A 70,638-nucleotide genomic window follows, 5' to 3' on the forward strand; every position below is an offset into this window, starting at 1 on the left:
CACTACTGAACTACACTACACTACCGTACTAAACTATACTGTACTGAACTGTACTACACAACTGTACTGAACTACACTACTGCACTGAACTATATTACACTACTGTACTGAACTATACTGTACAGCACTATACTACACTACCATACTGAACTATACTGTACTGAACTATACTACTGTACTGAACTGTACTACACTACTGTACTGAACTATACTACACTACTCTACTGAACTATACTACTCTACTGAACTATACTACTGTGCTGAACTGTATTGTACTGAACTATACTACACTACTCTACTGAACTATACTACTGTACCGTACCGAACTATACTGTACTGAACTATACTACTGTGCTGAACTATACTACACTACTGTACTGAACTGTATCGTACTGAACTATACTACTGTACCGTACTGAACTATACTACTGTACCGTACTGCACTATACTACTCTACTGAACTATACTACTGTGCTGAACTATACTACACTACTGTACTGAACTGTATCGAACTGAACTATACTACACTACTCTACTGAACTATACTACTGTACCGTACTGAACTATACTACTCTACTGAACTATACTACTGTGCTGAACTATACTACACTATTGTACTGCGCTATACCGTACTGAACTATACTACACTACTCTACTGAAATATACTACTGTACCGTACTGAACTATACTGTACTGAACCATACTACACTACTGTACTGAACTACACTACTGTACTGAACTATACTACACTACCGTACTGAACTATACTGTACTGAACCATACTACACTACTGTACTGAACTACACTACTGTACTGAACTACACTACTGTACTGAACTATATCGTACTGAACTATACTGTACTGAACCATACTACACATTCTTACAATACAAATTTTGGATTAATTACCAGCCTTGTTATTTTCAATGGTCCTGATAATAGTATGTTTTCATTAAATTGAAGTCCAATCAATTGACTGTACTGTACTCAACCATACGGCACTGAACTGTACTGAACTATGCTGTTCTGAACTTTACCACTGTATTGTACTGAACTATTCTTCTGTACTGAACTGTACTACTGTACTGTACTGTACTACTGTACTGTACTGAACTATTCTACTGTACTGAACTATTCTACTGTACTGAACTATTCTACTGTACTGAACTAAACTACACTACTGTACTGAACTAAACTACTGAACTGAACTATACTACACTACTGAACTGAACTATACTACACTACTGTACTGAACTACAGTACTGTACTGAACTATACTACACTACTGAACTACACTACACTACTGTACTGAACTATACTACTGTACTGTACTGAACTAAACTACTGAACTGAACTAAACTGCACTACTGTACTGAACTAAACTACTGAACTGAACTATACTACACTACTGTACTACACTACACTACTGTACTGAACTATACTACTCTACTGAACTATACTACTGTACTGTACTGAACTACACTGTACTGAACTATACTACTGTACTGTAATGAACTATACTGTACTCTACTGTACTGCACCACTCAAGTTTCTTACAATTCACTGGGTCTATATTCTTACAATAAGTATTTTTGGATTAATTACCAGCCTTGTTATTTTCAATGGTCCTGATAGGTCGATATTCATTGGTGCCTTGAGAAGAGAATCTAGACACAGCTGCCTGTTATCTAACTCGTTTGACCCGGTAACAGATCAACTGATCTGCTGGTCTTTTCCTTTTTGGTTGCTTGCAAGTTTGTTTTAACACACTGGTGCATGTAATGTCCAGTCAGTAGCACTTTAAGACATTCAGTACTGACCTACAGCTGACTTTAAGTCTGCCTGTTGGTTACAATTTAGGGTTTAAAGTTACACATGATCACTGCCTGCTTCCACCACCGTGGATTGTTTGTGGACTTACCAGAGGAGCACTATCAAGCAGGTGCCTGCCCAGTAATTGGAATGTTCTATTGGAAAAACGGGGGGTATTTTCTTAATGTCTTAAATCACTTAATGTTTCTGTGATGTTATGGCCTGACATGTTGAAGTATATTATGTATTAGCCAGTGGTATACTAACTATTTGTTCTGTATACATCTGGACCTTCTTTGGACACTCTTAACAAACCTCCAAACAAGCTTCAATGCCATACAACTCTCCTTCCGTGGCCTCCAACTGCTCTTAAATGCTAGTAAAACTAAATGCATGCTCTTCAATCGATTGCTACCCACATCTGCCCGCCCAACCAGCATCACTACTCTGGACAGTTCTGACTTAGAATATGTGGATATCTACAAATACCTAGGTGTCTGGTTAGACTGTAAACTCTCCTTCCAGACTCACTTTAAGCATCTCCAATCCAGAATTAAATCTAGAATTGGCTTCCTATTTCGCAATAAAGCCGCCTTCACTCATGCTTCCAAACATACCCTTGTAAAACTGACCATCTTACCGATTCTTGACTTCAGCGATGTCATTTACAAAGTAGCCTCCAACACTCTACTCAGCAAATTAGATGTAGTCTATAACAGTGCCATCCGTTTTGTCACCAAAGCCCCATATACTACCCACCACTGCGACCTGTATGCTCTCGTTGGCTGGCCCTCGCTTCATACTCGTCGCCAAACCCACTGGCTCCAGGTCATCTACAAGTCTTTGCTAGGTAAAGGCCCGCCTTATCTCAGCTCACTGGTCATCATAGCAACACCCACCCGTAGCACGCGCTCCAGCAGGTATATTTCACAGGTCATCCCCAAAGCCAACACCTCCTTTGGCCGCCATTCCTTCCAGTTCTCTGCTGCTAATGATTGGAATGAATTGCAAAAATCACTGAAGCTGGAGACTTATATCTCCCTCTCTAACTTTAAGCATCAGCTGTCAGAGCAGCTTACCAATCACTGAACCTGTACACAGCCAATCTGTAAATAGCACACCCAACCATATTGTTATTTAATTTTTTGCTCTTTTGCACCCCAGTATCTCTACTTGCACATTATCATCTGCAAATGTATCATCCAGTGTTAATGCTAAATTGTAATTATCTCGCCACTATGGCCTATTTATTGCCTTACCTCCCTAATCTTACTACATTTGCACACACTGTACATAGACTTTTCTATTGTGTTATTGACTGTATATTTATTTATCCCATGTGTAACTGTGTTTGTCACACTGCTTTGCTTAATATAGGCCAGATCGTGGTAGTAAATGAGAACTTTTTCTCACCTGGTCTACCTGGTTAAATAAAGGTGAAAGAAAAATAAATGATATTTAGAAATATTGACTAAAGGATCTGTTTGTTATTTAGAAACTCTGGCCTAAGTTTATACTGTATGTTAGGGTTGGTTAATGAATCCTTACAACTGAATAACACCAAAACAAACACAAAGATCTAGTCATACATAACTTTAATTCACTTTAATTCAATTCAAAAACTAAATATTTACAAAAGCTTTATAAACCTCTGTAATATACAGAGTATGTAAACTATAGAAAAATTGCTCTTCATAATTACATACAGACATAATATGAATGAGAAAAAACACTGTCATTGCTAGACATAGTAAAGATGGCTGACATCTTTGTCTGTCTAAATAGCTGTAGGAGTGATACTATCTTTATGGAGAGTATCTGTGAGGATGTGAACAGATCTATCATCATCCTGGTTAGTCTGTGGCTGAACGGTGTCTGTCTGTCTTTATAACGTTACTGTCTGAACAATCAACATCAGTGTCTATACCTGTGTCTGTAGGGCTGTCTCCATGGGTTACCTCTGTGTCTGCCTTGGAGAGGAGAGTCTATGTCTGTATCTGTGTCTGTGTGACTGCTGTCTGTAGGGCTGTCTCCATGGGTTACCTCTGTGTCTGCCTTGGAGAGGATCTGTGTCTGTGTGACTGCTGTCTGTAGGGCTGTCTTTGTAGGGTGTGTCTGTATTTGTGTCTGTTGAGTCGCTATGTTTGATGCATGTGTCTGTTGGCATAGTCTCTGTGGTGTTAGGGTCAGAAGGTATTCTGTCTGTACTGTCAGTTTCCTCTGTTATTGTAGTGTCTACAAATACACTGCTTGTTGTTGTATAGTCATTATGTGTGTGTTCAACATCTGCTTGACCAGGGCTTGTGTCTGTACTGTCAGTGTCTTGGTCTGTGTGAGTAGCCTCTGTGAGGTTCTTGTCTGGATTTGAGTGACTGGTGTCTCGGTCTCCTTTAAACACATCAGAATATGTTTCATGGCTATCTGCATTGATGTGTCTGCTATCCTTACAGTTAGCATTTTTGTAGTTAGCTTCTGCATTGATAGAGTCACCACATCCAGTCTCAGTCTCTGTTTCTCTCTTTTCTGTGACTCTATGCTGTCTCTCTGTGTTTCTACTCTCTATAGTGTTGGGGTGTCCTGTCTCTGTCTCTCCTCTCTCCATGTCTCCCAGTCCTGTGTGTTGTCCCTCTGTCTCTCCTCTCTCCATGTCTCCCAGTCCTGTGTGTTGTCCCTCTGTCTCTCCTCTCTCCTCTCTCCATGTATCCCAGTCCTGTGTGTTGTCCCTCTGTCTCTCCTCTCTCCTCTCTCCATGTCTCCCAGTCCTGTGTGTTGTCCCTCTGTCTCTCCTCTCTCCATGTCTCCCAGTCCTGTGTGTTGTCCCTCTGTCTCTCCTCTCTCCTCTCTCCATGTCTCCCAGTCCTGTGTGTTGTCCCTCTGTCTCTCCTCTCTCCATGTCTCCCAGTCCTGTGTGATGTCCCTCTGTCTCTCCTCTCTCCATGTCTCCCAGTCCTGTGTGTTGTCCCTCTGTCTCTCCTCTCTCCATGTCTCCCAGTCCTGTGTGTTGTCCCTCTGTCTCTCCTCTCTCCATGTCTCCCAGTCCTGTGTGTTGTCCCTCTGTCTCTCCTCTCTCCATGTCTCCCAGTCCTGTGTGTTGTCCCTCTGTCTCTCCTCTCTCCTCTCTCCATGTATCCCAGTCCTGTGTGTTGTCCCTCTGTCTCTCCTCTCTCCTCTCTCCATGTCTCCCAGTCCTGTGTGTTGTCCCTCTGTCTCTCCTCTCTCCATGTCTCCCAGTCCTGTGTGTTGTCCCTCTGTCTCTCCTCTCTCCATGTCTCCCAGTCCTGTGTGTTGTCCCTCTGTCTCTCCTCTCTCCATGTCTCCCAGTCCTGTGTGTTGTCCCTCTGTCTCTCCTCTCTCCATGTCTCCCAGTCCTGTGTGTTGTCCCTCTGTCTCTCCTCTCTCCTCTCTCCATGTCTCCCAGTCCTGTGTGTTGTCCCTCTGTCTCTCCTCTCTCCATGTCTCCCAGTCCTGTGTGTTGTCCCTCTGTCTCTCCTCTCTCCATGTCTCCCAGTCCTGTGTGTTGTCCCTCTGTCTCTCCTCTCTCCATGTCTCCCAGTCCTGTGTGTTGTCCCTCTGTCTCTCCTCTCTCCATGTCTCCCAGTCCTGTGTGTTGTCCCTCTGTCTCTCCTCTCTCCATGTCTCCCAGTCCTGTGTGTTGTCCCTCTGTCTCTCCTCTCTCCATGTCTCCCAGTCCTGTGTGTTGTCCCTCTGTCTCTCCTCTCTCCTCTCTCCATGTCTCCCAGTCCTGTGTGATGTCCCTCTGTCTCTCCTCTCTCCATGTCTCCCAGTCCTGTGTGTTGTCCCTCTGTCTCTCCTCTCTCCATGTCTCCCAGTCCTGTGTGTTGTCCCTCTGTCTCTCCTCTCTCCTCTCTCCATGTCTCCCAGTCCTGTGTGTTGTCCCTCTGTCTCTCCTCTCTCCTCTCTCCATGTCTCCCAGTCCTGTGTGTTGTCCCTCTGTCTCTCCTCTCTCCATGTCTCCCAGTCCTGTGTGATGTCCCTCTGTCTCTCCTCTCTCCATGTCTCCCAGTCCTGTGTGTTGTCCCTCTGTCTCTCCTCTCTCCTCTCTCCATGTCTCCCAGTCCTGTGTGTTGTCCCTCTGTCTCTCCTCTCTCCTCTCTCCATGTCTCCCAGTCCTGTGTGTTGTCCCTCTGTCTCTCCTCTCTCCTCTCTCCATGTCTCCCAGTCCTGTGTGTTGTCCCTCTGTCTCTCCTCTCTCCATGTCTCCCAGTCCTGTGTGTTGTCCCTCTGTCTCTCCTCTCTCCATGTCTCCCAGTCCTGTGTGTTGTCCCTCTGTCTCTCCTCTCTCCATGTCTCCCAGTCCTGTGTGTTGTCCCTCTGTCTCTCCTCTCTCCATGTCTCCCAGTCCTGTGTGTTGTCCCTCTGTCTCTCCTCTCTCCTCTCTCCTCTCTCCATGTCTCCCAGTCCTGTGTGTTGTCCCTCTGTCTCTCCTCTCTCCATGTCTCCCAGTCCTGTGTGTTGTCCCTCTGTCTCTCCTCTCTCCATGTCTCCCAGTCCTGTGTGTTGTCCCTCTGTCTCTCCTCTCTCCTCTCTCCATGTCTCCCAGTCCTGTGTGTTGTCCCTCTGTCTCTCCTCTCTCCATGTCTCCCAGTCCTGTGTGTTGTCCCTCTGTCTCTCCTCTCTCCTCTCTCCATGTCTCCCAGTCCTGTGTGTTGTCCCTCTGTCTCTCCTCTCTCCATGTCTCCCAGTCCTGTGTGATGTCCCTCTGTCTCTCCTCTCTCCATGTCTCCCAGTCCTGTGTGTTGTCCCTCTGTCTCTCCTCTCTCCATGTCTCCCAGTCCTGTGTGTTGTCCCTCTGTCTCTCCTCTCTCCATGTCTCCCAGTCCTGTGTGATGTCCCTCTGTCTCTCGTCTCTCCATGTCTCCCAGTCCTGTGTGTTGTCCCTCTGTCTCTCCTCTCTCCATGTCTCCCAGTCCTGTGTGATGTCCCTCTGTCTCTCCTCTCTCCATGTCTCCCAGTCCTGTGTGTTGTCCCTCTGTCTCTCCTCTCTCCATGTCTCCCAGTCCTGTGTGTTGTCCCTCTGTCTCTCCTCTCTCCATGTCTCCCAGTCCTGTGTGTTGTCCCTCTGTCTCTCCTCTCTCCTCTCTCCATGTCTCCCAGTCCTGTGTGTTGTCCCTCTGTCTCTCCTCTCTCCATGTCTCCCAGTCCTGTGTGATGTCCCTCTGTCTCTCCTCTCTCCATGTCTCCCAGTCCTGTGTGTTGTCCCTCTGTCTCTCCTCTCTCCATGTCTCCCAGTCCTGTGTGTTGTCCCTCTGTCTCTCCTCTCTCCATGTCTCCCAGTCCTGTGTGTTGTCCCTCTGTCTCTCCTCTCTCCATGTCTCCCAGTCCTGTGTGTTGTCCCTCTGTCTCTCCTCTCTCCTCTCTCCATGTATCCCAGTCCTGTGTGTTGTCCCTCTGTCTCTCCTCTCTCCTCTCTCCATGTCTCCCAGTCCTGTGTGTTGTCCCTCTGTCTCTCCTCTCTCCATGTCTCCCAGTCCTGTGTGTTGTCCCTCTGTCTCTCCTCTCTCCATGTCTCCCAGTCCTGTGTGTTGTCCCTCTGTCTCTCCTCTCTCCATGTCTCCCAGTCCTGTGTGTTGTCCCTCTGTCTCTCCTCTCTCCATGTCTCCCAGTCCTGTGTGTTGTCCCTCTGTCTCTCCTCTCTCCTCTCTCCATGTCTCCCAGTCCTGTGTGTTGTCCCTCTGTCTCTCCTCTCTCCATGTCTCCCAGTCCTGTGTGTTGTCCCTCTGTCTCTCCTCTCTCCATGTCTCCCAGTCCTGTGTGTTGTCCCTCTGTCTCTCCTCTCTCCATGTCTCCCAGTCCTGTGTGTTGTCCCTCTGTCTCTCCTCTCTCCATGTCTCCCAGTCCTGTGTGTTGTCCCTCTGTCTCTCCTCTCTCCATGTCTCCCAGTCCTGTGTGTTGTCCCTCTGTCTCTCCTCTCTCCATGTCTCCCAGTCCTGTGTGTTGTCCCTCTGTCTCTCCTCTCTCCTCTCTCCATGTCTCCCAGTCCTGTGTGATGTCCCTCTGTCTCTCCTCTCTCCATGTCTCCCAGTCCTGTGTGTTGTCCCTCTGTCTCTCCTCTCTCCATGTCTCCCAGTCCTGTGTGTTGTCCCTCTGTCTCTCCTCTCTCCTCTCTCCATGTCTCCCAGTCCTGTGTGTTGTCCCTCTGTCTCTCCTCTCTCCTCTCTCCATGTCTCCCAGTCCTGTGTGTTGTCCCTCTGTCTCTCCTCTCTCCATGTCTCCCAGTCCTGTGTGATGTCCCTCTGTCTCTCCTCTCTCCATGTCTCCCAGTCCTGTGTGTTGTCCCTCTGTCTCTCCTCTCTCCTCTCTCCATGTCTCCCAGTCCTGTGTGTTGTCCCTCTGTCTCTCCTCTCTCCTCTCTCCATGTCTCCCAGTCCTGTGTGTTGTCCCTCTGTCTCTCCTCTCTCCTCTCTCCATGTCTCCCAGTCCTGTGTGTTGTCCCTCTGTCTCTCCTCTCTCCATGTCTCCCAGTCCTGTGTGTTGTCCCTCTGTCTCTCCTCTCTCCATGTCTCCCAGTCCTGTGTGTTGTCCCTCTGTCTCTCCTCTCTCCTCTCTCCATGTCTCCCAGTCCTGTGTGTTGTCCCTCTGTCTCTCCTCTCTCCTCTCTCCATGTCTCCCAGTCCTGTGTGTTGTCCCTCTGTCTCTCCTCTCTCCATGTCTCCCAGTCCTGTGTGTTGTCCCTCTGTCTCTCCTCTCTCCATGTCTCCCAGTCCTGTGTGTTGTCCCTCTGTCTCTCCTCTCTCCATGTCTCCCAGTCCTGTGTGTTGTCCCTCTGTCTCTCCTCTCTCCATGTCTCCCAGTCCTGTGTGTTGTCCCTCTGTCTCTCCTCTCTCCTCTCTCCTCTCTCCATGTCTCCCAGTCCTGTGTGTTGTCCCTCTGTCTCTCCTCTCTCCATGTCTCCCAGTCCTGTGTGTTGTCCCTCTGTCTCTCCTCTCTCCATGTCTCCCAGTCCTGTGTGTTGTCCCTCTGTCTCTCCTCTCTCCTCTCTCCATGTCTCCCAGTCCTGTGTGTTGTCCCTCTGTCTCTCCTCTCTCCATGTCTCCCAGTCCTGTGTGTTGTCCCTCTGTCTCTCCTCTCTCCTCTCTCCATGTCTCCCAGTCCTGTGTGTTGTCCCTCTGTCTCTCCTCTCTCCATGTCTCCCAGTCCTGTGTGATGTCCCTCTGTCTCTCCTCTCTCCATGTCTCCCAGTCCTGTGTGTTGTCCCTCTGTCTCTCCTCTCTCCATGTCTCCCAGTCCTGTGTGTTGTCCCTCTGTCTCTCCTCTCTCCATGTCTCCCAGTCCTGTGTGATGTCCCTCTGTCTCTCCTCTCTCCATGTCTCCCAGTCCTGTGTGTTGTCCCTCTGTCTCTCCTCTCTCCATGTCTCCCAGTCCTGTGTGATGTCCCTCTGTCTCTCCTCTCTCCATGTCTCCCAGTCCTGTGTGTTGTCCCTCTGTCTCTCCTCTCTCCATGTCTCCCAGTCCTGTGTGTTGTCCCTCTGTCTCTCCTCTCTCCATGTCTCCCAGTCCTGTGTGTTGTCCCTCTGCTCTCCTCTCTCTCTCTCCATGTCTCCCAGTCCTGTGTGTTGTCCCTCTGTCTCTCCTCTCTCCATGTCTCCCAGTCCTGTGTGTTGTCCCTCTGTCTCTCCTCTCTCCATGTCTCCCAGTCCTGTGTGTTGTCCCTCTGTCTCTCCTCTCTCCATGTCTCCCAGTCCTGTGTGTTGTCCCTCTGTCTCTCCTCTCTCCATGTCTCCCAGTCCTGTGTGTTGTCCCTCTGTCTCTCCTCTCTCCATGTCTCCCAGTCCTGTGTGTTGTCCCTCTGTCTCTCCTCTCTCCATGTCTCCCAGTCCTGTGTGTTGTCCCTCTGTCTCTCCTCTCTCCTCTCTCCATGTCTCCCAGTCCTGTGTGTTGTCCCTCTGTCTCTCCTCTCTCCATGTCTCCCAGTCCTGTGTGTTGTCCCTCTGTCTCTCCTCTCTCCATGTCTCCCAGTCCTGTGTGTTGTCCCTCTGTCTCTCCTCTCTCCATGTCTCCCAGTCCTGTGTGTTGTCCCTCTGTCTCTCCTCTGTCCATGTCTCCCAGTCCTGTGTGATGTCCCTCTGTGTCTCTCCCCTCCATGTCCCATAGCCCAGCATGCTCCAACCTCAGGCTCTTTGCACTGTCCATGTCAATAGCCTATCTGTAGACTCACTACGTCTAGTCTCTGGCTAGATCTCCTTCATGTCGGTGTTTCTCGTCTCCAGGTCTGTATCACATGTCTCTCCTCCCCTCTCCTCCGTCTCTCCTCCCCTCCCCTCCCCTCCGTCTCCTCCCCTCCCCTCCGTCTCTCCTCCCCTCCCCTCCGTCTCTCCTCCCCTCCCCTCCGTCTCTCCTCCCCTCCCCTCCGTCTCTCCTCCCATCCCCTCCGTCTCCCCTCCCCTCCGTCTCTCCTCCCCTCCCTTCCGTCTCCTCCCCTCCCCTCCGTCTCTCCTCCCCTCCCCTCCCCTCCGTCTCTCCTCCCCTCCCCTCCCCTCCGTCTCCACCCCTCCCATCTGTCTCTCCTCCCCTCCCCTCCCCTCCGTCTCTCCTCCCCTCCCCTCCCCTCCGTCTCCTCCTCTCCACTCCGTCTCTCCCAGCCCAGAGAGTTCCCTCCTCAGGCTCTGTGCCCTGTCCCTGTAAGCCTGGCAGAGCAGTGGGTCTGGCATGTGGTTGGCATGGATCTCTGCCAGCTTCATGTAGACCACATACAGTGCCTGTGGGTTGGCACGGTCCTCCAGGGCAGCAGCCTGAGCCAGCTGAAAGTAGCCCACCGAGTCATAGGCATCCTGGGGAGAGGAAGGTAGGGGGAGTGGGGGGAGAGTTGGAGGAGAGGAGGGTGGGGGGGTGGATGAGAGGAGAGAAGGGAAGCAGGGGGGAGATAAAAAGGGTAGGGGGGATGGAGGAGAGGAGGGCAGGGGGAGATGGAGGAGAGAAGGGCAGGGGGGAGATGGAGGAGAGGAGAGCAGGGGGAGATGGAGTAGAAGAGGGCAGGGGGGAGAGATGGAGGAGAGGAGGGCGGGGGGAGATGGAGGAGAGGAGGGCAGGGGGAGATGGAGTAGAAGAGGGCAGGGGGGAGAGATGGAGGAGAGGAGGGCGGGGGGAGATGGAGGAGGGTGGTGGGAGATGGAGGAGAGGAGGGTGGTGGGAGATGGAGGAGAGGAGGGCAGCAGGGGGGAGAGATGGAGGAGAGGAGGGCAAGAGGGAGATAGAGGAGGGCAAGAGGGAGATGGAGGAGAGGAGGGGGAGCGAGATGGAGGAGAGGAGGGCAAGGGGGAGATGAACGAGAGGAAAGGAAGGTAGGGAGATGGAGAGATGGGGGAGAGGAGGAGGACAGAGGTGTTGGGATTAATTGGCCTTTTAGTTAATGTATTAATTAATAGTGTAAAAGGGTTTGTTACTATTTCTCTCTCCTTCTTTTATTTAACATGTATTTCATCAGGCAAGTCAGTAAGAACAAATTCTTATTTACATTGACGGCCTACCCCGGCCAAACCCTAACGACGCTGGGCCAATTGTGCGCCGCCCTATGGGGCTCCCGATCGGTTGTGATACGGCCTGGAATTGAACCTGGGTCTGTAGTGACACCTCTACCACTGAGATGCAATGCCTTAGACCGCTGCACCAGTCAGGAGCCCCTGTCTCTGTCTCTCTCACATACTGAAGTGCTATTAAACTGGAAAGCCTATACAGATGAATGAACTATCCGATATTAAAGAAAATCAGCAGTACTTCTGACCTCCAGAGCCGGAGCCTTTACCTTTAGTTTGTGCAGGGTCAGGTCCCCCAGCCTGCAGTAGACCTTGGTGTAGTATCTAGCCTCCAGGGGGTGCTGCAGAACAGCAGGGCTGAGAGACAGAGACTTGAGGTAGTAGTTCTCTGTCATCTCATACTGCTCCAGACTGTAGTACACCGTAGCCAGACGGTGGTACGCTGCGCGCTCGTTCACACACACACCTGGGGGACAAGAACATAGCAGGATGGTTATCTACACCAATGGAATGAATAGATTCAAACCAAGATAGGTAGTTCTGGTTAGAGGAAGCAGACCAGTAGCTGGAGCCAAAGGGTTTCTGCTTCAAATCCCGGTCCAGGTCATAAAAGTGGAAATTGAACTCTGTCCCTCCCTCCTCCAGTACCTGTTTTGGTGCTGATCTGTACAGCCAGAATGGCGTACTGTAGAGCCTCTTCATGTTCTTCCTGGGTCATCAGTAGTTCAGTCAGTTTACTCAGCAGTCTGAACTCTGAGTCGACGTCACGAATGCTCCGAGCAAACGGGAGACTGCCGTCCTAAAACAAGACCAGTGGTGTTATAATGTGTTGCTTTTAACAGGCTGAGGCCAGAGTTTAAAGACACCTGTTATAAATGTCTGTACATTTCCAATTGAACTGAAACTATTATACAGAAAGCTTTGAAATAAATGTTACCAAGAAGTCAGAACAATCTGCAATCTCATGGAGTAGACGGACACTCCAAAACCTAATTTCCTCCTCTGGTGACCAATAAAGTTTAATTCAATGATACCCTGTAGAAGGGCAGTGATGCCAGTCTCTTCCTGTTGCCTTTGAAGAAGACGTCTCCTGCCTCCTCGTAGATACTCATGGCGAAGCGTGGGTCGTTCATCCTCAGGGCTGTCTTCACTGCCGCCTGCCAATCAATCATAATCGATTCATAATCAATACATCACCTAATTGATCCAATGCTGTGAGCGAGCGTCTCGTATGGTCAAAGTAGCAGGACTAGAAGATGGGAACTATAATTCATTCAACACTTTGTTGTTTGGATTTGGGTCATGCATTGCAGGATGTTGTAAACAAGGTTTGTAGAGAGACAGATTGTGACATCATATGATAAAACATGCTATGATGATTTTATCCAGTGTGATTATAGGTCAGGTGTGGGGAGTAGATGGTTATCACTGTGGTTGTTGACTGATAAAAGTCCATAATGTTTATGCCTGCTCTTCTTGTCCTCCCTCCCTACCCTTCTCCCACGGTGAGGGGTCCTGTCAGCAAATTCGTCTTTGTGGATGAGGTAGTAGATGTGTTCTCTCTCTCTCTCTCCCCCCTCTCTCTCCTCTCATCCCCCCCTCTCTCTCTGAACTCACCTGTAGATACATGTCAGCCAGTTCGTCTTCATGGATGAGGTAGTAGATGTGTTCTCTCTCTCTCTCCCCCCTCTCTCTCCTCTCATCCCCCCCTCTCTCTCTGAACTCACCTGTAGATACATGTCAGCCAGTTCGTCTTCATGGATGAGGTAGTAGATGCGTCCCACCTGAAGCCAGGTCTCTGACTCTTCCTCTCTCTTCCCCAGGTCGATGGAGATACGCAGACTCTGCTTACTGTAGTCCAGAGACTTCCTTGATGATCTGTTTGAATTGAATAACTTTATCAATCCTCAGAAATTCAGAAATTCACAGAAATTCACTCAAAAGCAGTTACTTTGCAGTGTTGATAGGGAGAGAGAGAGGGAGATAGACACAGAGTGAAAGACAGAGAGAGAGAGATCGAAATTGAGACAGAGATGTAAACCTACTTCTCAGTATTGAGGGAGAGGTAGAGGCTGCTGAGGATCTCTAGATATTCTCCCTCTAGTCTCTTGTCCTTCAGGTCCCTGGACACAGACACACAGTGCTCATAGTAGAGGATACTCTGTCCATACAGCTGCACGTTAGCATAGTGACGACTCAGGACTTTAGCCACCACCATCTGACCTAGAGAGAGAGAGAGACACACACAAGAGGACAGAGACACAAGAGGACAGAAACACAAGAGGACACAGGACAGACACAAGAGGACAGAGGATAGAGACACAAGAGGACAGAAGACAGAGGACAGAGACACAAGAGGACAGAGGCCTGGAGGGTTAGTTTTGACAGTGATATTTACTGGGTAGGTTCCTGGTGTGGAGGGTTAGTTTTGACAGTGGTATTTACTGGGTAGGTTCCTGGTGTGGAGGGTTAGTTTTGACAGTGATATTTACTGGGTAGGTTCCTGGTATGGAGGGTTAGTTTTGACAGTGATATTTACTGGGTAGGTTCCTGGTGTGGAGGGTTAGGGTTAAGGTAACTCACTGGGTAGGTTCCTGGTGTGGAGGGTTAGGGTTAAGGTAACTCACTGGGTAGGTTCCTGGTGTGGAGGGTTAGTTTTGACAGTGGTATTTACTGGGTAGGTTCATGGCCTGGAGGGTTAGGGTTAAGGTAACTCACTGGGTAGGTTCCTGGTATGGAGGGTTAGTTTTGACAGTGATATTTACTGGGTAGGTTCCTGGTGTGGAGGGTTAGTTTTGACAGTGATATTTACTGGGTAGGTTCCTGGTATGGAGGGTTAGTTTTGACAGTGATATTTACTGGGTAGGTTCCTGGTGTGGAGGGTTAGTTTTGACAGTGATATTTACTGGGTAGGTTCCTGGTGTGGAGGGTTAGTTTTGACAGTGATATTTACTGGGTAGGTTCTTGGTGTGGAGGGTTAGTTTTGACAGTGATATTTACTGGGTAGGTTCCTCGTATGGAGGGTTAGTTTTGACAGTGATATTTACTGGGTAGGTTCATGGTGTGGAGGGTTAGTTTTGACAGTGATATTTACTGGGTAGGTTCCTGGTGTGGAGGGTTAGTTTTGACAGTGATATTTACTGGGTAGGTTCCTGGTGTGGAGGGTTAGTTTTGACAGTGATATTTACTGGGTAGGTTCCTGGTATGGAGGGTTAGTTTTGACAGTGATATTTACTGGGTAGGTTCCTGGTGTGGAGGGTTAGTTTTGACAGTGATATTTACTGGGTAGGTTCCTGGTGTGGAGGGTTAGTTTTGACAGTGATATTTAATGGGTAGGTTCCTGGTATGGAGGGCTAGTTTTGACAGTGATATTTACTGGGTAGGTTCCTGGTGTGGAGGGTTAGGGTTAAGGTAACTCACTGGGTAGGTTCCTGGTGTGGAGGGTTAGTTTTGACAGTGATATTTACTGGGTAGGTTCCTGGCCTGGAGGGTTAGGGTTAAGGTAACTCACTGGGTAGGTTCCTGGTGTGGAGGGTTAGGGTTAAGGTAACTCACTGGGTAGGTTCCTGGTGTGGAGGGTTAGGGTTAAGGTAACTCACTGGGTAGGTTCCTGGTGTGGAGGGTTAGGGTTAAGGTAACTCACTGGGTAGGTTCCTGGTGTGGAGGGTTAGTTTTGACAGTGGTATTTACTGGGTAGGTTCATGGCCTGGAGGGTTAGGGTTAAGGTAACTCACTGGGTAGGTTCCTGGTATGGAGGGTTAGTTTTGACAGTGATATTTACTGGGTAGGTTCCTGGTGTGGAGGGTTAGTTTTGACAGTGATATTTACTGGGTAGGTTCCTGGTGTGGAGGGTTAGTTTTGACAGTGATATTTACTGGGTAGGTTCCTGGTGTGGAGGGTTAGTTTTGACAGTGATATTTACTGGGTAGGTTCCTGGCCTGGAGGGTTAGGGTTAAGGTAACTCACTGGGTAGGTTCCTGGTGTGGAGGGTTAGGGTTAAGGTAACTCACTGGGTAGGTTCCTGGTGTGGAGGGTTAGGGTTAAGGTAACCCACTGGGTAGGTTCCTGGTGTGGAGGGTTAGGGTTAAGGTAAATCACTGGGTAGGTTCCTGGTGTGGAGGGTTAGGGTTAAGGTAACTCACTGGGTAGGTTCCTGGTGTGGAGGGTTAGGGTTAAGGTAACCCACTGGGTAGGTTCCTGGTGTGGAGGGTTAGGGTTAAGGTAAATCACTGGGTAGGTTCCTGGTGTGGAGGGTTAGGGTTAAGGTAACTCACTGGGTAGGTTCCTGGCCTGGAGGGAGATGAGGAGGCCCATCTCATAACACAGCCTGGCATCCTGGCTCCTCCCCCTGTCCTTGTAGCTCCGCCCCAACCATAAGTAGGTCTGGACGTGCTCCTCGTCAACGGGACACTCCCAAATCTCCAGGAACAACCACAGAGACCTGAGGGATATACATTAGGAAACAGTCCCTTTCATTTAGCAGGCTACAACCATGTAGAGATACAGATACTAACTCGACCAGGAAAGGATTCATATTATTAGAAATGTAACATGCACGCCGCATGTACGCAGTCACCTACAGTATACACACACACACACACACACTTCTGACCCACTGCCCCCTCAGCCCCACACACCCTCCCTCCTTGCTGACCTGAATAGGAATCGTTCTGCCAGTGTGGGTGCCCCCACGCCCAGTGCCAGGCAGCCCAGGTTGGCGAGGGCCAGGGCCTGGTTCCTCTGGTTGCCACTCTCCCTGGAGATGGTGAGGGCATGGTGGAGGTGGCTGCCGGCCTCGGGGATGCCACCCTGCTGCCGCAGACACAGAGCCAGCAGGTTGTGGATCACTCCCCTCTGGGTCGGGCTGTCGGTTCCCTGCAAGGAAAGAAAGGAGATAGAGGTTTGATTGATTGATTCATTGATTACAAGATCTTTTCAAGTCCTGTTAAAAACTACTGTAACACGAGCAGGTGGAAAGGCAGAGCTACTACCTTGTTCCTTACATCTGACCAGTTCTTTCAGAGCTAAACAAGTGCGTAGTGGGTAGAGACTAGAGGTCAATGTTGGCTGTGATGATGATACTCATAATATTGTAGAGATAATGATAATGTTACCTGTAGAGACTGTAGTTACCTGTAGGGACTGTAGTTACCTGTAGAGACTGTACTTACCTGTAGAGACTGTAGTTACCTGTAGAGACTGTAGTTACCTGTAGAGACTGTAGTTACCTGTAGGGACTGTACCTACCTGTAGTGATTTTAGTTACCTGTAGAGACTGTAGTTACCTGTAGGGACTGTAGTTACCTGTAGAGACTGTACCTACCTGTAGTGATTTTAGTTACCTGTAGAGACTGTAGTTACCTGTAGAGACTGTACTTACCTGTAGAGACTGTAGTTACCTGTAGAGACTGTAGTTACCTGTAGATACTGTAGTTACCTGTAGGGACTGTAGTTACCTGTAGAGACTGTAGTTACCTGTAGATACTGTAGTTACCTGTAGGGACTGTACTGACCTGTAGAGACTGTAGTTACCTGTAGAGACTGTTGTTACCTGTAGATACTGTAGTTACCTGTAGAGACTGTACCTACCTGTAGTGATTTTAGTTACCTGTAGAGACTGTACTTACCTGTAGAGACTGTACTTACCTGTAGAGACTGTAGTGACCTGTAGATACTGTAGTTACCTGTAGAGACTGTACTTACCTGTAGAGACTGTAGTGACCTGTAGATACTGTAGTTACCTGTAGAGACTGTACCTACCTGTAGTGATTTTAGTTACCTGTAGATACTGTAGTTACCTGTAGAGACTGTAGTTACCTGTAGAGACTGTAGTTACCTGTAGAGACTGTAGTTACCTGTAGATACTGTAGTTACCTGTAGGGACTGTAGTTACCTGTAGAGACTGTAGTTACCTGTAGGGACTGTAGTTACCTGTAGAGACTGTAGTTACCTGTAGATACTGTAGTTACCTGTAGAGACTGTAGTTACCTGTAGAGACTGTACCTACCTGCAGAGACTGAAGTTACCAGTAGGGACTGTAGTTACCTGTAAAGACTGTAGTTACCTGTAGAGACTGTAGTTACCTGTAGGGACTGTAGTAGTGGCTGCAGGGTGTTCTGTGCCCTCTCAGGCTGTCCCGTCAGGACTAACAGCCATCCCAGCAGTACTGACGCCTCAAACCCCTCCTCCTCGTTGATACCTCCCCCGGTCTGTACAGCCTGCTGGGCACAGGGCAGGGCCTTCTCCAGGGCCCCGTGTTGCTGGTACACACAGGCCAGGCCCAGACATAGGTCTCTCTGGGTCTTAAGGTCGTCACCCCGCTCTGCAATTGCCAGAGCCTGCTGCAGGTACACCACAATCTGGGCTGGGAGAAGAGACGTCCCCTCTTTCCATCGCGGGTTCAGACGCACCTATGAAACATTTACATGTAAAACATTTGAAGAATTATAAACTCAGCAAAAAAGACACATCCTCTCACTGTCAACTGCATTTATTTTCAGCAAACTTAACATGTGTAAATATGTGTATGTACATAACAAGATTCAACAACTGAGACATAAACTGAACAAGTTCCACAGACATGTGACTAACAGAAATGAACTAATGTGTCCCTGAACAAAGGGGGGGGGGGGGGGGGGGGGTCAAAATCAAAAGTAACAGTCAGTATCTGGTGTGGCCACCAGCTGCATTAATTAATGCAGTGCATCTCCTCCTCATGCACTGCACCAGATTTGCCAGTTCTTGCTGTGAGATGTTACCCAACTCTTCCACCAAGGCACCTGCAAGTTCCCGGACATTTTTGGAGAGAATGGCCCTAGCCCTCACCCTCCGATCCAATAAGTCCCAGACGTGCTCAATGTGATTGAAATCCGGGCTCTTCGCTGGCCACGGCAGAACACTGACATTCCTGTCTTGCAGGAAATCACGCACAGAACAAGCAGTATGGTTGGAGGCATTGTCATGCTGGAGGGTCATGTCAGGATGAGCCTGCAGGAAGGGTACCACATGAGGGAGGAGGATGTCTTCCCTGTAACGCACAGCGTTGAGATTGCCTGCAATGACAACAAGCTCAGTCCGATGATGCTGTGACACACCGCCCCAGACCATGACGGACCATCCACCTCCAAATCGATCCCGCTCCAGAGTACAGGCCTCGGTGTAACGCTCATTCCTTCAACAATAAACGCGAATCCGACCTTCACCCCTGTGGAGACAAAACCACAACTCGTCATTGAAGAACACTTTTTGCCAGTCCTGTCTGGTCCAGCGATGGTGCGTGTGTGCCCATAGGCAACGTTGTTGCCGGTGATGTCTGGTGAGGACCTGCCTTACAACAGGCCTACAAGCCCTCAGTCCAGCCTCTCTCAGCCTATTGCAGACAGTCTGAGCACTGATGGAGGGATTGTGCGTTCCTGGTGTAACTCGGGCAGTTGTTGTTGCCATCCTGTACATGTCCCGCAGGTGTGATGTTCAGATGTACCGATCCTGTGCAGGTGTTTTTATACGTGGTCTGCCACTGCGAGGACGATCAGCTGTCCGTCCTGTCCCCCTGTAGCGCTGTCTTAGGCGTCTCACAGTACGGAAATTGCAATTTATTGCCCTGGCCACATCTGCAGTCCTCATGCCTCCTTGCAGCATGCCTAAGGCACGTTCACGCAGATGAGCAGGGACCCTGGGCATCTTTCTCTTGGTGTTTTTCAGAGTCAGTAGAAAGGCCTCTTCAGTGTCCTAAATGTTCATAACTGTGACCTTAATTGCCTACCGTCTGTAAGGTGTTAGTGTCTTAACGACTGTTCCACAGGTGCAAGTTCATTAATTGTTTATGGCTCATTGAACAAGCATGGGAAACAGTGTTTAAACCCTTTACAATGAAGATGTGTGAAGTAATTTGTATTTTTATGAATTATCTTTGAAAGACGGGGTCCTGAAAAAGAAACGTTTCTTTTTTTGCTGAGTTTATGTTCTTTTGCATTTTTTTTAATTTTTTTAAGTTTATTTCCAGTCTGTTGTATACTGTGTAGTAATATTTCATTTGTTTTTGAAATATTAGAATGTCATTGCTTAACAAACAAACCATAGCCTACCGAGTTCCTGCTGAACAGTTCTATCCTGTGGAAGGCGTCCTGTAGTGAGTGGTCCTGTCCAGTGTCCAGGCTGAGTGATGCCAGGGCCAGGTAGGGCATGTATTTACGGTTGTAGAGCCGGGACAGGAGCCAGTTGAGGTCCAGGGGGGCGATGGGGCGTCCCTCCTCAGCAGACAGGGTAACGGTGAGGAACTGGAGACGCTCTACGAAGGGCAGGGCATCATCTATCTTTCTATATTAATAATTGTAATAATAATGATGATATACTTGATTTATAACAAACTTTTCATTATACAACAATCACATCAAAGTGATACATTGTGTGTATTAAAAGTATATAAAAACAAGGGACATAGGCTGTGTCCAAAATGGCATCCTTATTCCCTATATAGTGCATTCCCTTTGACCAGAGCACTATGGGACCTGGTCAAAAGTAGTGCACTATATAGGGAATTGGATGCTATTTGGGAGCATTGACAACACAGACAACACCAACCTAAGGAGGAGGAAGAGGCTGGCAGTGAGGTAGCAGACCCGTGCCTCGAGGTGTTTGTCCCCCTCCACCACAGACCTCCGCAGCACCAGCTTCAGCAGCTCAAACTCATCCAGGGAGGTGAAGGTGTGGCAGGGGAGGCAGAGGAGCAGAGCACTGGCCTTCTCCAGGGTCGGGGGCAGCTTTTCAGCCATCTTCTGTTTGAGGTAGACAGCTGTGAGGTTGGTGTACAGGGCGATGAGGAGAGGGAGGTCAGAGAAACCGTCGACAGAGACTCCAAGGGCTTCCTCGTAATACACACGGGCCTGGGACAGAGGGGTACGAAAAGGACATTGAAATGCATTTAAGAGTACACTCATGTAATGCATGTGTGTTTGTGTGTGTGAGTGCATGCATACATGTATGTGTTTATACATGTGTGTGTGCTGTGTACATGTATGTGTACTCTAGTGTTCCTCCCTTCTGCCCTACCTGGGAGTACTTGAGCTTCTTGGCACAGAGCCTCCCCAGTAGGAAGCATGCCCGTCGGTGTGCCCAGGCCATGCCAGTTCTCTTGGCCCCCTCCCTGACAATCTCCAGGTGACCCAGTAACTCCTCTTCACTCTGCCCTGAGAACGTCAGCCACAGGAATGAGTGGTGGAGGTCATATAGGGGCAGGAAGTCCTCCTGGAGGAGAGGAGAGGAGAGGAGAGGAGAGGAAAGGAGAGGAGGGGAGGGGAGTGGTGGGGAGAGGAGAGGAGAGGAGAGGAGAGGAGAGGAGAGGAGAGGAGAGGAGAGGAGAGGAGAGGAGAGGAGAGGAGAGGAGAGGAGAGGAGAGGAGAGGAGAGGAGGGGAGGGGAGAGGAGAGGAGAGGAGAGGAGAGGAGAGGAGAGGAGAGGAGAGGAGAGGAGAGGAGAGGAGAGGAGAGGAGAGGAGAGAGTACTTTATTGCCAATCAACAGTGCTTGAATGAATGAATGAATGAATGAATGAACGAATGAATGAATGAATGAATGAATGAATGAATGAATGAATGAATGAATGAATGAATGAACAAACACAAGTGAACTGTATGAACCCTACAGGTCTAAATCCTTTCCATTTCTAAACAGTGGCCCTGTGACCTCTCACCTGAAAGTGATGCATGTTGAGCAGGGTCAAGGTGCGGTCACAGACCTCCGACTCCTCCCCCTCCCAGCTCCCCTCCTCCAGGAAAAGGGGTGGGTCTTCCTGGAACTCGTTCATCTCTCTGAAGGTGTTGTACAGACTGAAGGACAGCAGCTCCCCGTCACCGCCACACCCTAAAGCATTCTGGGATGCGTAGGAGGAGTGGTATGGGAGTGTAGCATCACTCTTCTCTGAGATGATGGACTGCTGGGCACTGGTGGGGGGCTTATGCTCTGAGAGAGAACGATATGAACACTGAGTGTAAGGGTTTAGATACACTGCATATGAAACTCAATGTAATGTACAATGTTCAAGTAAACTGCATTAGAAATGTAGCTATGAAACATCCTTGGCTGTCAAAGTAAATTGTACTCGCAGTTCAGCTTGGTGCAGCAATGTGTATACTGCCTTCTCAACAAAATATGACAATATTCTCTCCCTTGTAAAATGTCATGTATGTTAAAAGTCAAACATTATTAGTTTCCTTCTCTCCTAAACAGGGAAGAAAAATAAAGAGTTTGACTTTGTATAGAGTTCCCTGCTGTCTCTGTTGTTTCCAAAACATCTACAGCTGTCAGGAGAAAATGTTATTGGCTTTGACTGAGACAGAAGGATATATTTAAGCAATAAGGCACAAGGGAGTTTGGTATATGGCCAATATACCATGGCTAAGGGCTGTTCTTCTGGACACAGCCCTTAGCCGTGGTATATTGGACATATACCACAAACCCCTGAGGTGCCTAATTGCTATTATAAACTGGTTACCAACATAATTAGAGCAGTACAAATACAGTTTTGTCACACCCGTGGTGTACGGTCTGATATACCACAGTTGTCAGCCAATCAGCATTCAGGGCTGGAAACACAGTTTATAATGGCCTCTAAACAGTCCTCTACCATTCAGCTGAGACTGTATTAAGAATCTGATCAACAACGTATTATTAACGTTGATAAACATAATATTACCTTGTTATTAGATAACGTATTACTAACCTTGTTTAGGTTGGTTTCTGATGTACGTAAAATCAGACTGATCCAGTCTATCTGAAGAAAACATGCATATATTTTACCACCTTTTCACAGTAAAAAATGTTTACATATATAGAAACACAGTGGTTCTCTACCTACAGTAGTCTGACAGTACTCAGTAAAACACAGTGGTTCTCTACCTACAGTAGTCTGACAGTACTCAGTAAAACACAGTGGTTCCCTACCTACAGTAGTCTGACAGTACTCAGTAAAACACAGTGGTTCTCTACCTACAGTAGTCTGACAGTACTCAGTATAACACAGTGATTCTATACCTACAGTAGTCTGACAGTACTCAGTAAAACATATTGGTTCTCTACCTACAGTAGTCTGACAGTACTCAGTAAAACACAGTGGTTCTCTACCTACCTAGTCTGACAGTACTCAGTATAACACAGTGGTTCCCTACCTACAGTAGTCTGACAGTACTCAGTATAACACAGTGATTCTATACCTACAGTAGTCTGACAGTACTCAGTAAAACATATTGGTTCTCTACCTACAGTAGTCTGACAGTACTCAGTAAAACACAGTGGTTCTCTACCTACAGTAGTCTGACAGTACTCAGTAAAACACAGTGGTTCTCTACCTACCTAGTCTGACAGTACTCAGTATAACACAGTGGTTCCCTACCTACAGTAGTCTGACAGTACTCAGTATAACACAGTGGTTCTATACCTACAGTAGTCTGACAGTACTCAGTAAAACACAGTGGTTCTCTACCTACAGTAGTCTGACAATACTCAGTAAAACACAGTGGTTCCCTACCTACAGTAGTCTGACAGTACTCAGTATAACACAGTGGTTCTCTACCTACAGTAGTCTGACAGAACTCAGTAATTCCCTATACTGTATTGACCGAATGATCCTCCCCCTACCTAGTCTGTAGACAGTACTGATGTCAGAGGAGAAGAGTCTCTCTAGCAGGCCACTGTCTCTGGGTTCAGTACTGCAGGGGTTAACCTGGGACAGAGAAACACGCTCCTTCTCACTCAGAAACACAAGTTGTCCATCTCTGAGAGGGAGAGAGAGAGAGCGAGAGTGAGAGAGTAGAGAGAGGGAGGGTGAGAGAGACAAAGAAAGCATTATCACCCACATGACTCTGCTCTCAACCACCCCTCCATCCCAGCCCATCTTTCCAACCATCCATCTCTTTACACCAACATCTCTCCATCCCTCCACCCCTCCATCCCTCCAGCCCATCTCTCCATCATCCATCTCTTTACACCTCCATCCCTCCACCCCTCCATCCCAGCCCATCTCTCCATACATCCATCTCTTTACACCTCCATCCCTACATCTCTCCATCCCTCCACCCCTTCATCCCTCCAGCCCATCTCTCCATCCATCCATCTCTTTACACCTCCATCCCTACATCTCTCCATCCCTCCACCCCTCCATCCCATCTCTCCATCCATCCATCTCTTTACACCTCCATCTCTCCATCCCTCCATCCCTCCATCCCAGCCCATCTCTCCGACCATCTATCTCTTTACACCTCCATCCCTCTATCCTTCCACCTGAAGCCTCTACTATTGACAACAGATAAACAGATAGACCATGTAAATGTGAACAGAAAACATCACACATTGTCTGCGATCCTAACTGTTCCTAGAAGACTGAGAAGAGTTGACAGGTGAATAAAAACATGTTTTGAAAGAAAATACAAATTGAGTAAATTAGATTGTGCACAAATAACTTGTGAGCACATTATTGTGGAACAAACTCCTATTTGTGTTCACAATAACTGTTCACAACAAAATCAGTATAAGTGAATAATACTTATAGTCCTCACAATGGTTTGTTATTGTAATGCTGTTATGTACAGTCCTCACAGTGGTTTGGTATTGTAATACTGTTATGTATAGTCCTCACAGTGGTTTGTTATTGTAATACTGTTATGTATAGTCCTCACAGTGGTTTGGTATTGTAATACTGTTATGTATAACTCTTACAGTACCATCAAACCTCTGAAACTTATCCAGAACGCTGCAGCCTGCCTTGTTTTCAACCTTCCCAAGTTCTCCTATGTCACCTCTCTCCTCATCACACTCCACTGGCTTCCTGTCGAGTCTCGTATCCACTAGATGACCATGGTGCTTACCTACAGAACAGCAAGAGGAACTGCCCCTCCAAACCTTCAGGCTATTCTCAAACCGTACATCTCAACCCGAGTTCTCCGTTCTGCCGCCTCTGGTCTCTTGTCCATCTTCCGAAAGCACCTGAAACCCTACCTCTTCAAAGAGTAACCCACCCCTGGATAAGATAGTCTGCTAAATGGCTAAAATGTAAAAATGTAAATGTATTGCTCTTACAGTGGTTTGGCGTTGAGTGGCTTCACGTGAGCCTTGTGTACGAAGCCAGTGTTTCCTGTAGAGCAGTGTGTTCCTATGAACAGGTCCAGACCTCGGAGTAGCATCCCATGTATCTCAATCAGGTCACCTCGACTCAGCTGGAGCTCATCACAACCTACTGGGTTATGGTCCACTACAGCCTCACAGGAACCAGTTACTGCAGGGAGAAGGGAGAGGAGAGGGGGTTGGAGTAAATGCCTAGTATTTACATTGAACACTGGCCATGGCATGAGTATAGTGTGGCGTAGGTAGAAGGTTCCTGCTCTCAACTGTAGGATGGTCAAACTGTCCTCTCTCTGGAGGCTTAGGACCTCACCTACAGGCTGGTCAAACTGTCCTCTCTCTGGAGGCTTAGGACCTCACCTACAGGCTCGTCAAACTGTCCTCTCTCTGGAGGCTTAGGACCTCACCAACAGGCTGGTCAAACTGTCCTCTCTCTGGAGGCTCAGGGTTAGGGGCTCACGCATAGGGTAGTCAAACTGTCCTCTCTCTGAAGGCTTAGGTTTAGGACCTCACCTGTAGGGGGGTCAAACTGTCCTCTCTCTGAAGGCTTAGGGTTAGGACCTCACCTGTAGGGTGGTCAAACTGTCCTCTCTCTGAAGGCTTAGGGTTAGGACCTCACCTGCAGGGTGGTCAAAATGTCCTCTCTCTGAAGGCTTAGGACCTCACCTACAGGCTGGTCAAACTGTCCTCTCTCTGAAGGCTTAGGGTTAGGGCCTCACCTGTAGGGTGGTCAAACTGTCCTCTCTCTGAAGGCTTAGGGTTAGGACCTCACCTGTAGGGTGGTCAAACTGTCCTCTCTCTGAAGGCTTAGGGTTAGAACCTCACCTGTTGGGTGGTCAAACTGTCCTCTCTCTGAATGCTTAGGACCTCACCTACAGGCTGGTCAAACTGTCCTCTCTCTGAAGGCTTAGGGTTAGGACCTCACCTTTAGGGTGGTCAAACTGTCCTCTCTCAGAAGGCTTAGGGTTAGGACCTCACCTGTAGGGTGGTCAAACTGTCCTCTCTCTGAAGGCTTAGGGTTAGGACCTCACCTGTAGGGTGGTCAAACTGTCCTCTCTCTGAAGGCTTAGGGTTAGGACCTCACCTGTAGGGTGGTCAAACTGTCCTCTCTCTGAAGGCTTAGGGTTAGAACCTCACCTGTAGGGTGGTCAAACTGTCCTCTCTCTGAAGGCTTAGGGTTAGAACCTCACCTGTAGGGTGGTCAAACTGTCCTCTCTCAGAAGGCTTAGGGAGGACCTCACCTGTTGGGTGGTCAAACTGTCCTCTCTCTGAAGGCTTAGGACCTCACCTGCAGGGTGGTCAAACTGTCCTCTCTCTGAAGGCTTAGGGTTAGAACCTCACCTGTAGGGTGGTCAAACTGTCCTCTCTCTGAAGGCTTAGGGTTAGGACCTCACCTGTAGGGTGGTGAAACTGTCCTCTCTCAGAAGGCTTAGGGTTAGGACCTCACCTGTAGGGTGGTCAAACTGTCCTCTCTCTGAAGGCTTAGGGTTAGAACCTCACCTGTAGGGTGGTCAAACTGTCCTCTCTCTGAAGGCTTAGGGTTAGGACCTCACCTGTTGGGTGGTGAAACTGTCCTCTCTCTGAAGGCTTAGGGTTAGGACCTCACCTGTAGGGTGGTCAAACTGTCCTCTCTCTGAAGGCTTAGGGTTAGGACCTCACCTGTAGGGTGGTCAAACTGTCCTCTCTCTGAAGGCTTAGGGTTAGGGCCTCACCTGTAGGGTGGTCAAACTGTCCTCTCTCTGAAGGCTTAGGGTTAGGACCTTACCTATAGGATGGTCAAACTGTCCCCTTTCTGAAGGGGAGCATCCGGCACAGCTAGGGTACTTCCTCAGGGACCACCTACACAAACAGGAAACACATCAGCTTGGCACAAAATGGCAGCCATATTTCCCTACAAGATATGAGATGAGAGGAAATGCAAGGATAGAGATTGATAATTTATAGTGTGACTGAGTATGCCACTGTGTCATATTATAAGGTGTACATACAGCATATGATGGTAGAAGGGGTATGGGTTAGGGGGTATGGACTAGGTAACTTACTGGTAGAAGGGGTATGGGTTAGGGATGGAGACTAGGTAACTTACTGGTACAAGGGGTATGGGTTAGGGGGTAGAGACTAGGTAACTTACTGGTAGAAGGGGTATGGGTTAGGGATGGAGACTAGGTAACTCATTGGTAGAAGGGGTATGGGTTAGGGTAGAGACTAGGTAACTCACTGGTAGAAGGGGTATGGGTTAGGGGGTAGAGACTAGGTAACTTACTGGTAGAAGGGGTATGGGTTAGGGTAGAGACTAGGTAACTTACTGGTAGAAGGGGTATGGGTTAGGGGGTAGAATCTAGGTAACTCACTGGTAGAAGGAGTATGGGTTAGGGATAGAGACTAGGTAACTTACTGGTAGAAGGGGTATGGGTTAGGGGGTAGAGACTAGGTAACTTACTAGTAGAAGGGGTATGGGTTAGGGATAGAGACTAGGTAACTTACTGGTAGAAGGGGTATGGGTTAGGGGGTATGTACTAGGTAACTTACTGGTAGAAGGGGTATGGGTTAGTGGGTAGAGACTAGGTGACTTACTGGTAGAAGGGGTATGGGTTAGTGATGGAGACTAGGTAACTCACTGGTAGAAGGGGTATGGGTTAGGGATAGAGACTAGGTAACTCATTGTTAAAAGAGGTATGGGTTAGGGGGTAGAGACTAGGTAACTTACTGGTAGAAGGGGTATGGGTTAGTGGGTAGAGACTAGGTAACTTACTGGTAGAAGGGGTATGGGTTAGGGGGTAGAGACTAGGTAACTCACTGGAAGAAGGGGTATGGGTTAGGGGGTAGAGACTAGGTACCTTACTGGTAAAAGGGGTATGGGTTAGGGGGTAGAGACTAGGTAACTTACTGGTAAAAGAGGTATGGGTTAGGGGGTAGAGACTAGGTAACTCACTGGTAGAAGGGGTATGGGTTAGGATAGAGACTAGGTAACTTACTGGTAAAAGGGGTATGGGTTAGGGGGTAGAGACTAGGTAACTTACTGGTAGAAGGGGTATGGGTTAGGGGGTAGAGACTAGGTAACTTACTGGTAAAAGGGGTATGGGTTAGGGATAGAGACAATGTAACTTACTGATAGAAGGGGTATGGGTTAGTGGGTAGAGACTAGGTAACTTACTGGTAGAAGGGGTATGGGTTAGTGGGTATAGACTAGGTAACTTACTGGTAAAAGGGGTATGGGTTAGGGATAGAGACAATGTAACTTACTGGTAGAAGGGGTATGGGTTAGTGGGTAGAGACTAGGTAACTTACTGGTAGAAGGGGTATGGGTTAGTGGGTAGAGACTAGGTAACTTACTGGTAGAAGGGGTATGGGTTAGGGATGGAGACTAGGTAACTTACTGGTAGAAGGGGTATGGGTTAGGGGTAGAGACTAGGTAACTTGCTGGTAAAAGGGGTATGGGTTAGGGATAGAGACAATGTAACTTACTGGTAGAAGGGGTATGGGTTAGTGGGTAGAGACTAGGTAACTTACTGGTAGAAGGGGTATGGGTTAGTGGGTATAGACTAGGTAACTTACTGGTAAAAGGGGTATGGGTTAGGGATAGAGACAATGTAACTTACTGGTAGAAGGGGTATGGGTTAGTGGGTAGAGACTAGGTAACTTACTGGTAGAAGGGGTATGGGTTAGTGGGTAGAGACTAGGTAACTTACTGGTAGAAGGGGTATGGGTTAAGGATGGAGACTAGGTAACTTACTGGTAGAAGGGGTATGGGTTAGGGGTAGAGACTAGGTAACTTACTGGTAAAAGAGGTATGGGTTAGGGGGTTGGGACTAGGTAACTTACTGGTAGAAGAGGTATGGGTTAAGGGGTAGAGACTAGGAAACTCACTGGTAGAGGAGCTATGGGTTAAGGGATAGGGACTAGGTAACTTACTGGTAGAAGGGGTATGGGTTAGGGATGGAGACTAGGTAACTTACTGGTAGAAGGGGTATGGGTTAGGGATGGAGACTAGGTAACTTACTGGTAGAAGGGGTATGGGTTAGGGGGTAGAGACTAGGTAACTCACTGGTAGAAGAGGTATGGGTTAGGGATGGAGACTAGGTAACTCACTGGTAGATGGGGTATGGGTTAGGGTAGAGAATAGGTAAGTTACTGGTAGAAGGGGTATGGGTTAGGGTGTAGAGACTAGGTAACTTACTGGTAGAAGGGGTATGGGTTAGGGGGTAGAGACTAGGTAACTTACTGGTAGAGGAGGTATGGGTTTGGGTAGAGACTAGGTAACTTACTGGTAGAAGGGGTATGGGTTAGGGGGTAGAGACTAGGTAACTTACTGGTAGAAGAGGTATGGGTTAGGGAGTAGAGACTAGGTAACTTACTGGTAGAAGGGGTATGGGTTAGGGGGTAGAGACTAGGTGACTTACTGGTAGAAGGGGTATGGGTTAGGGATAGGGACTAGGTATCTCACTTGTAGAAGGGGTATGGGTTAGGGATAGAGACTAGGTAACTCACTGGTAGAAGGGGTATGGGTTAGGGATAGAGACTAGGTAACTCACTGGTAGAAGGGGTATGGGTTAGGGATAGGGACTAGGTATCTCACTTGTAGAAGGGGTATGGGTTAGGGATAGAGACTAGGTAACTCACTGGTAGAAGGGGTATGGGTTAGGGATAGAGAGTAGGTAACTCACTGGTAGAAGGGGTATGGGTTAGGGATAGAGACTAGGTAACTCACTGGTAGAAGGGGTATGGGTTAGGGATAGAGAGTAGGTAACTCACTGGTAGAAGGGGTAGAAGTTAGGGGTAGAGACTAGGTAACTCACTGGTAGAAGGGGTATAATTTAGGGGATAGAGAGTAGGTAACTCACTGGTAGAAGGGGTATGGGTTAGGGATAGAGACTAGGTAACTCACTGGTAGAAGGGGTATAATTTAGGGGATAGAGACTAGGTAACTCACTGGTAGAAGGGGTATGGGTTAGGGATAGAGAGTAGGTAACTCACTGGTAGAAGGGGTATGGGTTAGGGATAGAGAGTAGGTAACTCACTGGTAGAAGGGGTATGGGTTAGGGATAGAGAGTAGGTAACTCACTGGTAGAAGAGGTATGGGTTAGGGATGGAGACTAGGTAACTCACTGGTAGATGGGGTATGGGTTAGGGTAGAGAATAGGTAAGTTACTGGTAGAAGGGGTATGGGTTAGGGTGTAGAGACTAGGTAACTTACTGGTAGAAGGGGTATGGGTTAGGGGGTAGAGACTAGGTAACTTACTGGTAGAGGAGGTATGGGTTTGGGTAGAGACTAGGTAACTTACTGGTAGAAGGGGTATGGGTTAGGGGGTAGAGACTAGGTAACTTACTGGTAGAAGAGGTATGGGTTAGGGAGTAGAGACTAGGTAACTTACTGGTAGAAGGGGTATGGGTTAGGGGGTAGAGACTAGGTGACTTACTGGTAGAAGGGGTATGGGTTAGGGATAGGGACTAGGTATCTCACTTGTAGAAGGGGTATGGGTTAGGGATAGAGACTAGGTAACTCACTGGTAGAAGGGGTATGGGTTAGGGATAGAGACTAGGTAACTCACTGGTAGAAGGGGTATGGGTTAGGGATAGGGACTAGGTATCTCACTTGTAGAAGGGGTATGGGTTAGGGATAGAGACTAGGTAACTCACTGGTAGAAGGGGTATGGGTTAGGGATAGAGAGTAGGTAACTCACTGGTAGAAGGGGTATGGGTTAGGGATAGAGACTAGGTAACTCACTGGTAGAAGGGGTATGGGTTAGGGATAGAGAGTAGGTAACTCACTGGTAGAAGGGGTAGAAGTTAGGGGTAGAGACTAGGTAACTCACTGGTAGAAGGGGTATAATTTAGGGGATAGAGAGTAGGTAACTCACTGGTAGAAGGGGTATGGGTTAGGGATAGAGACTAGGTAACTCACTGGTAGAAGGGGTATAATTTAGGGGATAGAGACTAGGTAACTCACTGGTAGAAGGGGTATGGGTTAGGGATAGAGAGTAGGTAACTCACTGGTAGAAGGGGTATGGGTTAGGGATAGAGAGTAGGTAACTCACTGGTAGAAGGGGTATGGGTTAGGGATAGAGAGTAGGTAACTCACTGGTAGAAGGGGTATGGGTTAGGGATAGAGAGTAGGTAACTCACTGGTAGAAGGGGTATGGGTTAGGGATAGAGACTAGGTAACTCACTGGTAGAAGGGGTATGGGTTAGGGATAGAGACTAGGTAACTCACTGGTAGAAGGGGTATGGGTTAGGGATAGAGAGTAGGTAACTCACTGGTAGAAGGGGTATGGGTTAGGGATAGAGACTAGGTAACTCACTGGTAGAAGGGGTATGGGTTAGGGATAGAGACTAGGTAACTCACTGGTAGAAGGGGTATGGGTTAGAGACTAGGTAACTCACTGGTAGAAGGGGTATGGGTTAGGGATAGAGACTAGGTAACTTACTGGTAGAAGGGGTATGGGTTAGGGGTAGAGACTAGGTAACTCACTGGTAGAAGGGGTAGAAGTTAGGGGTAGAGACTAGGTAACTCACTGGTAGAAGGGGTATGGCAGCGGCTGCATGGTGTTGACAGGCACTAGTCCGTGTTGTCCGGTGGAGAGAAGGGTGCCCTCCCAGTGACTGTCCTGCCCCGTGTCTTTAACCATCAGCAAGTCGTTACGTCTGAAACACAGCTCCTCCTCCTCCTCATCACTATGCTCGGCACTGCTCACCAGCGCCTTGGCAAAGAACGACCCTGGGGGAGAGAGAGATAAATACAGTTGAATGACACGCAGAGAACAACAGACACACTCTCAGACAGGGGGATGCAAGTTTCTGTAAAGAATGAACATTTGACTGAACTGAGGCTCTGTCCTCCTTCACAGAATCCATTAAAAATCCATTCTCACTCAACACAGGCACTTCTTCCTTTCACTGGCTATTGATTTCTCTCAGGCGTTAGGGAGAAGAGTACTTCCTTGTAAAACATTATGCCTACTCAGACATTGTACAATGTAAATGCATGGTAGTACAATCGCTCTCTAAATTAAATTAAGTTAAACATCCATCTTTGTTTTGCTGTGTTACTTTATCTCTGGACATTGCATAACATGTAATCAGTTTAGATTTAGTTGCATTTCATTTCTAGGTATCTGGAACAACATGTTTTGAAATGGAACAACTTTTTCGCTTCTGTTCTGTTCTGTTCTGAGAGTGTGATATAAACTGCTGTTGATGATGAGGGTTAAGAAAGTAGAGAATATAAGCTGTCCATAAGGAGTTTGTAGAGGTCTTCATAACGTGTCCATTAGTCATTTGTACACTGTCCATAAGATGTCTATAAAGAGTTCATATGATGTTAAAATGGTCTTCATAACCTGTCACAAGGAGTTCATAAAGTAACCATCCCTACCCTTCTGCAGCAGCAGTCCCAGGTAGTGTGGCCAGGTGCTGTTCTTAATAAGGTTATAACATGTCATAAGGTGTTCATAAGGTGTTCATAAAGAGTTCATAAGGTGTTCGTTCACCCTCCTGCAGCAGCAGTCCCAGGTAGAGTGTGGCCAGGTGTTTCTCATCTACAGTCACAGTAATCTCCAGGTCCCTCAGCAGCTCAGTGTCCAGCCAGAACGACTGGTCACACAGGAAATTCTCCAGGCACCGCGCCACATAGCCTGGACATACAAACGAGACATATGTTCATAACATGTCATAAGGTGTTTATAACATGGCATATGGTGTTCGTAAGGTTCACCACGCCACATAGCCTGGAGACACAACAAAGTAAGATGAAGTTGTCCCTACATCCTGATGTAAGATCTGTTTTTTCCAGGCTGATGGTTTAGTTTAGGATCGGGTGAGGGACACTGATCCGAGTTCTGCGCCTATTTGCAACTTCTAACCAGACCGGATGTAATAATCAGCCACCAGACTGTGTTAATGAGAGTTTGATCCAGGTCAGGTAGGATAGTACAGCTCACCTAGAGCCAGGTAGGTAGAGAACTTCCACATCTCCTCTACAGTCTTGAAGGTGATGACAAAGCTGTCCTTCTCAGCGTGGACAGACAGCAGACGGGCAGACAGGTCCTGTAGGGAGGCAGAAAAACCGAAGACATTGATGAAGAAACAGCGAGGATGCAGAGAAGGTCACTTTTATTCTCTACCGACCACTAGCATCTACATCAGAGAGAAACAACTTTTATCAGGACAACGGTTGGAACTGCACCTCTGGTCTAGGCGGGGTCATCTGTTTTGGCATGCCTTGAAGTCTAACCTCTAACCCCTGACCTATGACCTGTGACTAACCTTGAAGAGCTGGATGACGTCCTGACTGTTGCTCTCGACGACCCTGAGTCTGGTACGGAGCGCCTCCTGTAGCTCAGAGTCAGGTATTACACCTGAGCGCCGCCGACCGCTGAACACCAGCACCACGTCTACACACAAGCAGACACACACACTGTCAGTCTCGAGATCACAGGTGGGAGTATTGACTGCTACTGTGATATTGTAATGTAGAAATCAACATGCAGAGGTAAAACTTTTAGGAGTAACTTTTCCGAGTGTGTTACAGAGCCATTCTCAGTGAGTGTATTGTAGAGCCATGCTCAGGAAGTGTATTGTAGAGCCATTCTCAGGAAGTGTATTGTAGAGCCATTCTCAGGAAGTGTATTGTAGAGCCATTCTCAATGAGTGTATTGTAGAGCCATTCTCAGTGAGTGTATTGTAGAGCCATTCTCAGTGAGTGTATTGTAGAGCCATTCTCAGTGAGTGTATTGTAGAGCCATGCTCAGTGAGTGTATTGTAGATCCATTCTCAGGAAGTGTATTGTAGAGCCATTCTCAGGATGTGTATTGTAGAGCCATTCTCAGGAAGTGTATTGTAGAGCCATGCTCAGTGAGTGTATTGTAGAGCCATGCTCAGGGAGTGTATTGTAGAGCCATGCTCAGTGAGTGTATTGTAGAGCCATGCTCAGTGAGTGTATTGTAGAGCCATTCTCAGTGAGTGTATTGTAGAGCCATGCTCAGGGAGTGTATTGTAGAGCCATGCTCAGTGAGTGTATTGTAGAGCCATGCTCAGGGAGTGTATTGTAGAGCCATTCTCAGTGAGTGTATTGTAGAGCCATGCTCAGGAAGTGTATTGTAGAGCCATTCTCAGTGAGTGTATTGTAGAGCCATGGTCAAGGAGTGTATTGTAGAGCCATTCTCAGGAAGTGTATTGTAGAGCCATTCTCAGGAAGTGTATTGTAGAGCCATTCTCAGTGAGTGTATTGTAGAGCCATGCTCAGTGAGTGTATTGTAGAGCCATGCTCAGTGAGTGTATTGTAGAGCCATTCTCAGGAAGTGTATTGTAGAGCCATTCTCAGGAAGTGTATTGTAGAGACATTCTCAGTGAGTGTATTGTAGAGTCATTCTCAGGAAGTGTATTGTAGAGCCATGCTCAGGGAGTGTATTGTAGAGCCATGCTCAGGGAGTGTATTGTAGAGCCATTCTCAGTGAGTGTATTGTAGAGCCATTCTCAGTGAGTGTATTGTAGAGCCATTCTCAGGGAGTGTATTGTAGAGCCATGCTCAGGGAGTGTATTGTAGAGCCATGCTCAGTGAGTGTATTGTAGAGCCATTCTCAGGGAGTGTATTGTAGATCCATGCTCAGTGAGTGTATTGTAGAGCCATTCTCAGGAAGTGTATTGTAGAGCCATTCTCAGGGAGTGTATTGTAGAGCCATGCTCAGTGAGTGTATTGTAGAGCCATTCTCAGGGAGTGTATTGTAGAGCCATTCTCAGTGTGTGTATTGTAGAGCCATTCTCAGGGAGTGTATTGTATAGCCATGCTCAGTGAGTGTATTGTAGAGCCATTCTCAGTGTGTGTATTGTAGAGCCATTCTCAGAGAGTGTATTGTAGAGCCATTCTCAGGAAGTGTATTGTAGAGCCATTCTCAGGGAGTGTATTGTAGAGCCATGCTCAGGGAGTGTATTGTTGAGCCATTCTCAGTGAGTGTATTGTAGAGCCATGCTCAGTGAGTGTATTGTAGAGCCATTCTCAGGAAGTGTATTGTAGAGCCATTCTCAGTGAGTGTATTGTAGAGCCAAGCTCAGTGAGTGTATTGTAGAGCCATTCTCAGGAAGTGTATTGTAGAGCCATTCTCAGGGAGTGTATTGTAGAGCCATTCTCAGGGAGTGTATTGTAGAGCCATTCTCAGGGAGTGTATTGTAGAGCCATTCTCAGGGAGTGTATTGTAGAGCCATTCTCAGGGAGTGTATTGTAGAGCCATTCTCAGGAAGTGTATATTAGAGCCATTCTCAGGAAGTGTATTGTAGAGCCATTCTCAGGGAGTGTATTGTAGAGCCATTCTCAGTGAGCTCATATAACACAGCAGCTGCTGCGTGTGTCAGTGTTAGACTAGGAATAACATAGCTATTACAGCCTTGAGTGACTCTTAGTGGAGTTTTAAAGGGACCCTTTAACATTAGGTCCATTTGGGGGAGAGCTACACTGGAACCTGCTGGAGGAAAGACACAGAGAACCGTAGAGTAGCTACGTTGCTGTGTCGACAGTAACGTTAACATTAAAGTCAGTTTTCTTACAGGATGTTGACATACTGTACAAACAGACAACATGAACGATACAGTGATTATATAGACGACTGTATAGAATACAGACAGGGTCAATAGAGGTGTAATGACAGCATCAACACAAACAGATCCACAATAAGCATCACACCACACAGCCATGACCAGCAGCTTTTAACACCGCAACGTTAGCAGTTAACACATCCATAGCAGGAATAGAGAGAGAAACACCCTGGCTGTCCCAAATAGCACCGTGTGGGTCAAAAGTAGCACCTATAGGTATTAGGGTACCATTTGGAACACATCCGTACAGAGTATCTGTGAGTAGAACAGTACCTGAGGAGAACCTCTCTCCCACGGCCAGTGACACGGTGCTTCCTCTGGTGAACGCCTCCTTCCTCTTCCAGTAACTATCCGACTCTACCTCCCCGCTCCCAGACTCCACCCCTGGAGAAGACAGGAAACAGAGGTCAGGTCAGGTCAGAGGAACCCTCAGGAAGGAACGGGTGAGACAGTTGTTTCGGGGGGGTTGATTTAAAATAGACTTTTGTGTCAGCTACATGTGATCTGTATGCAAGTGCAAGATCATCGAGCAACCTTGTTTTGTGACAACTGTGAAGAGGGAATGGAGACCACAATGCTTCATCGTATATCCTTCTGGAATGCAAACCAGTCAAGGTAACCAGACAAAGTGACCGAATTGGAGGTTTGACTCTGTTACTGTATGAGGAACCATTCACACTAAAAGTTACATATCTGCTGGTGTACAGTATATTCTGTGGTCCAGCTGATGAGGATTTCAACAGAGATTAGTCTGTTTCCTCCAGAACATCAACAGAACATAAATTGTCTATCAAAGCCCACCCATCTATTAACATACTGCCTCTCCCAGATGGTCTATTATAATATAACGACCTGCTTGAGCTGTCCTGACAGGGCTTTGTGACCGCTGGAGGCTTCCCCCGTGTTGTGTGACACACACTTGCACGCGCAAACACACACACACACACACACACACACACACACACACACACACACACACACAGAAACACATAAAAACAATCAAAAAGGCTTCATGAGCAGCTGGGCTGGCTTCCCCATGTTGTTGTCACATTGTACAGAGAGGATGTCCCCAACACTTCCTCAACCTGGGACTGTTGAGGTTATTGTGTAATACAATGTTTCATTGTTTGCTACAGTACACATCCAGAAGCATTCAAACTCAACATTTGTCTGGGCAATATAACTCATGCAGGACTTAATTGGGATAGAAACAGCTGGATGTTTTGTGTCATCGAACGCTTTAAGGCTTTTACTGTAGTTACCTGGATTCATGACATCATTCCCTGGGAAGTGCTGATTGGTTCCCGCTAGTGTGTACGGTGGTTCTCTCCATAGTGCATCCAGCTCAGCAGGGGAGATGTCTGGGAGGGGGGGAAGGAGATAAGTGTTACACACATCAGTAAAGGGTCGCGTTCCCCTGATCAGACGTTGCATGCATCAACCAATGGTTGCGTGCCATGTCATCAACTTTGCCGCCAGGCACCAGATTGTTATAACATATGAAGTGGTTAGCTAATGAATAAAATGTCTATCCAGGCATGTGTAAGATCTGACATGCGACAGCAATGCCTGGGCAGAGCATGCCCAGTGTCTGGGAATGGGGAAGGAAATTAGTGTAACACACATCAGTAAATGTCTGGGAGGGAGAAATGATATTAGTGGGACACACCCACCAGCAAATGTCGGGGAAGGAGATTAGTGTAACACAAAGTAGTAAACATCATCAAGGGGTGAATGTCAATGGTCTAAAGTGGATTCCTCTTTATATCTCCATCAATACTCTGATGAGGGGAAGGACACAAGGAAGGACACATTTACTAGTCCTGAAAGAAGATTGTTTTGAAAACGTTGTTGTATCACAAACAGATCACATTTGGGACCAAACAGCAAACAGTGAACAGACATGCATCGTCTTTACCAGAAAAGCAAATAGCCATCAGATAAAGTAAAACTGCATTTCTTAATCCTGGCCCTGGGGACCACAAGGAGTGCAAATGTTTGTTTTTGCCCTAGCGCTATGGCCTCACCAGCCACCCTGATCTACAGACAGATACTAGCACTATGGCCTCACCAGCCACCCTGATCTACAGACAGATACTAGCACTATGGCCTCACCAGCCACCCTGATCTACAGACAGATACTAGCACTATGGCCTCACCAGCCACCCTGATCTACAGACAGATACTAGCACTATGGCCTCACCAGCCACCCTGATCTACAGACAGATACTAGCACTATGGCCTCACCAGCCACCCTGATCTACAGACAGCTACTAGCACTATGGCCTCACCAGCCACCCTGATCTACAGACAGCTACTAGCACTATGGCCTCACCAGCCACCCTGATCTACAGACAGCTACTAGCACTATGGCCTCACCAGCCACCCTGATCTACAGACAGATACTAGCACTATGGCCTCACCAGCCACGCTGATCTACAGACAGCTACTAGCACTATGGCCTCACCAGCCACCCTGATCTACAGACAGATACTAGCACTATGGCCTCACCAGCCACCCTGATCTACAGACAGATACTAGCACTATGGCCTCACCAGCCACCCTGATCTACAGACAGATACTAGCACTATGGCCTCACCAGCCACCCTGATCTACAGACAGATACTAGCACTATGGCCTCACCAGCCACCCTGATCTACAGACAGCTACTAGCACTATGGCCTCACCAGCCACCCTGATCTACAGACAGATACTAGCACTATGGCCTCACCAGCCACCCTGATCTACAGACAGATACTAGCACTATGGCCTCACCAGCCACCCTGATCTACAGACAGATACTAGCACTATGGCCTCACCAGCCACCCTGATCTACAGACAGATACTAGCACTATGGCCTCACCAGCCACCCTGATCTACAGACAGATACTAGCACTATGGCCTCACCAGCCACCCTGATCTACAGACAGCTACTAGCACTATGGCCTCACCAGCCACCCTGATCTACAGACAGCTACTAGCACTATGGCCTCACCAGCCACGCTGATCTACAGACAGATACTAGCACTACACACCTGGTTCAAATAATTGAAGCTTGATGATGAGTTGATTATTAGATGTAGATGTGTAGTGCTCGGGCAATAACACAAATGTGTACCCCCTGGTGTCCAGGGACCAGGATTGGAAAGCGCTGTGGTAAGAGTCGACAGGGGAAGGGAAACACAATGACCCACAGACACACGTCTGCACTGGCATCATCAGCCAAAAACCCCACACATCACTGAGCGTTACCCATGAGACAACAGCTCAGTAAGACGAGAGAACATTCAGACCAGAACACACTCAGACAAGAACAAGCATGCCCTCTAAATACAACAAAACAACGGTCAGCCTTTGTGTATTGTATACAAAACTGCATTGGTAAGCCACGGCTGACGGTCAATGTCACAATTGTCTTCATGTTTTTTGAACTTGTCATAATAGTGGTAATATTACCGAACATAGCAGAGAGACTCTCTACACTGGACAAAGCATAAAGACAATACACAATGATTGACTGATCTGTTATCCTGCACTTAGACACAGAACACAACGAGCTGCACAGTTTAGTAACAATGTGACTGACAGTACTGCCACTACAGTACACACAACAAGCACAATCAGACACCACCTAACACAGCGTCACACTGACACACCATGCCCTGTACTATACTATACCTTCATGGGATAGCCTGTTACCCATATCATATAGATATACCTACAGCAGCAGTGTCTGTCTGAACGAGACAGTTACTGCTCTCTGTCTTCTCATGTTAGTGACCGACTAGCCTCAGCTCCAGGCTGTGGGTACTGACGGCAAGGTGACGTGGAACCAACCTGGGAAGAAAGGGCAGCGTTTGAGGAGCGGAGAGCAGCAGGAGGATGAGGAGGCCCGGAGAGGAGGGAAACAGCACCATGTGTACCAGCAGCTTACAGCTCCTAGAAATCAATGATGCCAACTGTTCTCAGCTACTAGGCTTTCAGACTGTCTGGCGGTTTGGCAGTCTGGCTCTGTCTATCTTTCTCTGAGGCAACACTCACTGTCACTCTCTCTTGTTCTGAGCTATCTCTCTCTCTCTCTCTCTCTCTCTCTCCAGTGTAGGATGTCTGCTCTGTCACTCTCTGCAGAGCTTCTTCCTGTATCTCTATCACCCCATCAATTCTCTCTCTCATTCTCTCTCCTTTCTTTCTCTGGAAATTCATCTCTCCCGTCTACCCCCCCCCCCTCCACCACCCACCTCTCTCTCTCTCTCTCTCTCTAGCTGCTGCCCAGTCTATGAACACAAAGCACTCTCTTCTGATGGCATGTGTGTGTTGGCTGGTCAGTGAGAGAGAGTGTGTGTATGGTCACTGAGTGTGTGTGTTTGTGTGTATGGTCACTGAGTGTGTGTGTGTTTGTGTGTATGGTCACTGAGTGTGTGTGTGTGTGTTTGTGTGTATGGTCACTGAGTGTGTGTGTGCGTGTGTGTGTATGGTCCCTGAGTGTGTGTTTGCGTGTGACTCCTTACTGTAAGTCTCTCTGGATAAGAGCGTCTACTAAATGACTCACTACTGTAAGTCTCTCTGGATAAGAGACTGTAAGTCTCTCTGGATAAGAGCATCTGCTAAATGACTAAAATGTAAGTATTGAAACATCATGTTGTAGCACTACTGAATCAAGAGTTGTGCAACACCTTGCCAGAAACAGGAATCATTATCAAAACAGTTTGAAAATATTTGTATGGTGTTTTGAGTCCAGTTAAGTGCAGAATTTTCCAAATGTTGTAAATGGGATTCCCTCCTCTTATTGTTTATTCCCTCCTCTTATTGTTTATTCCCTCCTCTTATTGTTTATTCCCTCCTCTTATTGTTTATTCCCTCCTCTTATTGTTTATTCCCTGCTCTTATTGTTTATTCCCTCCTCTTATTGTTTATTCCCTCCTCTTATTGTTTATTCCCTCCTCTTATTGTTTATTCCCTCCTCTTATTGTTTATTCCCTCCTCTTATTGTTTATTCCCTCCTCTTATTGTTTATTCCCTCCTCTTATTGTTTATTCCCTCCTCTTATTGTTTATTCCCTGCTCTTATTGTTTATTCCCTCCTCTTATTGTTTATTCCCTGCTCTTATTGTTTATTCCCTGCTCTTATTGTTTATTCCCTCCTCTTATTGTTTATTCCCTGCTCTTATTGTTTATTCCCTCCTCTTATTGTTTATTCCCTCCTCTTATTGTTTATTCCCTCCTCTTATTGTTTATTCCCTCCTCTTATTGTTTATTCCCTCCTCTTATTGTTTATTCCCTCCTCTTATTGTTTATTCCCTGCTCTTATTGTTTATTCCCTCCTCTTATTGTTTATTCCCTCCTCTTATTGTTTATTCCCTGCTCTTATTGTTTATTCCCTCCTCTTATTGTTTATTCCCTGCTCTTATTGTTTATTCCCTGTTCTTATTGTTTATTTCCTGATCTTATTGTTTATTCCCTGTTCTTATTGTTTATTCCCTCCTCTTATTGTTTATTCCCTCCTCTTATTGTTTATTCCCTCCTCTTATTGTTTATTCCCTGCTCTTATTGTTTATTCCCTGTTCTTATTGTTTATTTCCTGATCTTATTGTTTATTCCCTCCTCTTATTGTTTATTCCCTGCTCTTATTGTTTATTCCCTCCTCTTATTGTTTATTCCCTGCTCTTATTGTTTATTCCCTGCTCTTATTGTTTATTTCCTGATCTTATTGTTTATTCCCTCCTCTTATTGTTTATTCCCTGCTCTTATATGGTGTGTTGATAAACTCAAGCCAGCAGTATTAACTAAAAAGCAGGCCCTAATTTGCACAAACAAACGAATGCAAAACTACATCTAGCATAAAGAAAACTGATCAATGAATGCTTGCCTTGGACTATTAGCATAGCAGCCATTAGCGGCCGAAATGCTACACAAAACCAGTGGTGGAAAAAGTACCCAATTGTCATACTTGTGTAAAAGTATAGATACCTTAAAAGAAAGTTACTCAAGTTAAAGTCACCCCGTACAATACTACTTGAGTAAAAGTCTAAAAGTATTTGGTTTTAAATATACATAAGTATAAAAGGTTAATTACATTTTTTTAATATACTTAAGTATCAAAAGTGAAAGTAAAAGTATACATTTCAAATTCCTTAAATTAATCAAAGTGGACGGCACCATGTTCTTGTTTTTAATTACAGATAGCCAGGGTCACACTCCAACACTAAGACATTATTTACAGATAGCCAGGGTCACACTCCAACACTCAGACATTATTTACAGATAGCCAGGGTCACACTCCAACACTCAGACATTATTAACAGATAGCCAGGGTCACACTCCAACACTCAGACATTATTTACAGATAGCCAGGGGACAACTCCAACACTCAGACATTATTTACAGATAGCCAGGGTCACACTCCAACACTCAGACATTATTTACAGATAGCCAGGGGACAACTCCAACACTCAGACATTATTTACAGATTGCCAGGGTCACAGTCCAACACTCAGACATTGTTTACAAAAGATGCATTTGTGTTTAGTGAGTCTGCCAGGCCAGAGGCGGTAGGGATGACCAGGGATGTTCTCTGTTTAGTGAGTCCGCCAGGCCAGAGGCAGTAGGGATGACCAGGGATGTTCTCTGTTTAGTGAGTCCGCCAGGCCAGAGGCAGTAGGGATGACCAGGGATGTTCTCTCTTTAGTGAGTCCGCCAGGCCAGAGGCAGTAGGGATGACCAGGGATGTTCTCTGTTTAGTGAGTCCGCCAGGCCAGAGGCAGTAGGGATGACCAGGGATGTTCTCTGTTTAGTGAGTCCTCCAGGCCAGAGGCAGTAGGGATGACCACGTATTCTCCTGATAAGTGCATGAATTTTACAATCTTCTTGCTCTGCTAAGCATTCAAAATGTATTGAGTACTTTGGGTTGTCAGGGAACGCGTATGGAGTAAAAAGTACAATATTTTCTTTAGGAATGTAGTGAAGTAAAAGTAAAAGTTGTCAAAAATTTATATAGTAAAGTAAAGTACAGATACCCCAAAAACAACTCAAGTAGTACTTTAAAGTACTTTACACCACCGCACAAAACACATGTTCTTGTTAAGTGAATTCCTCTTCTTTTCTCTTCTTCGATGTGATAACATTTGGTACTCACATTTTAATTGACGCACACTTTCTTGGATTGTTTCGGAGAGTCTCACCTGAGTGTTTGGTGTGCTCTCACCTGTCTGAGTTCATGAAGGACCAAATAGAGGGGAAGCGCCCGCAAACTCTCCTGTTTTTACACTTGACCATAGAGTGATCTATAGGGCACTCAGCCACGCGGAGATATGGTTGAGTGGGTAACATTCCAAACTAATTTGCTATCTTAATAACGTCCCACAAGTCAGGGGTTCAAATTTCCGCTTGTCCCACTTTCACTCCTTCTCTGTATCCTCATGTTTCTAATCTGTGTATATAAAGCATTGAAGATATAAAGGTGGAATTCCACACAGAAAAAGCTGGAATTCCTATTCAGACTTGAGATCAGTTGACTTAACATGGACTTATGTCAAATAATGCCCATATTTTATTCACTCAAGTCCATGTTCAGTCTATATATCTCAAGTCTGAATAGTGCCCTATGTGCTCAGTGTAACAAGGGTGGTTCAACACAACAGTTAAGACTGAAGACTGGCTGAGTGGACAGTGTTTTGACAAGCAGGAGACCCGGATTCAAATCCATGTTGTCATACACACAACAGCTTTATGGTGTAACATGTTGTCTCTGCTATAAGTTAGACATGTTGTCTCTGCTATAAACTGGACATGTTGTCTCTGCTATAAGTTGGACATGTTGTCTCTGCTATAAGTTGGACATGTTGTCTCTGCTATAAACTGGACATGTTGTCTCTGCTATAAGTTGGACATGTTGTCTCTGCTATAAGTTGGACATGTTGTCTCTGCTATAAGTTGGACATGTTGTCTCTGCTATAAACTGGACATGTTGTCTCTGCTATAAACTGGACATGTTGTCTCTGCTATAAGCTGGACATGTTGTCTCTGCTATGAGTTGGACATGTTGTCTCTGCTATAAGTTAGACATGTTGTCTCTGCTATAAGTTGGACATGTTGTCTCTGTTATAAGTTGGACATGTTGTCTCTGCTATAAGTTGGACATGTTGTCTCTGCTATAAGTTGGACATGTTGTCTCTGCTATAAGTTGGACATGTTGTCTCTGCTATAAGTTGGACATGTTGTCTCTGCTATAAACTGGACATGTTGTCTCTGCTATAAGTTGGACATGTTGTCTCTGCTATAAGTTGGACATGTTGTCTCTGTTATAAATTGGACATGTTGTCTCTGCTATAAGTTGGACATGTTGTCTCTGCTATAAGTTGGACATGTTGTCTCTGCTATAAGTTAGACATGTTGTCTCTGCTATAAGTTGGACATGTTGTCTCCGCTATAAGTTAGACATGTTGTCTCTGCTATAAACTGGACATGTTGTCTCTGCTATAAGTTAGACATGTTGTCTCTGTTATAAACTGGACATGTTGTCTCTGCTATAAACTGGACATGTTGTCTCTGCTATAAGTTAGACATGTTGTCTCTGTTATAAACTGGACATGTTGTCTCTGCTATAAACTGGACATGTTATCTCTGCTATAAACTGGACATGTTGTCTCTGCTATAAGTTAGACATGTTGTCTCTGCTATAAGTTGGGACATGTTGTCTCTGCTATAAGTTGGACATGTTGTCTCTGCTATAAACTGGACATGTTGTCTCTGCTATAAGTTGGACATGTTGTCTCTGTTATAAGTTGGGACATGTTGTCTCTGCTATAAACTGGACATGTTGTCTCCGCTATGAGTTAGACATGTTGTCTCTGTTATAAGTTGGACATGTTGTCTCTGCTATAAACTGGACATGTTGTCTCTGCTATAAACTGGACATGTTGTCTCTGCTATAAGTTGGACATGTTGTCTCTGCTATAAGTTGGGACATGTTGTCTCTGCTATAAACTGGACATGTTGTCTCTGCTATAAATTGGACATGTTGTCTCTGCTATAAGTTGGGACATGTTGTCTCTGCTATAAGTTGGGACATGTTGTCTCTGCTATAAATTGGACATGTTATCTTTGCTATAAGTTGGGACATGTTGTCTCTGCTATAAGTTGGACATGTTGTCTCTGCTATAAACTGGACATGTTGTCTCTGCTATAAATTGGACATGTTATCTTTGCTATAAGTTGGACATGTTGTCTCTGTTATAAGTTGGACATGTTGTCTCTGCTATAAGTTGGGACATGTTGTCTCTGCTATAAGTTGGACATGTTGTCTCTGCTATAAACTGGACATGTTGTCTCTGCTATAAACTGGACGTGTTATCTCTGCTATAAGTTGGGACATGTTGTCTCTGCTATAAGTTGGACATGTCGTCTCTGCTATAAGTTGGACATGTTGTCTCCGCTATAAGTTAGACATGTTGTCTCTGCTATAAACTGGACATGTTGTCTCTGCTATAAGTTGGACATGTTGTCTCTGTTATAAGTTGGACATGTTATCTCTGCTATAAACTGGACATGTTGTCTCTGCTATAAGTTGGACATGTTGTCTCTGCTATAAGTTGGACATGTTGTCTCTGCTATAAGTTGGACATGTTGTCTCTGCTATAAGTTGGACATGTTGTCTCTGCTATAAGTTGGACATGTTGTCTCTGCTATAAGTTGGACATGTTATCTCTGCTATAAACTGGACATGTTGTCTCTCTTATAAGTTGGACATGTTGTCTCTGCTATAAGTTGGACATGTTGTCTCTGCTATAAGTTGGGACATGTTGTCTCTGTTGTAAGTTGGGACATGTTGTCTCTGCTATAAGTTGGACATGTTATCTCTGCTATAAACTGGACATGTTGTCTCTCTTATAAGTTGGACATGTTATCTCTGCTATAAGTTGGGACATGTTGTCTCTGCTATAAGTTGGACATGTTGTCTCTGCTATAAACTGGACATGTTGTCTCTGCTATAAATTGGACATGTTATCTTTGCTATAAGTTGGGACATGTTGTCTCTGCTATAAGTTGGACATGTTGTCTCTGCTATAAACTGGACATGTTGTCTCTGCTATAAATTGGACATGTTATCTTTGCTATAAGTTGGGACATGTTGTCTCTGCTATAAGTTGGACATGTCGTCTCTGCTATAAGTTGGACATGTTGTCTCTGCTATAAGTTGGACATGTTGTCTCTGCTATAAGTTGGACATGTTGTCTCTGCTATAAGTTGGACATGTTGTCTCTGTTATAAACTGGACATGTTGTCTCTGCTATAAGTTGGACATGTTGTCTCTGTTATAAACTGGACATGTTGTCTCTGCTATAAGTTGGACATGTTGTCTCTGCTATAAGTTGGACATGTTGTCTCTGTTATAAACTGGACATGTTGTCTCTGCTATAAGTTGGACATGTTGTCTCTGCTATAAGTTGGACATGTTGTCTCTGTTATAAGTTGGACATGTTATCTCTGCTATAAACTGGACATGTTGTCTCTGCTATAAGTTGGACATGTTGTCTCTGCTATAAGTTGGACATGTTGTCTCTGCTATAAGTTGGACATGTTATCTCTGCTATAAGTTGGACATGTTGTCTCTGCTATAAGTTGGACATGTTATCTCTGCTATAAACTGGACATGTTGTCTCTCTTATAAGTTGGACATGTTGTCTCTGCTATAAGTTGGACATGTTGTCTCTGCTATAAGTTGGGACATGTTGTCTCTGCTATAAGTTGGACATGTTGTCTCTGCTATAAGTTGGACATGTTGTCTCTGCTATAAGTTGGACATGTTGTCTCTGCTATAAGTTGGACATGTTGTCTCTGCTATAAGTTGGACATGTTGTCTCTGCTATAAGTTGGACATGTTATCTCTGCTATAAACTGGACATGTTGTCTCTCTTATAAGTTGGACATGTTGTCTCTGCTATAAGTTGGACATGTTGTCTCTGCTATAAGTTGGGACATGTTGTCTCTGCTATAAGTTGGACATGTTATCTCTGCTATAAACTGGACATGTTGTCTCTCTTATAAGTTGGACATGTTATCTCTGCTATAAGTTGGGACATGTTGTCTCTGCTATAAGTTGGACATGTTGTCTCTGCTATAAACTGGACATGTTGTCTCTGCTATAAATTGGACATGTTATCTTTGCTATAAGTTGGGACATGTTGTCTCTGCTATAAGTTGGACATGTTGTCTCTGCTATAAACTGGACATGTTGTCTCTGCTATAAATTGGACATGTTATCTTTGCTATAAGTTGGACATGTTGTCTCTGTTATAAGTTGGACATGTTGTCTCTGCTATAAGTTGGGACATGTTGTCTCTGCTATAAGTTGGACATGTTGTCTCTGCTATAAACTGGACATGTTGTCTCTGCTATAAACTGGACGTGTTATCTCTGCTATAAGTTGGGACATGTTGTCTCTGCTATAAGTTGGACATGTCGTCTCTGCTATAAGTTGGACATGTTGTCTCCGCTATAAGTTAGACATGTTGTCTCTGCTATAAACTGGACATGTTGTCTCTGCTATAAGTTGGACATGTTGTCTCTGTTATAAGTTGGACATGTTATCTCTGCTATAAACTGGACATGTTGTCTCTGCTATAAGTTGGACATGTTGTCTCTGCTATAAGTTGGACATGTTGTCTCTGCTATAAGTTGGACATGTTGTCTCTGCTATAAGTTGGACATGTTGTCTCTGCTATAAGTTGGACATGTTGTCTCTGCTATAAGTTGGGACATGTTGTCTCTGTTGTAAGTTGGGACATGTTGTCTCTGCTATAAGTTGGACATGTTATCTCTGCTATAAACTGGACATGTTGTCTCTCTTATAAGTTGGACATGTTATCTCTGCTATAAGTTGGGACATGTTGTCTCTGCTATAAGTTGGACATGTTGTCTCTGCTATAAACTGGACATGTTGTCTCTGCTATAAATTGGACATGTTATCTTTGCTATAAGTTGGGACATGTTGTCTCTGCTATAAGTTGGACATGTTGTCTCTGCTATAAACTGGACATGTTGTCTCTGCTATAAATTGGACATGTTATCTTTGCTATAAGTTGGGACATGTTGTCTCTGCTATAAGTTGGACATGTCGTCTCTGCTATAAGTTGGACATGTTGTCTCTGCTATAAGTTGGACATGTTGTCTCTGCTATAAGTTGGACATGTTGTCTCTGCTATAAGTTGGACATGTTGTCTCTGTTATAAACTGGACATGTTGTCTCTGCTATAAGTTGGACATGTTGTCTCTGTTATAAACTGGACATGTTGTCTCTGCTATAAGTTGGACATGTTGTCTCTGCTATAAGTTGGACATGTTGTCTCTGTTATAAACTGGACATGTTGTCTCTGCTATAAGTTGGACATGTTGTCTCTGCTATAAGTTGGACATGTTGTCTCTGTTATAAGTTGGACATGTTATCTCTGCTATAAACTGGACATGTTGTCTCTGCTATAAGTTGGACATGTTGTCTCTGCTATAAGTTGGACATGTTGTCTCTGCTATAAGTTGGACATGTTATCTCTGCTATAAGTTGGACATGTTGTCTCTGCTATAAGTTGGACATGTTATCTCTGCTATAAACTGGACATGTTGTCTCTCTTATAAGTTGGACATGTTGTCTCTGCTATAAGTTGGACATGTTGTCTCTGCTATAAGTTGGGACATGTTGTCTCTGCTATAAGTTGGACATGTTGTCTCTGCTATAAACTGGACATGTTGTCTCTCTTATAAGTTGGACATGTTATCTCTGCTATAAGTTGGGACATGTTGTCTCTGCTATAAGTTGGACATGTTGTCTCTGCTATAAACTGGACATGTTGTCTCTGCTATAAATTGGACATGTTATCTTTGCTATAAGTTGGGACATGTTGTCTCTGCTATAAGTTGGACATGTTGTCTCTGCTATAAACTGGACATGTTGTCTCTGCTATAAGTTAGACATGTTGTCTCTGCTATAAACTGGACATGTTATCTCTGCTATAAGTTGGGACATGTTGTCTCTGCTATAAGTTGGACATGTTGTCTCTGTTATAAGTTGGACATGTTGTCTCTGCTATAAGTTGGGACATGTTGTCTCTGCTATAAGTTGGACATGTTGTCTCTGCTATAAACTGGACATGTTGTCTCTGCTATAAACTGGACGTGTTATCTCTGCTATAAGTTGGGACATGTTGTCTCTGCTATAAGTTGGACATGTCGTCTCTGCTATAAGTTGGACATGTTGTCTCCGCTATAAGTTAGACATGTTGTCTCTGCTATAAACTGGACATGTTGTCTCTGCTATAAGTTAGACATGTTGTCTCTGTTATAAGTTGGACATGTTGTCTTTGCTATAAGTTGGACATGTTGTCTCTGCTATAAACTGGACATGTTGTCTCTGCTATAAGTTATACATGATGTCTCTGCTATAAGTTGGACATGTTGTCTCTGCTATAAGTTGGACATGATGTCTCTGCTATAAGTTGGACATGTTGTCTCTGTTATAAGTTGGACATGTTGTCTCTGTTATAAATTGGACATGTTGTCTCTGCTATAAGTTGGACATGTTGTCTCTGTTGTAAGTTGGACATGTTGTCTCTGCTATAAGTTGGACATGTTGTCTCTGTTGTAAGTTGGACATGTTGTCCCTGCTATAAGTTGGACATGTTGTCTCTGTTATAAGTTGGACATGTTGTCTCTGTTATAAATTGGACATGTTGTCTCTGCTATAAGTTAGACATGTTGTCTCTGCTATAAACTGGACATGTCGTCTCTGCTATAAACTGGACATGTTGTCTCTGCTATAAGTTGGACATGTTGTCTCTGCTATAAACTGGACATGTTGTCTCTGCTATAAGTTGGACATGTTGTCTCTGCTATAAGTTGGACATGTTGTCTCTGCTATAAACTGGACGTGTTATCTCTGCTATAAGTTGGACATGTTGTCTCTGCTATAAGTTGGACATGTTGTCTCTGTTGTAAGTTGGACATGTTGTCTCTGCTATAAGTTGGACATGTTGTCTCTGCTATAAGTTGGACATGTTATCTCTGCTATAAACTGGACATGTTGTCTCTGTTATAAACTGGACATGTTGTCTCTGCTATAAGTTGGGACATGTTGTCTCTGCTATAAACTGGACATGTTGTCTCTGCTATAAGTTGGGACATGTTGTCTCTCTTATAAGTTGGACATGTTATCTCTGCTATAAGTTCTGACATGTTGTCTCTGTTATAAGTTGGACGGACATGTTGTCTCTGCTATAAGTTGGACATGTTGTCTCTGCTATAAACTGGACATGTTGTCTCTCTTATAAGTTGGACATGTTATCTCTGCTATAAGTTGGGACATGTTGTCTCTGCTATAAGTTGGACATGTTGTCTCTGCTATAAGCTGGACATGTTGTCTCTGCTATAAGTTGGGACATGTTGTCTCTGTTATAAACTGGACATGTTGTCTCTGCTATAAGTTGGACATGTTGTCTCTGCTATAAGTTGGGACATGTTGTCTCTGTTATAAGTTGGACATGTTGTCTCTGCTATAAACTGGACATGTTGTCTCTGCTATAAATTGGACATGTTATCTTTGCTATAAGTTGGGACATGTTGTCTCTGCTATAAGTTGGACATGTTGTCTCTGCTATAAACTGGACATGTTGTCTCTGCTATAAATTGGACATGTTATCTTTGCTATAAGTTGGGACATGTTGTCTCTGCTATAAGTTGGACATGTCGTCTCTGCTATAAGTTGGACATGTTGTCTCCGCTATAAGTTAGACATGTTGTCTCTGCTATAAACTGGACATGTTGTCTCTGCTATAAGTTGGACATGTTGTCTCTGCTATAAGTTGGACATGTTGTCTCTGCTATAAACTGGACATGTTGTCTCTGCTATAAACTGGACATGTTGTCTCTGCTATAAGTTGGGACATGTTGTCTCTGCTATAAGTTGGACATGTTGTCTCTGCTATAAACTGGACATGTTGTCTCTCTTATAAGTTGGACATGTTGTCTCTGCTATAAGTTGGACATGTTGTCTCTGTTATGAGTTGGACATGTTGTCTCTGCTATAAGTTGGACATGTTGTCTCTGCTATAAACTGGACATGTTGTCTCTCTTATAAGTTGGACATGTTGTCTCTGCTATAAACTGGACATGTTGTCTCTGTTATGAGTTGGACATGTTGTCTCTGCTATAAATTGGACATGTTATCTCTGCTATAAACTGGACATGTTGTCTCTGCTATAAGTTGGGACATGTTGTCTCTGCTATAAGTTGGACATGTTGTCTCTGTTATAAACTGGACATGTTGTCTCTGCTATAAGTTAGACATGTTGTCTCTGCTATAAGTTGGGACATGTTGTCTCTGCTATAAGTTGGGACATGTTGTCTCTGCTTTATGCATGTTACATAACCCTAAACATTTTGAATGTAACATCATTTATAATCTCACAATGAGCCTGGCAACTGTAGTAGTAATGAGTGCTATTGCCTTTCCTAGGAAAAGTATTACATTCCCACTGTCCTCTTTAGACATATTCCAGAAAAGTTGGACAAATATGACAGCTCTGTCTATTAATCTCAATACATTTCTAAAATGTGTCACTCGAAATGAATGTATAAAAATATTATTGTAATTTGATGCTGACTTTTACATTTTCTGAAACCCCAGAAAGGCGTTTTCACAGCTCTCTCTTAAAAACACCCATATTACCAGAGTGTACCTTGAGATTAATTCAAATGTCTGCCACAGTACAGTTTCAGAGTACTTCCATTCTGTTTTAAACACATTCTACTGTATGTATCAAAACACATTGGGTTCACATTCAAACAGATGTTAGCTTAGGAGAACTACTTCTCATGGTTTCAGTAGACAATCAGGTGTTCAAATCAAATCACAATTTATTGGTCACATATGTAAGAGTATAGCTTCCGTCCCTCTCCTCACCCCAACCTGGGCTTGAACCAGGGACCCTCTGCACACATCAACAACTGACACCCACGAAGCATCGTTACCCATCGTGCCACAAAAGCCGCGGCCCTTGCAGAGCAAGGGGAACAACTACTTCAGGTCTCAGAGCGAGTGACGTCACCCGATTGAAACGTTATTAGCGCGCACCACCGCTAACTAACTAGCCATTTCACATCGGTTACACATACACATATTTAGCAGATGTTATTGCGGGTGTAGTGAAATGCTTGTGTTCCTAGTTCCCAACAGTGCAGTAGTATGTTTTGAGTCTTTCTATTTTAACAGCGTGGAAACATCAACCCAACGCAAATGGCCTCCTGTCCACTTCTCTCTCTGTCTCGCTGTCATCCATTTTTTGTTCAGGTTAAAGTGAAGAAAAGAAGGATGAGGATGCTCCTTCTCTAGAAACATCACTGGTCCACGGCAGTGTCCCAAATGGCACTCTATATCCCTCTGTAGTGCACTACGTTTCACCACAGCCTTATGGGCCTTGGTCAAAAGTGTGCACTTCATAGGGAATAAGGTACCATTTGGGATGAAACCCCGTGTCCTGATTGAATGGGTGTGATTCTTGTGTGTCAGACAGCTGTAAACAGCCTGAAGGTGTGTCGGGTCAGAACCTCTTAGAGGAGAAACAACACTGTTTCCAGACACTTCCAGACACATTACAGATAAATCTAACAGAGCAGGATGTGTCCCAAATGGAACCCTATTCCCTATTTAGTTCACTACTTTTTACCAGAGCCCAATATGGTCAAAACCCACGGCCTATCAGAAGCCCTATCAAAAACCCTATCAGAAACCATATCAGAAGCCCTATCAGAAGCCCTATCAGAGGCCCTATCAGAAGCCCTATCAGAAGCCATATCAAAAATCCTATCAGAAGCCCTATCAGAAGCCCTATCAGAAGCCCTATCAAAAACCCTATCAGAAGCCATATCAGAAGCCCTATCAAAAGCCCTATCAAAAACCCTATCAAAAACCCATATCAGAAGCCATATCAGAAGCCCTATCAAAAACCCTATCAGAAGCCCTATCAGAAGAGCAAAACGTGGAAATGACACGGGCAAGAGTCTAACAGAGAATACATACCAATATCTTCATCATCATATCACAGACTGGATCATACTGGTTATATTGATGGAACAATCAGTCATCTGATTCTAATGTAGCCTACTGTACCAGTCAAACGTTTGGACACACCTACTCATTCAAGGGTTTTTCTTTATTTTTACTATTTTCTACATTGTAGAATAATAGTGAAGACAATAAACTAAGAAATAACACATATGGAATCATGTAGTAATCAAAAAAGTGAGTTTATTCAAAGTAGCCACAGGAAATAAGGAAACTGTATGGCTGTGGGGTAAGTGTGTGTGAAATGGATGTCAGTGAGGTACAGGGGTAACATGAGACAGACAGGGGGCTCTAAGTTTAGCCTAACCACCTGGTACAACACACGCCTGTGTGGCCGTGACTGAACTACTTTTGGGAGATTCCCTCACTGTAGTACAGAAAAACACACTTCTCTATTGCAAATCCTAGTCTAACGATCACACATTATCCATTGATCTCTTTAATTGGCTATGCCCTCAGAGGGGAATGGCATATATAGAGAGAGAGAGACAGAGAGAGAGAGAGAGCGAGAGAGAGACTGTTACGTCATGCCAATAAAGCTAATTTTATTTTATTGAGAGAGAGAGGGAGAGAGGGAGAGAGAGAGAGAGAGAGAGAGAGAGAGAGAGAGAGACTGTTACGTTATGCCCATAAAGAAAATGTAATTTAATTGAGAGAGGGAGAGAGAGAGAGAGAGAGAGAGAGAGAGAGAGAGAGTAGGACTAACACAAACAGCATAAGTTCCAGACAAAATGGGACTCAAACATACTCAATACAGCCAGATAGAGAGAAGAGAGTGTGTCTCACCTCTGTCCTGCTGTCTGCTCTCTCCTGTCACTTCATTCGTCATGAGGGTGGTATTGGTACAGTAGTCCAGTATAGTAGTCCCAGTGTGTCCTCAGTCTGTTTACCCCCAGTGAGGGAAACTTTCCCCTCCACCAGGTTAAAGCCCAGTCATTCTGCTCCTGTCCCTGTGTTTGGAAAGAGCAACGGACTGTAATGAACGCAGCCGGGAGAGTTTCTGACAGTGTGTGAGAACAGAGTGTGTGACAGTGTGTGAGAAGAGAGTGTGTTTGTGAGAAGATAATGTGTGTATGTCAGGGGCAGCATAACTCCGACAACTGAGGAAGTACTGAAACTCCTCCCCCTCCACTAACTTCTATGGGACAGGGTTTCCACTAGATAACAACCATTAAGTCAGATTCCACAGTCACATAGTAAAAAAAAAAGCCACAAAAAAACAACCAAAAAATAAATGTAAAAAAGAGAAATTGTAGAAATGGGCAGGGTTTAGCCATCATTCTAACTTTGGGGCTGTGTTAACTAGTGATGAGTCTTAACACATGCTGCGGTAATGTCCAACATGTAATGTTTTATTTTATATCAAGTTGAGTCTGAAGTCATCAAATTTGTGTCTCGAGTCCACAACTCTGTTGACGACCATGGGACGGTGCACCTCTCTCTATCTCGCATTCTTTCTTTCTCTCTCTCTTTCTTTCTCTCTCTCGCTTTCTCGCTTTCTTTCTTTCTTTTTCTCTCTCTTTCCCTCCCTCCTCTCTCTCTCTGTCTCCCCTTTCTCTTGTACTCGCTGTCTTTCCAGAATATCCCTCACCCCCTTCTGAACTCCTCTATAGTGTTGATAGTGTGTTACAGGTCAATAGCTACAACAGGTACTGGTATACACAAACAATATTTTCCTTTCCAAGTTGCCATAAACAGATATGAATGTGGGTACAGCAAACAACATTTACAGACACTTCCTCATTCCTGCCATTGATCCAACCAGTCAGGTTTGACATGTTAGTAACAGGGAGCATAAATGCAATGACACCCTATTCCCTGTGGGCCCTGGACAAAAGTAGCGCACTATAAAGGAAATAGGGTGCCATTTGGGACGTATAATAGAACTGAGCCAGTAAAACTTAAATTGGTCACGCCTTGGTGTAGGTCATCAGGCCACATTCCAAAGGTGTCTCTCTCTTCTTTCTTTCTCTCTCTCTTCTCTCTCTCCTCTCTCTCTTTCTCAACTATTTACTCTTTCACTTTCTGAGTTTTCTCTGTAGACAGATTATAAACCCACTGTGTATTCTTCGTTGTGTGTGTGTGTGAGTATCTGTGTTTCTCTGTGTTTGGTTAAATATAAACTCTGGAACTGGTTGTATCTCTGGCCCCAGTGAGCCTTGAGAAAGTCACCCTGAGAAAGAATAACACACTGAACACGTGACCACAGAATTCAGGATTAGCTGCACAGGCCCCTCTGTGTCTGTGTCTGTGTGTAGGGTAGGGTGGGTAACAGTGTCTGTGTCTGTGTGTTGGGTAGGGTGGGTAACAGTGTCTGTGTCTGTGTGTAGGGTAGGGTGGGTAACAGTGTCTGTGTCTGTGTCTGTGTGTAGGGTAGGGTGGGTAACAGTGTCTGTGTGTAGGGTAGGGTGGGTAACAGTGTCTGTGTGTAGGGTAGGGTGGGTAACAGTGTCTGTGTCTGTGTCTGTGTGTAGGGTAGGGTGGGTAACAGTGTCTGTGTGTAGGGTAGGGTGGGTAACAGTGTCTGTGTGTAGGGTAGGGTGGGTAACAGTGTCTGTGTCTGTGTCTGTGTGTAGGGTAGGGTGGGTAACAGTGTCTGTGTGTAGGGTAGGGTGGGTAACAGTGTCTGTGTCTGTGTCTGTGTGTAGGGTAGGGTGGGTAACAGTGTCTGTGTGTAGGGTAGGGTGGGTAACAGTGTCTGTGTGTAGGGTAGGGTGGGTAACAGTGTCTGTGTCTGTGTCTGTGTGTAGGGTAGGGTGGGTAACAGTGTCTGTGTGTAGGGTAGGGTGGGTAACAGTGTCTGTGTCTGTGTCTGTGTGTAGGGTAGGGTGGGTAACAGTGTCTGTGTCTGTGTGTAGGGTAGGGTGGGTAACAGTGTCTGTGTCTGTGTCTGTGTGTAGGGTAGGGTGGGTAACAGTGTCTGTGTGTAGGGTAGGGTGGGTAACAGTGTCTGTGTGTAGGGTAGGGTGGGTAACAGTGTCTGTGTCTGTGTGTTGGGTAGGGTGGGTAACAGTGTCTGTGTGTAGGGTAGGGTGGGTAACAGTGTCTGTGTGTAGGGTAGGGTGGGTAACAGTGTCTGTGTCTGTGTCTGTGTGTAGGGTAGGGTGGGTAACAGTGTCTGTGTCTGTGTCTGTGTGTAGGGTAGGGTGGGTAACAGTGTCTGTGTCTGTGTCTGTGTGTAGGGTAGGGTGGGTAACAGTGTCTGTGTGTTGGGTAGGCTGGGTAACAGTGTTTGTGTGTTGGGTAGGGTGGGTAACAGTGTCTGTGTCTGTGTCTGTGTGTAGGGTAGGGTGGGTAACAGTGTCTGTGTCTGTGTGTTAGGTAGGGTGGGTAGCAGTGTCTGTGTCTGTGTGTAGGGTAGGGGGGTAGCAGTGTCTGTGTATGTGTGAAGGGAAGGTAGAAGTGTCTGTGTGAAGGGTAGGTGGCAGTGTCTGTGTCTGTGTGTAGGGTAGGTAGTAGTGTCTGTGTGAAGGGTAGGTAGCAGTGTCTGTGTGAAGGGTAGATAGCAGTGTCTGTGTCTGTGTGAAGGGTAGGTGAGAGTGTCTGTGTGTAGGGTAGGTAGCAGTGTCTGTGTCTGTGTGAAGGGTAGGTAGCAGTGTATGTGTGTAGTGTAGGTAGAAGTGTCTGTGTGAAGGGTAGGTAGCAGTGTCTGTGTGAAGGGTAGGTAGCAGTGTCTGTGTGAAGGGTAGGTAGCAGTGTCTGTGTCTGTGTGAAAGGTAGGTAACAGTGTCTGTGTGTAGGGTAGGTAGCAGTGTCTGTGTCTGTGTGAAAGGTAGGTAGCAGTGTCTGTGTGTAGGGTAGGTAGCAGTGTCTGTGTCTGTGTGAAGGGTAGGTAACAGTGTCTGTGTGTAGGGTAGGTAGCAGTGTCTGTGTCTGTGTGAAAGGTAGGTAGCAGTGTCTGTGTGTAGGGTAGGTAGCAGTGTCTGTGTCTGTGTGAAAGGTAGGTAGCAGTGTCTGTGTGTAGGGTAGGTAGCAGTGTCTGTGTGAAGGGTAGGTAGCAGTGTCTGTGTCTGTGTGAAGGGTAGGTAACAGTGTCTGTGTGTAGGGTAGGTAGCAGTGTCTGTGTCTGTGTGAAAGGTAGGTAGCAGTGTCTGTGTGTAGGGTAGGTAGCAGTGTCTGTGTGAAGGGTAGGTAGCAGTGTCTGTGTGAAGGGTAGGTAGCAGTGTCTGTGTCTGTGTGAAGGGTAGGTAGCAGTGTCTGTGTCTGTGTGAAGGGTAGGTAACAGTGTATGTGTGTAGGGTAGGTAGCAGTGTCTGTGTCTGTGTGAAGGGTAGGTAGCAGTGTATGTGTGTAGGGTAGGTAGCAGTGTCTGTGTGAAGGGTAGGTAGCAGTGTCTGTGTGAAGGGTAGGTAGCAGTGTCTGTGTGAAGGGTAGGTAGCAGTGTCTGTGTCTGTGTGAATGGTAGGTAACAGTGTCTGTGTCTGTGTGTAGGGTAGGTTAGGTAACAGTGTCTGTGTCTGTGTGAAGGGTAGGTAGCAGTGTCTGTGTGAAGGGTAGGTAGCAGTGTCTGTGTCTGTGTGAAGGGTAGGTAGCAGTGTCTGTGTCTGTGTGAAGGGTAGGTAACAGTGTCTGTGTGTAGGGTAGGTAGCAGTGTCTGTGTCTGTGTGAAGGGTAGGTAGCAGTGTCTGTGTGTAGGGTAGGTAACAGTGTCTGTGTGAAGGGTAGGTAGCAGTGTCTGTGTCTGTGTGAAGGGTAGGTAGCAGTGTCTGTGTCTGTGTGAAGGGTAGGTAGCAGTGTCTGTGTGAAGGGTAGGTAGCAGTGTCTGTGTCTGTGTGAAGGGTAGGTAGCAGTGTCTGTGTGTAGGGTAGATAGCAGTGTCTGTGTCTGTGTGAAGGGTAGGTAGCAGTGTCTGTGTCTGTGTGAAAGGTAGGTAGCAGTGTCTGTGTGTAGGGTAGGTAGCAGTGTCTGTGTCTGTGTGAAAGGTAGGAAGCAGTGTCTGTGTCTGTGTGAAGCGTAGGTAGCAGTGTATGTGTCTGTGTGAAGGGTAGGTAGCAGTGTCTGTGTGAAGGGAAGGTAGCAGTGTCTGTGTGAAGGGTAGGTAGCAGTGTCTGTGTGAAGGGTAGGTAGCAGTGTCTGTGTCTGTGTGATGGGTAGGTAGCAGTGTATGTGTGTAGTGTAGGTAGCAGTGTCTGTGTGAAGGGTAGGTAGCAGTGTCTGTGTGAAGGGTAGAATCAGTGTCTGTGTCTGTGTGAAGGGTAGGTAGCAGTGTCTGTGTGAAGGGTAGGTAGAAGTGTCTGTGTCTGTGTGTAGGGTAGGTAGCAGTGTCTGTGTCTGTGTGAAGGGTAGGTAACAGTGTCTGTGTGTAGGGTAGGTAGCAGTGTCTGTGTGTGTGTGTAGGGTAGGTAGCAGTGTCTGTGTGTAGGGTAGGTAGCAGTGTCTGTGTCTGTGTGAAGGGTAGGTATCAGTGTCTGTGTCTGTGTGAAGGGTAGGTTGCAGTGTCTGTGTGTAGGGTAGGTAGCAGTGTCTGTGTGAAGGGTAGGTAGCAGTGTCTGTGTGAAGGGTAGGTAGCAGTGTCTGTGTCTGTGTGAAGGGTAGGTAACAGTGTCTGTGTGTAGGGTTAGGTAGCAGTGTCTGTGTGTAGGGTAGGTAGCAGTGTCTGTGTCTGTGTGAAGGGTAGGTAGCAGTGTCTGTGTGTAGGGTAGGTAGCAGTGTCTGTGTCTGTGTGAAGGGTAGGTAGCAGTGTCTGTGTCTGTGTGAAGGGTAGGTAGCAGTGTCTGTGTGTAGGGTAGGTAGCAGTGTCTGTGTGAAGGGTAGGTAGCAGTGTCTGTGTGAAGGGTAGGTAGCAGTGTCTGTGTCTGTGTGAAGGGTAGGTAACAGTGTCTATGTGTAGGGTAGGTAGCAGTGTCTGTGTGAAGGGTAGGTAGCAGTGTCTGTGTGAAGGGTAGGTAGCAGTGTCTGTGTCTGTGTGAAGGGTAGGTAGCAGTGTCTGTGTGAAGGGTAGGTAACAGTGTCTGTGTCTGTGTGAAGGGTAGGTAACAGTGTCTGTGTGTAGGGTAGGTAGCAGTGTCTGTGTCTGTGTGTAGGGTAGGTAGTAGTGTCTGTGTGAAGGGTAGGTAGCAGTGTCTGTGTTTGTGTGTAGGGTAGGTAGCAGTGTATGTGTGTAGGGTAGGTAGAAGTGTCTGTGTCTGTGTGTAGGGTAGGGTAGGTAGCAGTGTATGTGTGTAGGGTAGGTATCAGTGTCTGTGTCTGTGTGTAGGGTAGGTAGCAGTGTATGTGTGTAGGGTAGAAGGCAGTGTCTGTGTCTGTATGTAGGGTAGGTAGTAGTGTGTGTAGGGTAGGGTAGGTAAAAGGGTCTGTGTCTGTGTGAAGGGTTGGTAACAGTGTCTGTGTGTAGGGTAGGGTGGGTCGTAGTGTGTGTGTGTGTGTGTGTGTGTGTGTGTGTGTGTGTGTGTGTGTGTGTGTGTGTGTGTGTGTGTGTGTGTGTGTGTGTGTAGGGTAGGTAGCAGTGTCTGTGTGTAGGGTAGGTAGCAGTGTCTGTGTCTGTGTGAAGGGTAGGTATCAGTGTCTGTGTCTGTGTGAAGGGTAGGTAGCAGTGTCTGTGTGAAGGGTAGGTAGCAGTGTCTGTGTCTGTGTGAAGGGTAGGTATCAGTGTCTGTGTCTGTGTGAAGGGTAGGTAGCAGTGTCTGTGTGTAGGGTAGGTAGCAGTGTCTGTGTGAAGGGTAGGTAGCAGTGTCTGTGTGAAGGGTAGGTAGCAGTGTCTGTGTCTGTGTGAAGGGTAGGTAGCAGTGTCTGTGTCTGTGTGAAGGGTAGGTAGCAGTGTCTGTGTGTAGGGTAGGTAGCAGTGTCTGTGTGAAGGGTAGGTAGCAGTGTCTGTGTGAAGGGTAGGTAGCAGTGTCTGTGTCTGTGTGAAGGGTAGGTAACAGTGTCTATGTGTAGGGTAGGTAGCAGTGTCTGTGTGAAGGGTATTTAGCAGTGTCTGTGTGAAGGGTAGGTAGCAGTGTCTGTGTCTGTGTGAAGGGTAGGTAGCAGTGTCTGTGTGAAGGGTAGGTAACAGTGTCTGTGTCTGTGTGAAGGGTAGGTAACAGTGTCTGTGTGTAGGGTAGGTAGCAGTGTCTGTGTCTGTGTGTAGGGTAGGTAGTAGTGTCTGTGTGAAGGGTAGGTGGCAGTGTCTGTGTTTGTGTGTAGGGTAGGTAGCAGTGTATGTGTGTAGGGTAGGTAGAAGTGTCTGTGTCTGTGTGTAGGGTAGGTAGCAGTGTATGTGTGTATTGTAGGTATCAGTGTCTGTGTCTGTGTGTAGGGTAGGTAGCAGTGTATGTGTGTAGGGTAGGTAGCAGTGTCTGTGTCTGTATGTAGGGTAGGTAGTAGTGTGTGTAGGGTAGGGTAGGTGAAAGGGTCTGTGTCTGTGTGAAGGGTAGGTAACAGTGTCTGTGTGTAGGGTAGGGTGGGTCGTAGTGTGTGTGTGTGTGTGTGTGTGTGTGTGTGTGTGTGTGTGTGTGTGTGTAGGGTAGGTAGCAGTGTCTGTGTGTAGGGTAGGTAGCAGTGTCTGTGTCTGTGTGAAGGGTAGGTATCAGTGTCTGTGTCTGTGTGAAGGGTAGGTAGCAGTGTCTGTGTGAAGGGTAGGTAGCAGTGTCTGTGTCTGTGTGAAGGGTAGGTATCAGTGTCTGTGTCTGTGTGAAGGGTAGGTAGCAGTGTCTGTGTGTAGGGTAGGTAGCAGTGTCTGTGTGAAGGGTAGGTAGCAGTGTCTGTGTGAAGGGTAGGTAGCAGTGTCTGTGTCTGTGTGAAAGGTAGGTAACAGTGTCTGTGTGTAGGGTAGGTAGCAGTGTCTGTGTCTGTGTGAAAGGTAGGTAGCAGTGTCTGTGTGTAGGGTAGGTAGCAGTGTCTGTGTCTGTGTGAAGGGTAGGTAACAGTGTCTGTGTGTAGGGTAGGTAGCAGTGTCTGTGTCTGTGTGAAAGGTAGGTAGCAGTGTCTGTGTGTAGGGTAGGTAGCAGTGTCTGTGTCTGTGTGAAAGGTAGGTAGCAGTGTCTGTGTGTAGGGTAGGTAGCAGTGTCTGTGTGAAGGGTAGGTAGCAGTGTCTGTGTCTGTGTGAAGGGTAGGTAACAGTGTCTGTGTGTAGGGTAGGTAGCAGTGTCTGTGTCTGTGTGAAAGGTAGGTAGCAGTGTCTGTGTGTAGGGTAGGTAGCAGTGTCTGTGTGAAGGGTAGGTAGCAGTGTCTGTGTGAAGGGTAGGTAGCAGTGTCTGTGTCTGTGTGAAGGGTAGGTAGCAGTGTCTGTGTCTGTGTGAAGGGTAGGTAACAGTGTATGTGTGTAGGGTAGGTAGCAGTGTCTGTGTCTGTGTGAAGGGTAGGTAGCAGTGTATGTGTGTAGGGTAGGTAGCAGTGTCTGTGTGAAGGGTAGGTAGCAGTGTCTGTGTGAAGGGTAGGTAGCAGTGTCTGTGTGAAGGGTAGGTAGCAGTGTCTGTGTCTGTGTGAATGGTAGGTAACAGTGTCTGTGTCTGTGTGTAGGGTAGGTTAGGTAACAGTGTCTGTGTCTGTGTGAAGGGTAGGTAGCAGTGTCTGTGTGAAGGGTAGGTAGCAGTGTCTGTGTCTGTGTGAAGGGTAGGTAGCAGTGTCTGTGTCTGTGTGAAGGGTAGGTAACAGTGTCTGTGTGTAGGGTAGGTAGCAGTGTCTGTGTCTGTGTGAAGGGTAGGTAGCAGTGTCTGTGTGTAGGGTAGGTAACAGTGTCTGTGTGAAGGGTAGGTAGCAGTGTCTGTGTCTGTGTGAAGGGTAGGTAGCAGTGTCTGTGTGTAGGGTAGGTAGCAGTGTCTGTGTGAAGGGTAGGTAACAGTGTCTGTGTCTGTGTGAAGGGTAGGTAGCAGTGTCTGTGTGTAGGGTAGATAGCAGTGTCTGTGTCTGTGTGAAGGGTAGGTAGCAGTGTCTGTGTCTGTGTGAAAGGTAGGTAGCAGTGTCTGTGTGTAGGGTAGGTAGCAGTGTCTGTGTCTGTGTGAAAGGTAGGAAGCAGTGTCTGTGTCTGTGTGAAGCGTAGGTAGCAGTGTATGTGTCTGTGTGAAGGGTAGGTAGCAGTGTCTGTGTGAAGGGAAGGTAGCAGTGTCTGTGTGAAGGGTAGGTAGCAGTGTCTGTGTGAAGGGTAGGTAGCAGTGTCTGTGTCTGTGTGATGGGTAGGTAGCAGTGTATGTGTGTAGTGTAGGTAGCAGTGTCTGTGTGAAGGGTAGGTAGCAGTGTCTGTGTGAAGGGTAGAATCAGTGTCTGTGTCTGTGTGAAGGGTAGGTAGCAGTGTCTGTGTGAAGGGTAGGTAGAAGTGTCTGTGTCTGTGTGTAGGGTAGGTAGCAGTGTCTGTGTCTGTGTGAAGGGTAGGTAACAGTGTCTGTGTGTAGGGTAGGTAGCAGTGTCTGTGTGTGTGTGTAGGGTAGGTAGCAGTGTCTGTGTGTAGGGTAGGTAGCAGTGTCTGTGTCTGTGTGAAGGGTAGGTATCAGTGTCTGTGTCTGTGTGAAGGGTAGGTTGCAGTGTCTGTGTGTAGGGTAGGTAGCAGTGTCTGTGTGAAGGGTAGGTAGCAGTGTCTGTGTGAAGGGTAGGTAGCAGTGTCTGTGTCTGTGTGAAGGGTAGTTAACAGTGTCTGTGTGTAGGGTTAGGTAGCAGTGTCTGTGTGTAGGGTAGGTAGCAGTGTCTGTGTCTGTGTGAAGGGTAGGTAGCAGTGTCTGTGTGTAGGGTAGGTAGCAGTGTCTGTGTCTGTGTGAAGGGTAGGTAGCAGTGTCTGTGTCTGTGTGAAGGGTAGGTAGCAGTGTCTGTGTGTAGGGTAGGTAGCAGTGTCTGTGTGAAGGGTAGGTAGCAGTGTCTGTGTGAAGGGTAGGTAGCAGTGTCTGTGTCTGTGTGAAGGGTAGGTAACAGTGTCTATGTGTAGGGTAGGTAGCAGTGTCTGTGTGAAGGGTAGGTAGCAGTGTCTGTGTGAAGGGTAGGTAGCAGTGTCTGTGTCTGTGTGAAGGGTAGGTAGCAGTGTCTGTGTGAAGGGTAGGTAACAGTGTCTGTGTCTGTGTGAAGGGTAGGTAACAGTGTCTGTGTGTAGGGTAGGTAGCAGTGTCTGTGTCTGTGTGTAGGGTAGGTAGTAGTGTCTGTGTGAAGGGTAGGTAGCAGTGTCTGTGTTTGTGTGTAGGGTAGGTAGCAGTGTATGTGTGTAGGGTAGGTAGAAGTGTCTGTGTCTGTGTGTAGGGTAGGTAGCAGTGTATGTGTGTAGGGTAGGTATCAGTGTCTGTGTCTGTGTGTAGGGTAGGTAGCAGTGTATGTGTGTAGGGTAGGTAGCAGTGTCTGTGTCTGTATGTAGGGTAGGTAGTAGTGTGTGTAGGGTAGGGTAGGTAAAAGGGTCTGTGTCTGTGTGAAGGGTTGGTAACAGTGTCTGTGTGTAGGGTAGGGTGGGTCGTAGTGTGTGTGTGTGTGTGTGTGTGTGTGTGTGTGTGTGTGTGTGTGTGTGTGTGTGTGTGTGTGTGTGTGTGTGTAGGGTAGGTAGCAGTGTCTGTGTGTAGGGTAGGTAGCAGTGTCTGTGTCTGTGTGAAGGGTAGGTATCAGTGTCTGTGTCTGTGTGAAGGGTAGGTAGCAGTGTCTGTGTGAAGGGTAGGTAGCAGTGTCTGTGTCTGTGTGAAGGGTAGGTATCAGTGTCTGTGTCTGTGTGAAGGGTAGGTAGCAGTGTCTGTGTGTAGGGTAGGTAGCAGTGTCTGTGTGAAGGGTAGGTAGCAGTGTCTGTGTGAAGGGTAGGTAGCAGTGTCTGTGTCTGTGTGAAGGGTAGGTAGCAGTGTCTGTGTCTGTGTGAAGGGTAGGTAGCAGTGTCTGTGTGTAGGGTAGGTAGCAGTGTCTGTGTGAAGGGTAGGTAGCAGTGTCTGTGTGAAGGGTAGGTAGCAGTGTCTGTGTCTGTGTAAAGGGTAGGTAACAGTGTCTATGTGTAGGGTAGGTAGCAGTGTCTGTGTGAAGGGTATTTAGCAGTGTCTGTGTGAAGGGTAGGTAGCAGTGTCTGTGTCTGTGTGAAGGGTAGGTAGCAGTGTCTGTGTGAAGGGTAGGTAACAGTGTCTGTGTCTGTGTGAAGGGTAGGTAACAGTGTCTGTGTGTAGGGTAGGTAGCAGTGTCTGTGTCTGTGTGTAGGGTAGGTAGTAGTGTCTGTGTGAAGGGTAGGTGGCAGTGTCTGTGTTTGTGTGTAGGGTAGGTAGCAGTGTATGTGTGTAGGGTAGGTAGAAGTGTCTGTGTCTGTGTGTAGGGTAGGTAGCAGTGTATGTGTGTATTGTAGGTATCAGTGTCTGTGTCTGTGTGTAGGGTAGGTAGCAGTGTATGTGTGTAGGGTAGGTAGCAGTGTCTGTGTCTGTATGTAGGGTAGGTAGTAGTGTGTGTAGGGTAGGGTAGGTGAAAGGGTCTGTGTCTGTGTGAAGGGTAGGTAACAGTGTCTGTGTGTAGGGTAGGGTGGGTCGTAGTGTGTGTGTGTGTGTGTGTGTGTGTGTGTGTGTGTGTGTGTAGGGTAGGTAGCAGTGTCTGTGTGTAGGGTAGGTAGCAGTGTCTGTGTCTGTGTGAAGGGTAGGTATCAGTGTCTGTGTCTGTGTGAAGGGTAGGTAGCAGTGTCTGTGTGAAGGGTAGGTAGCAGTGTCTGTGTCTGTGTGAAGGGTAGGTATCAGTGTCTGTGTCTGTGTGAAGGGTAGGTAGCAGTGTCTGTGTGTAGGGTAGGTAGCAGTGTCTGTGTGAAGGGTAGGTAGCAGTGTCTGTGTGAAGGGTAGGTAGCAGTGTCTGTGTCTGTGTGTAGGGTAGGTAGTAGTGTCTGTGTGAAGGGTAGGTAGCAGTGTCTGTGTCTGTGTGTAGGGTAGGTAGCAGTGTATGTGTGTAGGGTAGGTAGCAGTGTCTGTGTCTGTGTGTAGGGTAGGTAGCAGTGTATGTGTGTAGGGTAGGTATCAGTGTCTGTGTCTGTGTGTAGGGTAGGTAGCAGTGTCTGTGTCTGTGTGTAGGGTAGGTAGCAGTGTCTGTGTGATTGGTAGGTAGCAGTGTCTGTGTCTGTGTGTAGGGTAGGTAGTAGTGTCTGTGTGAAGGGTAGGTAGCAGTGTCTGTGTCTGTGTGTAGGGTAGGTAGCAGTGTATGTGTGTAGGGTAGGTAGCAGTGTCTGTGTCTGTGTGTAGGGTAGGTAGCAGTGTATGTGTGTAGGGTAGGTATCAGTGTCTGTGTCTGTGTGTAGGGTAGGTAGCAGTGTCTGTGTCTGTTTGTAGGGTAGGTAGCAGTGTATGTGTGTAGGGTAGGTATCAGTGTCTGTGTCTGTGTGTAGGGTAGGTAGCAGTGTATGTGTGCAGGGTAGGTAGCATTGTCTGTGTCTGTATGTAGGGTAGGTAGTAGTGTGTGTATGGTAGGGTAGGTAAAAGGGTCTGTGTCTGTGTGAAGGGTAGGTAACAGTGTCTGTGTGTAGGGTATGGTAGGTCTTAGTGTGTGTGTGTGTGTGTGTGTGTGTGTGTGTGTGTGTGTGTGTGTGTGTGTGTGTGTGTGGTGTGTGTGTGTGTGTGTGTGTGTGTGTGTGTGTGTGTGTGTGTGTGTGTGTGTGTGTGTGTGTGTGTCAGTTAACGAACAAGCATTTGACCAACTTCTGACATTTTGAAATTCCCCATAAGGTCAAATGCTATTTCTAGGGGGTTTAGGGTTAAGGTTAGAAATAGTGTCAGTGTTTAGCCAATAAATAAAAACATTGTAGCACGCAGGTAGAAAATATCCTGATAAAAATAAACATCCTATAAATCACATTGGCTATGCATGGCCAATGAACTTGAAACATTGTATCAAGTATTAAGTTGGGTCCAGCCTGAAGCTCCTGCTAGCAAACTTGCAACACTGTATACAATATTCTGGACCCCAGAGTTTCCTGGCCAGTGAGCTCAGGACAGACACTCCTGTAGGCTATTTGCAGAAGGGATAAGAAGTAATCAGGCAGACATATTTTATGATGTTTCCACCGGTTTAGAGCATTACATTTTCTTCCGCTTTCTGCTGAGTGGTTATCAAAAGGGAGAGAGCTAGAGGAACTACTGTCATTCTCAACAGATGTAAAAACTGAATTAGTTTACTTGCTGTTTGAGGAGGAGAAAACATTACATTGAGAAGCTCCACAGTGATGGTGAGTTAAGCCAATCAGAAATACTATCAGATCCCCAAATGGGCACATCTATAGGCCTACTTCTATGTGTAATCAGGCCTGGTAGCCTAGGCCTACTTCTATGTCTAATCAGGCCAGGTAGACTAGGCCTACTTCTATGTGTAATCAGGCCAGGTAGCCTAGGCCTACTTCTATGTCTAATCAGGCCAGGTAGACTAGGCCTACTTCTATGTGTAATCAGGCCAGGTAGCCTAGGCCTACTTCTATGTGTAATCAGGCCAGGTAGACTAGGCCTACTTCTATGTCTAATCAGGCCAGGTAGACTAGGCCTACTTCTATGTGTAATCAGGCCAGGTAGCCTAGGCCTACTTCTATGTGTAATCAGGCCAGGTAGCCTAGGCCTACTTCTATGTGTAATCAGGCCAGGTAGCCTAGGCCTACTTCTATGTGTAATCAGGCCAGGTAGCCTAGGCCTACTTCTATGTGTAATCAGGCCAGGTAGCCTAGGCCTACTTCTATGTGTAATCAGGCCAGGTAGCCTAGGCCTACTTCTATGTGAAATCAGGCCAGGTAGACTAGGCCTACTTCTATGTGTAATCAGGCCAGGTAGCCTAGGCCTACTTCTATGTGTAATCAGGCCAGGTAGCCTAGGCCTACTTCTATGTCTAATCAGGCCAGGTAGACTAGGCCTACTTCTATGTGTAATCAGGCCAGGTAGCCTAGGCCTACTTCTATGTGTAATCAGGCCAGGTAGCCTAGGCCTACTTCTATGTGTAATCAGGCCAGGTAGCCTAGGCCTACTTCTATGTGTAATCAGGCCAGGTAGCCTAGGCCTACTTCTATGTGTAATCAGGCCAGGTAGCCTAGGCCTACTTCTATGTGTAATCAGGCCAGGTAGCCTAGGCCTACTTCTATGTGAAATCAGGCCAGGTAGACTAGGCCTACTTCTATGTTTAATCAGGCCAGGTAGCCTAGGCCTACTTCTATGTGAAATCAGGCCAGGTAGACTAGGCCTACTTCTATGTGTAATCAGGCCAGGTAGCCTAGGCCTACTTCTATGTGTAATCAGGCCAGGTAGACTAGGCCTACTTCTATGTGTAATCAGGCCAGGTAGCCTAGGCCTACTTCTATGTGTAATCAGGCCAGGTAGACTAGGCCTACTTCTATGTCTAATCAGGCCAGGTAGCCTAGGCCTACTTCTATGTGAAATCAGGCCAGGTAGACTAGGCCTACTTCTATGTGTAATCAGGCCAGGTAGCCTAGGCCTACTTCTATGTGTAATCAGGCCAGGTAGACTAGGCCTACTTCTATGTGTAATCAGGCCAGGTAGCCTAGGCCTACTTCTATGTGTAATCAGGCCAGGTAGCCTAGGCCTACTTCTATGTGTAATCAGGCCAGGTAGCCTAGGCCTACTTCTATGTGTAATCAGGCCAGGTAGACTAGGCCTACTTCTATGTCTAATCAGGCCAGGTAGCCTAGGCCTACTTCTATGTGAAATCAGGCCAGGTAGCCTAAGCCTACTTCTATGTGTAATCAGGTGTTTGTCCTTACTCAAGATTGACAGGAGCGCTCCAAACAAAAGATAATGAATAAATTGACAACTCATATATGGAATGAAATAAACCAAAACTTTTTTCTCACAAGTGTAGTCTAGGTTGTGAGCTTTGCAAACAACGTATCCACTCTGACAATGAGAATGGTAAGGCTGTAATAATAGTGAATGCATTAACAGAAATGACCGTAACCAAACAAACATTGTAGATGTAACAGTAAATGTACTAGTGGTGATACTGGCGTGTCATCCCCGTGGCCTCAGCAATGGATTAGTCCACTGAGACAGGAGTGAATCTGACAGGTGTCTCGTGTACCATATATTTCTTTGTATATTTACCACTGCTCGACTAAAAAATAATATTGGTCAACCAACAGCTATCAACCAAACGATCGACCAGTCGACTAAATGGGGTCAGCACTATTAGGGTTAGAATTAGGTTTAAGGTTAGGAGCTAGGGTTAGTTTTAGGGTTAGGAACTAGGGTTAGGTTTAGGGTTAGGAGCTAGGGTTAGGTTTAGGGTTAGGAGCTAGGGTTAGTTTTAGGGTTAGGAGCTAGGGTTAGTTTTAGGTTTAGGAGCTAGGGTTAGTTTTAGGGTTAGGGGCTAGGGTTAGGTTTAGGGTTAGGAGCTAGGGTTAGGTTTAGGGTTAGGAGCTAGGGTTAGTTTTAGGGTTAGGAGCTAGGGTTAGTTTTAGGGTTATGGGCTAGGGTTAATTTTAGGGTTAGGAGCTAGGGTTAGTTTTAGGGTTAGGGGCTAGGGTTAATTTTAGGGTTAGGAGCTAGGGTTAGTTTTAGGGTTAGGAGCTAGGGTTAGTTTTAGGGTTAGGGGCTAGGGTTAATTTTAGGGTTAGGGGCTAGGGTTAGTTTTAGGGTTAGGGGCTAGGGTTAGTTTTAGGGTTAGGGGCTAGGGTTAGTTTTAGGGTTAGGGGCTAGGGTTAGTTTTAGGGTTAGGAGCTGGGGTTAGTTTTAGGGTTAGGAGCCAGGGTTAGTTTTAGGGTTAGGGGCTAGGGTTAGTTTTAGGGTTAGGAGCTGGGGTTAGTTTTAGGGTTAGGAGCCAGGGTTAGTTTTAGGGTTAGGAGCTAGGGTTAGTTTTAGGGTTAGGAGCTAGGGTTAGTTTTAGGGTTAGGAGATAGGGTTAGTTTTAGGGTTAGGAGCTAGGGTTAGTTTTAGGGTTAGGAGATTTAGGGTTAGGAGAGGGTGAAGGTTAGGTTTTGGGGTTAGGGTTAAGGTTAGGCTTAGGGTTAGGAGATAGGGTTAGGGTAAAGGCTAGGTTTTGGGGTTAGGGTTAAGGTTAGGGTTAGGGTGAAGGTTAGGTTTTGGGGTTAAGGTTAGGGTTAGGGTTAAGAGATAGGGTTAGGGTGAAGGTTAGGTTTTGGGGTTAGGGTTAGGGTTAGGGTGAAGGTTAGGGTTAGGGTGAAGGTTAGGTTTTGGGGTTAGGGTTAAGGTTAGGGTTAGGAGATAGGGTTAGTTTTAGTGTTAGGAGCTAGGGTTAGTTTTAGGGGTAGGAGATCGGGTTAGGGTGAAGGTTAGGTTTTGCGGTTAGGGTTAAGGTTAGGGTAAGGTTTAGGGAAAATAGGATTTTGAATGAGATTGAATTGTGTGTCCCCCCCAGGTCAGCTATACAAGACTGTGTGTGTGTGTGTACGTGTAGGACGTGCTGTGAAGTGTGCTCTTGTGTCAAACGTACATTGTGCCCATTGTCTTCTGAACTGAAAAACAGGAAAGTCCTCTTCATGAGGGTACCGGCATATTCTCCTCGCCAGTGTGTATACGGGATAATAAACGAGGGGCTATGCGTTCTGTGGAAAATAATCCACAACGTGGAAGCATTATTTTCCATAGAATAGATAGAGTCCTGAGTTGATTATGCTTCTCATACCACTGCTATAATTTAACACATTCGTCGCTATAAATATGTTCACTACAGGTAGAAATGCACTGAGGTAGCTGACTAGCAAGTTTACTATAGCTACACAGTTTTTCACCCGTATTCATCTGAATGAGAGACGATGAGAAACCTCCAGCAGGGTTTGCATATCACTGCATGTCAAGTGGCATTGAAAGGGAAGCTCTTCCATCTGGATACAACATCACAACATGTACTACCCTACATCAAATCAAATCAAATTTGATTTGAGCAATGACTGACCGGCATAAGCAAGATGCAGTAGATGGTATAAAATACAGTATATACATCTGGGATGAGTAGTGCAAGATATGTAAACATCATTATTTAAGTGGCATTAATAAACTGACGAGTGATCCATTGTTAGAGTGGCCAATGATTTCAAGTCTGTATGTAGGCAGCAGCCTCTGAGTTAGTGATGGCTGTTTAAAACCTGTTGGGGCTAGGGGGCAGTATTTGCACAACCGGATAAAAAACGTACCTGATTTAAACTGGTTACTGCTCTTGCCCAGAAACGAGAATATGCATATAATTTGTAGATTTGGATAGAAAACACTCTAAAGTTTCTATAACTGTTTGAATGGTGTCTGTGAGTATAATAGAACTCATATGGCAGGCCAAAACCTGAGAAGATTCCATACAGGAAGTGCCCTGTCTGACAATTTGTTGTCCTTCTGTGGCATCTCTATCGAAAATACAGCATCTTTGCTGTAACTTGACATTTTCTAAGGCTTCCGTTGGCTCTCAGAAGGCGCCAGAAAGTGTAATGGGGTGTCTGCAGTCTCTGGGCGAAGTACAGGAGCTCTGTTTGTGAGTGGTCAGGCTGGGAACAGTGACACTGGAGATGCGCGTTCATGAGAATTCTCCAGTTTTTTTCTTTCAGCCTTTGAATGAATACAACGTCGCCCGGTTGGAATATTATTGCTATTTTACGAGAAAAATAGCATAAAAATGTATTTTAAACAGCGTTTGACATGCTTCGAAGTACGGTAATGGAGTATTTAAAAAAAAATTGTCACGAAATGCGCTCGCTCGTCCCCCTTCGGATAGTGACTTGAACGCACGAACAAAACAGAGGTATTTGAATATAACTATGGATTATTTGGAACCAAAACAACATTTGTTGTTGAAGTAGAAGTCCTGGGAGTGCATTCTGATGAAGAACAGCAAAGGTAATCCAATTTTTCTTATAGTAAATCTGAGTTTGGTGAGGGCCAAACTTGGTGGGTGTCAAATTAGCTAGCCGTGATGGACGGGCTATCTACTCAGAATATTGCAAAATGTGCTTTCGCCGAGAAGCTATTTTAAAATCTGACAACGCGATTGCATAAAGGAGTTCTGTATCTATAATTCTTTAAATAATTGTTATGTATTTTGTGAACGTTATTCATGAGTAACGTTCAGGGCGGGGTCGAGACCCAGGGTCTTGAGCTTAATGACGAGTTTGGAGGGTACAATGGGGTTAAGATCTGAGCCGTAGTCAATGAACAGCATTCTTACACAGGTATTCCTCTTGTCCAGATGGGATAGGGCAGTGTGCAGTGTGGTGGCGATTGCATCGTCTGTGGACCTATTGGGGCGGTATGCAAATTTCTGTGGGTCTAGGGTGGCAGGTAAGGTGGAGGTGACATGATCCTTGACTAGTCTCTCAAAGCATGATCATGATGACCTCATGGTATGTTGTCACATTTGTTTAAGATAATGCTGAAATTAATTACAACAATTAATTCAACCACTCCACAAATTTCTTGTTAACCTCTCTGGGCAGGGTGGGACGCTTGCCCAGTGGAATCGCGTGGCGAGAAATACAAATACCTCATAAAAGCTATAACTTCAATTTCTCAAACATATTACTATTTTACACCATTTTAAAGACAAGACTCTCGTTTATCTAACCACACTGTCCGATTTCAAAAAGGCTTTACAGCGAAAACAAAACATTAGATTATGTCAGGAGAGTACCCTGCCAAAAATAATCACACAGCCATTTTCAAAGCATGCATATATGTCACAAAAACCAAAACCACAGCTAAATGCAGCACTAACCTTC

At 46.1% G+C, this 70,638-nt stretch overlaps 1 protein-coding gene across 1 annotated transcript; it reads right to left on the minus strand.

The window, feature by feature from the left end:
• Positions 1 to 3,355: 3,355 nt before the first annotated feature.
• On the minus strand, positions 3,356 to 53,221 carry LOC106604337 (SH3 domain and tetratricopeptide repeat-containing protein 2). Its single transcript, XM_082974987.1, has 25 exons — positions 52,887 to 53,221; positions 36,257 to 36,355; positions 35,268 to 35,378; positions 32,673 to 32,800; positions 32,348 to 32,453; positions 31,898 to 32,041; positions 30,924 to 31,125; positions 26,176 to 26,249; positions 24,369 to 24,564; positions 22,932 to 23,068; positions 22,018 to 22,068; positions 20,989 to 21,257; positions 20,351 to 20,545; positions 19,883 to 20,184; positions 19,387 to 19,618; positions 17,386 to 17,712; positions 15,957 to 16,177; positions 15,577 to 15,743; positions 13,348 to 13,525; positions 13,030 to 13,180; positions 12,337 to 12,459; positions 11,951 to 12,101; positions 11,572 to 11,768; positions 10,319 to 10,600; positions 3,356 to 3,361 (listed from the first exon to the last, which is right to left on the minus strand). Exons 1-25 carry the CDS (start codon positions 52,927 to 52,929, stop codon positions 3,356 to 3,358), a joined length of 4,092 nt encoding a protein of 1,363 aa, XP_082831113.1. The 5' UTR covers positions 52,930 to 53,221.
• Positions 53,222 to 70,638: the final 17,417 nt, after the last annotated feature.

This window comes from Salmo salar, chromosome 05, assembly GCF_965601325.2.
Source record: "Salmo salar chromosome 05, fSalSal1, whole genome shotgun sequence".
NCBI lineage: Eukaryota > Metazoa > Chordata > Actinopteri > Salmoniformes > Salmonidae > Salmo > Salmo salar.

Excerpts from the sequence above, each read along its gene's own strand:
- LOC106604337 (XM_082974987.1), bottom strand. The coding sequence starts at position 52,929 with ATGACGAATGAAGTGACAGGAGAGAGCAGACAGCAGGACAGAG. Across the intron at positions 19,619-19,882 it reads AGCCTCTTCCTCCTCCTTAG|AAAGATAGATGATGCCCTGC; the intron begins GTTGGTGTTGTC and ends TTATTAATATAG. Across the intron at positions 10,601-11,571 it reads TGACCCTGCACAAACTAAAG|GATGCCTATGACTCGGTGGG; the intron begins GTAAAGGCTCCG and ends TCCTCTCCCCAG.